The sequence below is a fragment of the Cupressus sempervirens genome, chromosome 3 (assembly GCF_028749045.1).
Source record: "Cupressus sempervirens isolate cs-2001-9-10 chromosome 3, ASM2874904v1, whole genome shotgun sequence".
NCBI classification, from domain to species: Eukaryota; Viridiplantae; Streptophyta; class Pinopsida; order Cupressales; family Cupressaceae; genus Cupressus; species Cupressus sempervirens.
The window spans coordinates 561,054,137-561,126,225 of record NC_143120.1 but is presented as its reverse complement, the minus strand read 5'-3'; the positions used below and the strand labels follow the sequence as shown (position 1 = coordinate 561,126,225).

General features: G+C 35.1%; 1 protein-coding gene across 6 annotated transcripts; it reads right to left on the bottom strand.

The window, feature by feature from the left end:
* Nucleotides 1-12,730: 12,730 nt before the first annotated feature.
* On the bottom strand, nucleotides 12,731-70,221 carry ORC5 (origin recognition complex protein 5). Of its 6 annotated transcripts, XR_016362458.1 has the most exons (6): nucleotides 68,922-70,221; nucleotides 68,216-68,632; nucleotides 67,767-68,079; nucleotides 67,470-67,574; nucleotides 13,288-13,439; nucleotides 12,731-13,106 (listed from the first exon to the last, which is right to left on the bottom strand). XR_016362458.1 is itself a non-coding variant. In XM_089820910.1 (4 exons), the coding sequence occupies exons 1-4, from the start codon at nucleotides 70,070-70,072 to the stop codon at nucleotides 67,527-67,529; spliced, it is 1,929 nt and encodes a 642-aa protein (XP_089677036.1). In that variant the 5' UTR covers nucleotides 70,073-70,221; the 3' UTR covers nucleotides 67,162-67,526. The 6 variants fall into 6 exon arrangements, 1 of the variants encoding a protein (XP_089677036.1); XR_016362457.1 differs by having other exon boundaries at nucleotides 12,731-13,439; nucleotides 68,922-70,176; XR_016362461.1 differs by lacking the exon at nucleotides 13,288-13,439 and having other exon boundaries at nucleotides 12,731-13,041; nucleotides 68,922-70,176.
* Nucleotides 70,222-72,089: the final 1,868 nt, after the last annotated feature.

Genomic DNA, 72,089 nt, shown 5'->3' with positions numbered 1-72,089 from the left:
CATCTAATCTCCCTATTCATCTCCAAAAAAATGCAACTTCATCTACATTCTATTATGCTTTATAAAGCATTTTGAGTTTAGTATTTTATGACATAATTTATACAAACATCATTCACAAATACTAATTACACCTAAACTAATTTTAAAATAAATAAATAAATAGAATTAAAATTATATCTTATATTAATGTTTATTAAGTTATATCCTTGACAAACATTTATAATAGTACTTGTACCAAAAAGAGGTTCAATGATTATGCCCAATAGTGAGATAAACTATTGGTAATCTATCAAAATATTGTCAAACTCTTTTCATTGTAACCATTCATCTGTTGCACCCTAAAACTGAGAAAATCATCATCCTAGTCTAATAATCAGATATTTTTTATACATGCTTATAAATGAAAACTTACATATAACATCATCATTATTGTGTAACATGTATTTCTCAAAATATAACTTATGTATATTGATTTTGAATAAATAATGCATAATTTCCATATAAATCATTTTGAAATTGTCATTAATGAATATGTTATAGAACTTTGGTTGAATACTAATCATAATAAATAAAATTAGTATAATTTTTATAAAAATATATAAAAACCAAAAATACAATGAATAATATAAAAATGTAGCAATGAAATATTATTAATAAGAATATAAAAGATGATATACTAAAATTGCATACAAATTGATATACGTATTCATAAATTTGTTCTATAGTATAATTTGAATGTTAAGATAGTTTTTTCTCATTATACTTCATTTGTTATGATTTATTATGAAAGAGAGTAGTATATATTATTATATTTTGAAAGTCATTATATTATATTTTAAACACTTTTTAAAAGCACTCCATTTCCTCAAACAAATTAATTGCATTAAAGGTCAAATTCTAAAAAAAAATTATACTAAAATTAAAATAACTGAACCCTCCTCTATAAGGGAAAGACATAATTTGGGGTGATGAATACAGAAAATGTGGAAGAAAATTGTGATGGCAGAATTGTAAGGCATCTAGCTCTTCACTTTTGCCAAATTTGGAAAGACCAGACGTAGGTCATTTGATCTTACTTCATATGCATGTCACCATATTAGCAAAGCTCATCTTTTCATGTTAGTCATGTCAACAATTTTGGCTTCAACTTTGAAGATGGCTAAAATTTCAAGGCTTTATTACTAGTTTTTTTGGTGGATATAAAATTGTGAGATAAGTTGCTTCTTGCTTGTCCCAAAATGGGATCTTTTGAGCAAGGTGTGTATATTCATGAAAATATAAAAGACGGTGATTTCTTTTCAGATGTAATAGTTACAACTACATTAATAGACATTTTTACAAAATGGGAAAAATAGACAAGGCATTTGAACTATTTGACAAAATGTCTCAAAGAAATGTGGTTACATGAACTACAAAGATCTCAAAGAAATGTGGTCACATGAACTACAAAGATAGCAAGAAATACCAAAAATGGATTTTCTAAAAAGGCTTTATAAATTTTTAAGCCAATGTAATCACCAGATGTAAAGGTAAATGCCACAACCTTTTCTAGTGTCCTCCCTGCCTGTGCCAAAGTGAGAACTTTGGAACAAAGCATGTAAATCCATCAAAACTTTATTGAAATAGGGCTTTCATTTGGAACAATAGACAAGGCTCATGAACTGTTCAATAGAGTGCCTGAAAGAGATGTTATCTCATGGAATTGCATAATAGTAGGATATGTGCAAAATTGATTTATTAAAAAGGTTATTGAAAATTTCAATCTTTTCCATTATCCTCTATACCCGTGTCAAAATGAGATTTTGGGAACAAATGGAGTGGAAGGGGAATTTTAATCATATATTACACTTGTAAATACTCTCACATACATGTGCACAAAACATGGAAACATAGAAAAGGTGTGTGAATTAACTGACAAAATGCCTCAAAGAGATGTCATTTCATGGACTGCAATGATTATAGGATATGCACTAGTATTTGTTATTTTCTATAAAGACTTTAGAAACATTCAAGGAAATGGAATTGACATGTATAAAGAAAAATTGCATGACCATTGTCAATATCCGCAAGTGAATTATAGAAAAGGGTTTAAACGGCAAATCAAGATTTGTGGCTCTCTGAACTAAATTCATCTTGAAATATAGAATTTCATTAAATATCCATTTTCATGTTCACCAATAACACTTGTTACATGCTAGGTCAACTTTATATATCAGGTCAAGTATTTACAAGATACATCAAGCACCCAATTATATGTTTGTAGAAAGTAGGATCAACTAGTTTGGATTTAGTACTTGCTTCTTTTAGCTTGTGTAAGTTGGTTTCCATAGGTGTAGACATAGGTTGATAATCCCACATTCCAAATCTTTCCAAATATCAATAGTATACTTCTTTTGGTGTAGAAAGATATTCTCAAACTTGTGACATGTTTTCAATCCAAGAAAGTAATGAAGAATTCCTAAGTCCTTCATTTCAAATTCAGAAGCTAAATCTCTCTTACATTAATCAATGAGATATTATTCCCCTCTAATCAAAAGGTCATCAACATAAAGAATTGGAATTAGCATATTACCTTTGATTACCTTGATGTAAAGATTTGGATCAGCAACATTCTAGGTGAATCCAAGACTTTAGAGGTATTTGTCAATCCTTTATTACCAGGCTCGGGGGGCCTGTTTGAGTCCATATAGAGCATTCTTCAATTTAAATACATAAGACGCAACCTCGTGTGTCACAAACCCTTTTGGTTGTTCCAAGTATACTTCTTCCTCGATTTTTCCAATAAGAAAGCAATTTTTACATCCATTTGATGGATTTTCCAACCTTTGGCTATTGCAATGGCTATTACAGCTGTAACAGAGGTGTAGCTGGCAACTGGTGCAAAAGTTTCTTCAAAGGCGATTCCTTCCTTTTCAGAAAAACCTCTAGCCACAAAATGAGCTTTATGTTTTTCAATGTTGCCATCTAGTGCAAAAGTTTCTTCAAATTCAATTCCTTCCTTTTGAGAAAAACCTCTAGCCACGAAACGAGCTTTATGTTTTTCAATGATGTCATCTGAAGCATACTTAACTTTGAAGAGCCATTTTGAAGACACAACAGATTTTCCCTTAGGTCTAGGAACTATGTCCCAAACATCATTTTTTAGTATAGACCGGTATTATTCCACCATGGCATCTTTCCAAGCTTGATGTTTAAGTGCTTCAGAAGTACTTAAAGGTTCAGGTTTTAGACTCTCACACATGAAAGCATTGTATGTCAATTTTCTAGGTCTCTTGCTTTATCGGAAAGTTCATGAAGGTGTTGCAAGTCCATCTCCTTCCTGTATGATTTTCCTTGCCCAAAGTGACCTTTTAGAATGATCAAGACTCTCTTCTTGAGTCTCAGGATGGATCTCAATTTCATTTGAAGTCTCTTATGGGTACTCCCTCTGAATCTTAGAAGTGGGACATCTTCTTGAGATACATCAAATGTATCTAGTTGATCGGAAGTTTTGGCTCTTCTAAACCCAATGTCTTCCTCAAAAATTACATCTCTACTTCGTTCTATTTGTTTATGTCCAAGTATGTAAACTTTGTATCATTTGATTGTTTCACTAAAACCAATAAAGATACCCTTTCTTCCAGAAAGTTCTAACTTTTTCCTCTTCTCCTTAGGCACATGAACATACACAAGACATCCAAATATCCTTAAGTGACTGATGTCAAGTTTCTTTCCAAAAAATGCTTCTTCAGGGGTCTTATTGTCCAAATATGAGTGAGGACATCTATTCTGAATATAGATTGTTCTGTTAGATGCTTCAACCCAGAAAGACATACTCAAGTTTTGATCAAAAATCATACCATAGCAGCTTCTACAATAATGTTGTTCTTCCTTACAACAACTCCATTTTGTTGAGGATTAGAGGGGACTATGAACTCCCTCTTAATCACAGCAAGTTTGTAGAACTGTTTAAATATTTCAGAAGTGTACTATGTTCTTAGAACTTTAATGTTCTTCCTGAAGGATTTCTCAGTGATTGTTTTGAATTCTTTAAAATTGAGAGAATCTCTTCAAATTCTTTGCACTTAAGGAAGTATATCCATGTCTTCCTTGAAAAATCATCAGCAAATATCACATAGTACAAGAACCCTACTATAGATGGTAAAGACATGGGTCCACATTGATCAGAGTGTACTAGTTCCATCACATCTTTAGTTTTGCTCAAACTATGAGGAAATGACTTTTTGGTGATTTTCCCTAAGGCACAACCTTTGCATGATTCATTGTGAATATGTAATGATCCCTGCTAGATTGGATAAAAATATCGAGCTTGGACTTATGAGAATTTCATCAAACAGATGTTATGAAAAATAAGTTCTTAAGCAAAATTACTATTGTCATGTCACTGTACTAATTTCAAAGATAAATGATATGAAACAATTATGGTGGGTTACAAAATCTAGCCTTTCAACAAGTCTCGCAACTGAAGTTCATAAAAATTACAATGTTGCAATGATGTTTTATAACCGTGATAATAAACCAACATCGATTGTACAAAGTGTTGGAAGAAGATTTCTAACTTCAAATTAAAATGAACATACAATGATTAAATTGCAAACTGGGTAGCTATCATACAATCCTGCTAACAATGTGAATGGCCCTATGATATCCTACTATGATATGAATGTGCTCCTTGATGGAGCCTAAGATTCTAGAATCAATTTGTGCACATTGACTAATCTTTTTAAGTTGTGAGACGAACCATTTAGATTGGAACTCTTTTTATTTCAATAAAATATATGGATACAATCGTAGAATCGAGTACAAACAATAAAAGCCAATATAAAAGCTTGATCTTGTTGTTGGTTGTTTTGTTGAGATTAGGACGAAGCAACAAAGATTTACCATGCAGGGTTGTGTCTTTAAATATGTTGCATCCAGATCCGATTAATAAAACGGATTTGTCACACTCCTCTTGGGAGGATGATTAAGAAGTGTTTGTAAAGCTTTCCTCAAATCCATTTAACTGTCGATACCAGATCGATCACATGGAATGTTTCATAGATTGAACTAACAATAATAACTCCATATTTTACAAGAAATTATTCAATACTGATTGCTCTTGGGTGAGAATTAAGAAGGAACTCACATCTATCATTCAATATTGTTCATTTTGTCAGTAAGATGGCAAAGGCCAAAGCTTACATTCACAGTACATATATTTGAGGCTTGTTCTCTACATCATTACATATAGGGAGTTTCAAACAATGGGCTAAAAGCTAATATCTTTTATTAATTATCATCCTTAAGGAATGTGAGCAGCCTTCCACAGCAAATTTGAGCACAATAATGATGACATGATGAACAGATGCATGAAGGCTTTCAAGGCAAAGTTATGGAGACTGTTTGAGCATATAAGAGAGCCTGCAATCATATCCAATGATGGAAGAGAAGTATCCTGGGGGAGACCAGGGAAATATGACAAGCACTTAGTTCATGGTATTTCCTCAAGGAAAATTTCAAAGATATATTGATTTCACACCACCTATGTGTTTCCAGCCTTCAAGAATTTCACGTCATATTCTCCCAATCATTAACACAGATCATATTCATCAAACTTATATCTTATAAGATTATTTGCTTGCAAGCTTGGAGATAATACACGTGAGGGTGGAGATGACAAAAGATTACCACGGGTGTCCCTATTTGTGATTCAAGGATGAGACATGTATGACTATGGAGATTATCATTATTGTGACTAGGTTCATGTTCTGTCTGTGCCAAATTCGGAAGACATCTGAAGCATTCCTATGCGCACTTAGGCCCAATGATAACACTTTAGTTTCTGTGGCGAAATATCATTCCAAAAATGCATTGAACACCATAATGACTCTTACAGGCCATTCCCAATCGTGTGTTCCAAACAGGAAATATTGTTTCCTTCCAACAGTGCCAAGCATAATGGAGTATTGTTTAATTTGCTTTCAAAGAGGAAAACAGTGATTTGCGGATATGCATCATCGATTATGCGCATGAAAAGTAAAACGTCTGTTCAAAATGGAAACATGTGATGGAGCCCACAAATCTAAATAATGAAAGCCTAAGCATGAGTTTATGCTCTATTTGTTACTGCACTTTCACGAGAGGAATTGAAAACAAGTTCTAGTGTATCTAGAGATATATGCATGAGCATGGAGTTTCTATTTTCTCCAAAAGATCACGTATGGTTCTCCAAAACACCAAAGAAATTAGAACACACATATCTCATGAACCAATGGAATATGCATTCAAGCAGTGGATGCAAAGGGCATGAATTCTCACCAATGAAGAAATATAAGACAAGAGTAATTAAACCACAAATTATATTTGGATATAATCAAAATTATATTAAACACTTAATAATGGTTAGTTATTAGTATTGAAAAGGTGCAAGGTTTGATTAAGTAACCAATGCCTTTTGGTGCTCTATAAATATGTAATGTAAAATCAAACAAATCACCATTCATATATACAAAAACTCTCTGCATATTCTAAAGCATATATGCTAGTTAAATTCCTTCCTTGGAAAAAGATTGAAGTTTGAACCAGGCTCCTCGATATTGAATTATTGAGCATAAATTTCGATATTGTTTGAGATAAAATTATGTTGAGTGCAGCATCAACATCCAAGTGTCTTCAATACGATTTTTTCTACAATATAATCAATAAGAATTTTTATTTGCTTTAGAGTTAAAATACTATATAGTTCGTCCTTTATGATCATCTTTATTTTATATAAATAATTTGTTACAAGGATAAGTGGATCAAATTGTTCATTGCTATTTAAACCCGATAAATACAAATATCATAGAATATTGCGATTGTGTCCTTATTTGTATCTGTTTTGTCTCTATAAGGGTTAAAAAATCATAGATTGGTTCAAATACGCATGAATACAAAGTGATTTGACGCATCCTAATAATTGAATTGTTTATAGATTTCATATACATAATATCATAGAGATGTATGTGAACACATATAGTTTTGACTCTATCGCCCTTTTAAATTTTGGCACTGATCAATAACTCGCTTATAATTCTCAATCTATATGCTAGCAAGAATCTAATTTGTTATCTTTAAGGGTTTGATATCTATTTGTTTTAATAATTCACTTTTGATCTTATTTCAGCATTTACAAGTTTATTAAAGTGTATTAAAGTAATCATATTTTCGAAGATTAATACTCACTATTAGCAATCAAGAAGTTTCCTAACCTATTGCCATTTTGGGAAACTGTCTTCTCATTAAATCTTTCTACTATAAACTTCTTGGATCCAAGTTTGTCATCCAAGATCAGTTGCACCGGCCTTGGTTTTGCAAAGCCAGAAGCATAGAGGATCTAGATCAAATTGATTGATCCTCTCAAGTTGGCCACAACCGATTAGATATCCCAACATCGAGCAAGCAAGGCTCGTAGGATTCTAATCTACAATTTTGGGAACCAACACTCCCAATGTCCATGTCCAGATTTCTGATATTATACACCGTTTTTACATGTACTTGTTGATTCTGTCTACAACCACATTTACCTCCTATCTCCAAATTCACTGCTTCAAGCATATGTTGGTGTGTGACCCTGCAAGATTGATAAGAGATATCCTTCAATATCGAGTCGTTGCTTCCATATCAATGTCAAGGAGTATTCAACGTTGTTTACAGACCCTCCAATCTTTGTGTGTTCTGCTTGAAGGTATCCCGACCTGCCAATATTTAATAACCCTGTAGACCCTCCAATCTCTAAGTGTTATATCTGCTATCAAATCCGACCTACTAATCACTAGATGGGATAATCATGTGTAGACTGCATCATTGAAGAAACTTGAACGTCTTTCAGCTTCCATCATCTATTACACATCCCTTTATTGCAACTTGACGTTAAACAATATTACTAAACTTAATTGAAAAATGGAGTGGTACTTACATAAATGACTTCTCTCTTGTCATGGAGAAACTAATCTCTTCCCTTGCAGTCCAACTTCAACTGTTATTTACTGACCTATGTGTTATTAGGCTCTTGTCTACTTTTATCACTAATCTGGCATGGTGCTATAATCTCATGATATCACATATTAATCCAGTGTTTAATTCTAAAAATACAATTGTGACTGTCAAGTTTGTGTCCAATCTCACTGATTTCCTTATGGGGTTTTGTCCTTAGGAATTATCCAATCACATTAAAGCAACCTTTAGGATTTTGTGGAAATATCATATATTCATTATAACAATCCCAATGCAAATGCTTTCCTTTAACTTTGAAATGAGGAGAGACTTGAACAACTTAGCAATGTGGGATAAAAGACTACTTCATCTTTTAATCACTTAAGTAACTTTATAACCTTATAACATTAAAATATTTAAATAAATCACTTACGTCACTTGAACTTTAATATCTCTTGAAATACTTGTCTGATTACCATGTCGTCTAAAATAAGAATCTCTCCTCATAACTCCCCATGTGACCATATACACTTTCTAAAAATAGAAAGGGTCCATCTCTATTACCCTTGACTTACTAAACATAGTAAGTATGGTAAATGGAGTCCAAATGGCATCGAACAAAGGTCAAATCCATATATTGTTGAATGTTGGAGATGAGTCAATCGTCAAAAGACTCTCTTAACCATCCTCATTAGCCTACAAGGATCCAATATTAGGCTAATCCTTGAAATTATGATGCTGGCAACCAATGGAGAAATTACAGAATATGGCTTAATTTGGGCATTCTGATTACTAACTTCTCCATTGATGTTAGGGCACGAAAGTTAATATGACCTAATCTTCTATGCCATATTTCATTTGAATCTGAGGTCTCATGTACAAGTGCAAGGATTGTCTTAGTGTATAACTCATATAAAAGTCCTTGTCGTACTCATATTGTTAGAGCCTTCTTTATGGTTGAATTCTTGGGCCAAGCGAGTACTTTACCTTCCATGAATGCAATTCTATAACCATCATCTTCAACTGTAGATATAGATATTAAATTCCTCTTAATACCTAGTACATAAAGAACTCCAAAAAGTTGAATAGAACTTCCAAATTTCAATTTTATATTGCAGATCCCAATTCCTTTTATGAAATCTGCAAAATCAACACCAATTGTAACTTCATTTGTTTTTATTTGCATGCTTTCTAGGTTATCTTGATATCCAATGATGTGTCTTGAAGATCCGCTATCAACTATGCATGTATTAAATTTGGTTGAAATTTGGTTGGGCAATGCTAAATAGAAGGCATAATTCTCATATTCATGTCCTTCATTTGATTTATCAAATTTTGCAAAAGATGCTTGAGATTTAGATCGATCTAGTTTTGTTTGGATTGTCCTTTTCCATGAAAGTTTCCTTTCCTTTTGTTGTTCTTCTTATGAGAGTTTGTGTTAAGAATGTGAATGTCTTCATCTAAGGTTTTGTGTTTTCTCTTAATCATTAATCTCAATTCTTTTTTAAGACAATCTGATCTTAAACGATCTAGTTTTGGGATTTTAGACCTAGCACTTATACCTTGTACAAAAGATTCCCATTACTTTGGAAGTCCTCCTAATGATATTAAGGATAATTCTTGATTGTCAATCTCATAGCCAAATGCAGATAATTGATCTCTCAAATCTGACATTCTCATGAAGAAAGCATTTATAGTTTCTCCTTTATTCATGCTAACATTATTCATTTTCCTTTTAACAGCAAGTTTTTTTCCTGCATTATTGATTAGGAATGCATTTGCAAGAGCCCGAAACATACGATGTTGTATGTTTTGTCACAATAGGTATTATGTGGTCTCGAATAGCATCCACAATTATCTTCATGGCCTTTTCATTTTTCTCGATCCATTCTGATTTCTCAAGATCATCTTTAGGTTCCTCTTTATCCTCTCTTACAAAAGATTCCAATTTGTATTCTTTTAACAACATCATTAGACGAAGTCTCCAAGATTCGAAGTTATCAACACTTGCAAGGTGATGTTTGAATCTCAATACGTTTGTCATCTTTGTAGAGAGAATGGACTATAAATTTAAAGTGAAATTTGATCCTTATAAACTTAATGCGATCTCTCCTTAGCCTCACTCTAATACCATATAAATTTTATTATAAATTTCTATGATAGTGTTGATGAATGTATGGTTTATATTTCAAGTAGAATCTCTGCTTATAAAGGCTCTGATGTGCTCTACAATATGTATAATAACAATGCAAAGATAAGATAAAAGTTTCTTCAAACTTGATATCTGTACTACCTCTAATCTGCTTGCATTAATGAATTTTGATGCTTGCAATATCAGGCAACATACAATATATACAAAGGTGGTCAAGTATATTGGTGAATGGGCATGTATCCAAATGGAGACATGACCATCCAATCAGTAGTATGGTCACACCCGTTGATTAGTTATAACAAAACTAATGGTTCCAAGACTTAACAAAGTCTAATGCAATTGATAATGATCAAAATGAATGCGATCATTACTGAGATCAATCTCATATATAAACACAATAATTATGTGCACAGTCGGTTCTAAATACTGCGATCACCAATTATAATGCAAATTATATTCATACATATATACATATCGATATTGAAATCACACACACGAGTATACTCTCATATGATCAGAGATATTCTCTGAACCGAAGCCATATGTTTCAACAGTGTGGTTAATCGATAAACATGAAAAGGAAGGCATGTCTTCTAAGAAAAAGATTTAATAAGATATAAATAAAGGAGTATGCCCCTCCAAAGACCTTTGTAAAAAGCATAGAGGAAAATGTAAGTTATTTTATACTGCCATGGGTAAGATGAAAGAAACAAAATCAAGAAAACTAAATTGGAAGGTGGATAAAAAATATAAACTCGAAAATTAACGGGAAAAAGGGGACATATCCTCAAATAGACTAAGGAAACTGGAGTATGCCCCTTTTAATTTTGTAATTTGTACAACACCCTAGATCCTAAGCAAGACTAGAGGTGTTCTTTCTTCGTTCTTTCCTACCAATGCCTGTTTGAATGAAAAAATTGAAATCTTATTTTTAATAATATAATATATAGAACTTCAACCTTTTACCGATCGAAAGGAAAACAAAAAACAAAAACAAACTTTACAAGATAGAGGATGTACAATGTACAGTGTGTTCAAAACCCTTTGTGTTAGTGTCTTTTGTGCTTACATCCTCTTGAATGTTTAAGGTATAATTAAAAATTTGTTTTTCTAGTAGCTATAAACATAATAGAAAATGCTAGTAAAACCTACAGCCATTCAGTTTAAACATGTAAGTCATGATATAAATTAAATTCTCCCTAAGAATCCCGGGTCTTCTTGGACGCCATGATGGTTTACATATTATTGTTAATGAAGATCATGGTTAAAATGGGATTGCTAGTTCTGCTTGTTTTGCAGGTTTCCAACATAACAACTAATATCAATTTTATTCTTGATGTACTATGAAGCTCAGTTGTGGTTGAAGTGCAGGTTTGACGTGTTTAATTTGGAATGTATAAATTAAAATAACAAGTACCTTTGTGATATAACGTTGTAGATGCTTACATTAATATTTTCTCTTTTTTCCAGGTTGGTAAGGAAGAGAAGGGACTGGTCAAAGTAACTTCCATCTCATTTTGATACTGTGCCAAATGTCCAGCCTCAACAAATTACTAATGATCATAGAGTGGCAAATACAGAAGCGAATGTTGCTTGTAGCAATCTGATATTGGAAATGAAAAAGAAAGTAGTTTACCGACTGGTAATTTGGGGAGGTATGATGCAGATGCTTTATCTTCCAATGTAAAATCAGTCCCACGGTTAAGAGGCAGTGGTCTTTCAAAAGATTTTATAGCTCAATCTTTAATGCCCAAGAACGAGGAAAATATATTCCTACTCGATGAAGAGTTGAAAAAGAAAGATCAGCTATAATCTAGCAGAAGGTGGTTGTTCAACTAAAATTGTATGAATAGATTTATCATTCTCAAGATTCAGAAAGTATGTGGCTGCTATAAATGCCTTATAGCTAATCTTTGTTGAAAATTATCCAAATCAAAGCAAAAAGTTAGTGCAATGATTTTAAGCTAATGTACTCGTTTTGATTCACAATGTCTGAAAAGTTTACAATATACTCTCCCCTGCCTAACTTTTATGTTTTTGGATGTTTCAGTTGAATAAAAGATAAAGAAGATGACCCAGACGTAAATGATCAAGACGTACAGTGATTGATTATTGTGACACAGGAATGGTCTTGTTCCTTGCCCATTCTATTGTACAATATTAATAATGCTCAACTGGAACATCTATTCTGAAAGGACATGCTCAATGTATTTATATATAATAACATAATTATTTCCCCTTCTTTGTGCAAATCTCTGTCTTGGCAAAGATGGTTGATTTCATGAAATTGTGTACGTATCTGGTTTTTCCATTTTCAGGTTATTTAAAGCAACATTTTGTTTAGCAATAAAGATAACTAGTTTTACTTATGCCTGAATTTCTGACATAATTTGACCCATCTAAAAAATGACATCCTAAAATTAAGAAACTTTTAGAATTCTATCTCCTGCCTATCTCATAAAATTAATGTTTGAAAAATTTTGATAATTTGTTTGACTTCCAGTTTTATGTAAACTCTCAATTTAAATTATTTAATACAAAAGTTATATATTAGGATTCTGTAATATATATATTTAAATAACTGTCCTGATTGGCATCCCTTGCCATCCCTTCCTATCCCCATTTTGGAAACCTGGGGTAACATTTATTTATCAATAGAATACATGTTAAAATAAATAGTATTCTTCATATTCAAATAGGAGCCTGTCCCTATTTGCATTTCTTACAGAAATAGTCGGTTACATTTACTAAAACTGAGTCCTAACTTAACAAGCACTACATCATAACAGATAATGTTAAGTCTATGACAGTGTTCACGCTAAACCTTGATTTTTGCTATCTTATGATATAACATGGATTCAACCTAAGAATCATTAATAAGTGTATTTCAGATTGAAAGCATTCATCATGATCGCTGTACCCAAAATCTGCATCTGTTTTGGCAACAAATCAAATGAATTCCTTGAATTGCTTTTGTAGTCTTTATGCTATCCTACGTCTACAAGAAAAGAAATATTTTAATAAAGTGAAATGGAATTTAAATTTGTGAAGTGTTCATCAGAGATTTGATACACTCCACCAGACTAAACTCCCAAATTGTCTTTCATTATCCTTATATAAGCAGAAATTTGAAACTGTTTAAGAGAACCACAAGGTGTATTCATGTATCAAAAATATACCAATGTGTGACCAAGCTTGTAAGCCAATTAATAGTGAGCTAGAATCAACTTTGAATAGTCTTGTGCACTAACGTTGCTCCATTTCCCTCCCTAGGATTATAACCTGACCAGAAATTTCACTTGACCAAGATTCTGGTTCCAATCTCTATAACCTGAGCAGAAAGAGTCAGATTATAACCTGACCTAATCAGCATTCCCTTCTTGTTTATATCATTTACACATTGGACCAAGAGTCCGGTTCCTTCACTTCACAATGAAACCATTTACTATATTTCAACACTATGGAGGGCGGTCTGAGAAAGATATACAATTCAAACCATAGTTACAAGAATCAGATTCAGCAGCCTGACTTTGTATTCAAATTTCAATTTGCAAATTAGAAAAAAACATTAAACAGAGATTTTTTTGAAGGATTAAAAAACTTTTCTAAGCATTCTTCACTAAACTAATCAATTAAAACCTACTTTGACCACATACACAATCATATATTGACCAAAAGAATACAAAGGAGGATTTGAGCTGACTGGGACATCATCATTTAGATATATAAACATTCACAAATGCAATAGGTGCACAAAATTCAGGGATTATGATCCATGTCATCGTAAACAAAATCAGAATGAGATTTGTGGCTAAGATGAGTCTGCAACAGAGTAAGGCCTCTTCTTAATAGTGGGAGTGGAATTTTGTAAGGGTTATGAGCAAAGGAGTAGACAGAACAAAAAATTGTGGACATCCAAGATATGTAATGTAAATTTACGATATTTTCTCTTTCAAAATATAAGCAGTTGAACATGAAGGATTCTGGACCTGCGGAAGTTAAATCCGACAGACTGGATGGAAGATGAAAATTAATTGACTGAAGCTTGGAAACTCCAGAAAACTGTGTCAGAGGGCAGATTAACAAGATTAGTGTTTCAGAATATAAGCAGTTGAACAAAAGGAATCTGGATCTGCAGAAGTGAATCTGATAGACTGGATGGAAAATGCAGATTGATTGACTGTGACTTCGAAACTCAAGAAAACTGCAGCAGATTAACAAGAGAAGTGACAGAGATTAATAAACAAGTCACAAAAAATAATGTGGGTATTTGATATTAGCTCCAGTTAAGTCCCAGCAACATGGATGAAGAGAATACCAGAAATGATGGCATAGCCAATAAGTATAAATGCCAGTGCAAGAAACTAATGTTTTTGCTGGCCAAGTCTGGAGCTTGGGACATACAAGTTTGGCAAGCCTGGCAGACACGTTCTATCACTCACCCCTAAGTTCCCAGGCCTCGGAAGCCTAGACTTGGCCCAGGATTTGGCTAGTTTGCATACTCTGAGAAAAACAACAAAGGAAGAGGATGACATCATTTATCATATAATTGTATGACATTATCACATTTACTAATGCAATATTAAACTTTGATAACATCATCCAGTCAAAATTAGTCAACTAGGATTAATGTACCTTTCTCTGTTTGCTGATCCACATGCATTCAGTTCCCCACTCTTTTAAGTATTAATTTGGTTTTACTGCGTCAATCTACATAATGATAATAAATATGACTTGTATTAATTTACGTATTTGGGTGATCTGAAAATCTAGTTAAACCTTCATTTAATCCATATGCTTTTCTTCAACTTCCCAAGATATTTACCAAGGTATAGAGAAAAGACTGGAGAGAACTTTAACTATTCTCTAGTGTCAACCTTGGTGTTGACAAATGTGCTCTAATTGGGGTGTTTGTCCATTACAGTTGCTGTCCATATGTTCCACTGATTCCAAGTGAAGATTGACTGCTATTTTGACCTTCTTCAGCAGTGTTGACAACAACATAAACGTTTGTGTATCAGAATTGACTTCTTTGTAAACTATTTGATTGGAGTACAGATTCTGTTTTCATCTTTCAATGGAGTCTGAAGCTACTTTGATTGATTTTAGTTCATGCTGAAGGTCTGGACCCATTGATTCCAACTTGCATTTTTTTATTCGTTTATTAAATTATTTATGAAAATGTGGAACCATAATAGTAGTTTCTGGATTAAATTGTGTTTTAGCTTTTTTGCATCTACTTTTCGGATCACACTCCTTGATCCATCATTTTGTTTCCTTTGGCTCTCTTCATCCTGATGATGGATCACAGAGTGTGATCCTGATAGGGACATCTTTCAATTAAGCCCTGATCTCTTCTAGGACTCCTTAAGGCTCTTTTCCTGGCCTTCCTAGGGTTCTCCTAACACCCTACTCTAGAGGAATCTCTTTCCTAACTCCTCCCTCTCCAAAATCTCTCTACCAATTTGACACTTCACTCTACTCACTTCCTTGCTTCTTGGACCAACACACCAAGTCCACTACTTAATACACCATGGCCTTGCACAACTCCAAATTGGATGGAAGGGCTTCCCCTATACTGATTTCAACTATACTTGATGGCATTTTGTCCACAACTCCCATGGCTTTGTTACCGATTTCATCAAACCCTTGTGATAAGGCTACTAGCCTTTTAAGCCCTAATTAGGTCTCCTAATAGGTTTTTAGTCAATATGTTCAAAACTTCCTTAACAAGGCTAGCAACTAGTCACCATTCTGGATACCCTTTTCAGAGAACTCAAAGATTTTCAGTGTTCTAGGGTTCCAAACTGTTTGTAAACCTGCTTCCTAGAATTAGGCCTAATATTAACATTTCTAGCTTGTTTGCGTTGTTTGCCTTTCAAGGGCTTAAAACACCCCACAAATGCATTCACAAAGTACCTTCTACTCTTGCATACAAGACCTTTATACACTCCTCTTCACCTTCAACAACTTGGATTGATTATATCAATCCAGTAAGCCTTCCATCCTTTCTCTGCAACTTCCAAGTCATCTAGCTCGGTACACTCTCTCTCGCCCAGAGCTTGGTGTTTAAATTAACAAACCAGCAAACCACGACTGCAAACTCCATATGTACAATGTATTTACAGTGACCTAACATATTCCAAATGGCCATACAGTTCCCACCATTGGATTTTATGCTAGGGCCATTTTGAGTCTTCCAACTCTGTATTGACCAATGAACAGGTCACAAAAGAAAGATTTTAATTTCGCCTATCAAAACAAAAGCTCTAAGCCTGCAATTGCACACCAAGAACCTAGATTCAATGCCCTATATAATCATGAAAAGAAACATCTCAAGTCAATCCATTATCATGTGGATGCTCGAGTTGCGAACTGACAATACAGGAAGAATGCGAGAAAATTGATTGTTTGATTAAGAAAACTGCATTTACAAGTTGCCAACCCTGCTCTGAGACCTCATATGGTCCTAAACAAATGAGTGGCTTGTGCCTCAACTGTCCAAACCAACCCAAAACCGCTTCTTGCCTTTATTGCTCAATCTCGTCAATTGTTGTCATTGACAACTTTTGCAAGTTTTGCATTTTTACTACTTTGCACCTCATATTCCATTCAAATGAGTGCTGATTGACTTGATTGGCATATCAAAAGCCTTCTAACGCATTCCTACCTCGTTTCACCCATTTTGGACCTATTCCACCCATTGACCCAAATTGACTCCTAGTTGACAATTTTTTAACACACCTTGACAACTTGGACTCACATTGAAAATGACTTCACAAACACTCCACCAAACCCAAGGACTCATTCTTACTCCTTATTCTTTAGTGGTTTGGATAAAACCACTTACAAGCCAAAACTTGGTTAGGGTCTAGCCTAAAACCGGTGCCCTTGCATCATTCTCCCCCTGCAGTAAAGATATCAAGATACTCCTAGAGCTGAAGTTCCATGCTGATGCAAAACTTCTTGAAGTCACTCTCTGTTATCCATGTAGCCTCTGATTCTGGTCGATGCCTCCATTTGATTAGATGCTCCATATAGATGCCATGTCTTATCTTTTTCTTGACCCTTGAATGTCAGATTCCTCCCGCTTGTGGCCTTATTTGAACAGGCACCCTGAGTCCCTTCACATCAGAACCAATCTCTGCATTTTGCTTGTCCTCTGTTACTTCGGGTCCTTTGTACTTGACTAGATCTTGCACAATGAATATGGGGGAAATTGCCAGATCCTTAGCTAGATCAATCTTATATGCATTTTGCCCATATTTGGCTTGGACTTTATATGGTCCCGCTCTCCTCATTTGTAACTTACTCGGGATGCCTTTCTAAAGTCTGGCTTTATTGAGATGTACCATCACCCATCTCCTACTTCAAACTGCAAATCCTTTCTTCTTTCATCCACCTTAGACTTGAGCTTTTGGTTTGGTTCCATCAAAGCCTTCCTTACTTGTTCATGAACTTCTTTCACGGAATGGGAAAAGTCATCTGCGTGACCACTAATTCCTTCATGATTCCTTAACTCTCTAAGTTCACAAACTCCTCTTGGATGGATGCCATACACAACTTCAAATGGACTTTTGCTAGTAGATCTGAGGAAGCACTTGGTCCCACATCTGACCATACTCTTTTGTTAAACACCTTAGAAGGTTTCGAAGCACTTTGTTTATCACTTCAGTCTGACCATCTATTTGTGGATGGTAGGCTAAACCAAATGGCAAATTAGTATCTAGTTTTTTCAATGAAGTTTTCTAAAAATGCCCCATGAATTTCACATCCCTGTCTGACACTATACTTATTGGTAAGCCATGAATCCTTACTACTTCTTTGAAAAAGAGATGGGCAATGTAACTAGCATCATGAATTGTCTTGTAAGGTATAAAATGACTCATCTTACTAAATTGTCTACCACTACAAACACACTGTCAAAACCAGCGGTTGTCCTTGTTAATCCCACCATAAAATCCATACTAAGACACTCCCATGGTCTATTAAGAGTTAGCAAAGGCTGATACATTCCTACATTAGAAGATGTTCATTTGGCTTTTGACAAACCGCACTGTTCTACATACCTCCTAACATCTTTTTGCATTTTTGGCCAATAATAGAACCTTTGAACTAGGTCTAATGTCTTGTTTAAACCAAAATGGCCACTGAGACTTCCATTATGCTTCCTCTTGAATGAGGTTTTTCCTCATAATCCCCTTGGGCACATATAACTGGTTACCTTTAAACAACAATCCACTCTGCAAGGTATAATTAGCAAAATTGCTATGAAAATGATTATTAAAATCAACGCATACCTTGTAGGCTTTTGAGAAATCTTCATCTCCTTCATATAGGTCCTTAAATCCTTCAATCCCTATGCTTGTAGCTAGATCTCTTGGACAGTGAGTAGTCTCCTACTAAGTGCATCTGCTACCTTGTTGCTCTACCCCTTTTTATGCTTAATAGTAAATGTGTAGGCTTGAAGAAACTCCATCCATTTTATATGTTTGAGGCTCAACTTCTCTTGTGTATTTGTGAAGCTTAGAGCTTAATTATTTGTATAGACTACAAACTCCTTGGGCAAGAGATAATGCCACCACTTCCTAAGGGCTTGGACCGATGCATAGTGCTCTAGGCCATAGGATGAGTACCTTGACTTGGCTTCATTCAACCTCTTGCTGTAAAATGCTAATGGTCTTCCCTCTTGACTTAGGATTGCCCCAACAGCTATGTTTCTTGCATCACATTCCACAATGAACCATTTGTCAAAACTTGGCAACACTAGGATAGGTTGAGTGGCCACTTCTTGTTTCAGCTTCTCAAACCCTTCATTAGCCTCCTTTGTCCACTTAAACTTAATCTTGAGACCACCTTTGACAATGTCCAAGATGTGTGCACATATCTCACTGAACCTCATAACAGATTTCTTATAAAACTAAGCCAATCCATGAAAGATTCTCACTTCAATCCCTGTTTTTGATGTGGGCCAGTTCAATATGTTTTCTAACTTGCTTGGGTCCATTTTTAAGTCATCTTGGGATATTAGTAAACCTAAGTATACAAGCTCTTGTTTCAAAAACTCGCTCTTCTCTAGGTTAATAGCCAATTTCTCCTCATGCAATTTCCTCAACACAATTTCTAATTGTTTCATGTGTTCTTCCTTTGTTTTGTTAAAAATGAGCATGTCATCAAGATAGACTACCACAAATCTACCTATGTAATCATTCAACACTTCATTCATTAGCCTCATGAATGTACTAGGTGCATTTGTGAGGCCAAATGGCATAACTAACCACTCATAAAGACCCTCTGTAGTTTTAAAAGTTGTCTTCCATTCATACCCCTCTTTCATCCTAATTTGGTGGTAGTCACTCTTAGGTCTATTTTAGAGAAATATTTAGCACCCCCAAGACAATCCATTAAGTCTTCTATTCTAGAAATAGGAATCTATATCTAATTCTTATCCAATTTATTGCCCTAGAATCATAACACATTCTCCACTTACCTCCTTTCTTTGGTGCCAACACAACTGGAACTGCACATGGGTTGATGCTCTTCGTAATTAGACCTCGGTCAAGTAGTTCTTGTACTTGTCTTGCAATCTCCTTGCTTCGATCTGGTGTCATCTTGTATGCAACTTTGTTAGGCAATGATGCCCTCGGTATAAAATCAATCTGATGCCTAATAGCTCTTTGGGGAGGTAAAGTGGCTGGTGCTCCATCACATATGATATCACTGAACTGATCCAATAGTATTTTCATCTCTACAAGTAATGTTGGCTTTGGTTTGTCCTCCTCTTTGAGCTTTACTACAATTGCAACCTCAATTCCTTCTTCCTTTTTGAGACATTGCAAGAATTCCTTCCCACTCAATAAGAGTACATTAGAATATGATCCCCCTTCAACAAGTGATTGAATTTTGTAAGTAACTCCATTCATTTTAAAGGTGTCCATGTTCTTTCTATGGTGGACTACATCTCTATCATATTGCCATGGTCTACCCAACAGTAGATGGAAAGCATCCATGAGCAAGACATCACAAAGTATCATGTCTTCGTATTCTCCTATAGCAAACTAAACCCACACTTGTTCATTCACAAGAACATTCTTCCCTCTGTTCAACCAAATAAACTTGTAGGGATGTGTATGAGGTATCTTGGTGAGCTTCAACTTTTGAACTACCTTCTCTGAGATAATATTATCTATTGAACCTAAGTCTACGATGACCCTACACACCTTGCCAAGGATCTTGCACTTGACTCTGAACAGTGCCCTTCTTTATTTGTGTTCTTCCTTGCTAGGTTCTTCAATCAATACCCTTCTGAACATGAGGTTTTTACCACTCTCTGAATCAATATTCGCTTCAAGGAATTTAACACTACTAGCTTCCTCTTGTGCATAAGCAACTTTATTTTCCCCTTGTGAAGATGGTGCTTTGTTAGGACATTTGTAGGCACAATGGCCTAATTGACCACAATTGTAGCACTTCATGTTTGCAAAATGTGAACCCCTACCAAAACCTCAAATCTACCTCTTCCACCACTATTAAAACATCTACCTCTGTTATAGCTACCTCTTCCACCACTATTAAAACATCTACCTCAAATCTACCTCTTCCACCTGATTCATTGCACTATTCAAGTAATTTAAACTCTCCTTGGTTCTTGTTTTCATTGCTTCTGCCGCCAAATCCTCCTCTATGACTCCCTCTTGAATCTCTTCATCTACCTCCACCCCTTGAGCTTGTATCCTACTTCTTCCTACACTTCTCTTCCACCTTAAGGGCTAATTGATAGCGCTTATGGACAATAGTAGGGGTTAAGAGACTAATTTCTTCTTGTATGCTCCATCTAAGACAACTCAAATACCTTGCCACTTTGATACTCTCTTCTTCTTGGACTTTGGATCTAAGACACAATTTCTGAAACTCTTCTACATAGGCAACGACATCCATGTCTCTTTGCTTGAGGTTTTGTTTTCTCTTGTGAAGTTGGATCTCATAATCATCTGGTAAGTAATTCTCCCTTATCTTGGCCACCATAGCCTTCCAATTGGCTACTAGATTCTTTCCCTCTATTTCTCTTTCTTCTTGAAGAAACTTCCACCAAGTCAGGGCTAGTCCCCTCAATCTAGACTTGGCCACTTTCACCTTCTAAGCCTCAATAACTCCTTCACATTCAAAATTGTTCTCCATTACCTCTATCCATTCCATCACCAACTCAGGGTCCATCTTTCCATTAAACAAGGGTATCCCTTCAAGAGCTTTTCAACCCAATGCCTTGGTAGCCTTAAGGAATGGTTCCTCGTGTAGGGGTGGGTCAGGTTCAAGGATTACATCCACTGCCTTACCCTTATCTTCACTATCCTTCAAATTTTCTTGGACTTTGTTAATTACCTCTACAACCTCATCTAACTTTTTTTATAGCCTCTAGGACTTCCTTCAGGAGTCTATTCTCCTACTTTTGCTCCATCATTTCTTTTGCTAACTCTACATTAGTTACCATGGTTGCCTCACCCACTAATTCACTATCAAACTCTAACATACACCTAGCCCAAATCTTCAAGCTCTACTACCAATTTGATAGGGAGATCTTTCAACTGAGACTTGATCTCTTCTCAGGCTCTTGAAGGCTCTTCTCTTAGCCTTCCTAGGGTTCTCCTAACACCCTACTCTAGAGTAATCTCTTTCCTAGCTCCTCCCTCTCCAAAGTGATCTCTACTAATTTGACACTTCACTCTACTCACTTCCTTTCTTCTTGGACCAACACATCAAGTTCACTACTCAATACACCATGGCCTTACACAACTCCAAATTGGATCGAAGGGCTTCCCCTCTACTGATTTCAACTATACTTGATGGCATTTTGTCCACAACTCCCATGGTTTTGTAACCGATTTCATCAAAGCCTTTCAATAAGGCTAGTAGCCTTTTGAGCCCCAATTAGGCCTCCTAATAGGGTCTTCAGTCAATATCTCCAAAACTTCCTTAACTTGCAAGGGCTTCAAATACCCTTTTCAGAGAACTCAAAGATTTGTAGGGTTCTAGGGTTTAAAACTGTTCATACACTTCCTTCCTAGAATTAGGCCTAATATTAAGGATTTCTAGGTTGTTTGTGTTGTCCGATTTGCAAAGGCTTCAAACACCCCACAAATGGATTCACTCTACCTTCTAATCTTACATTCGGGAGCTTGATACACTCCTCTTCACCTTGAACAACTTGGATTGATTATATCAATCCACTAAACCTTTTATCCTTGCTCTGCAACTTCCAAGTCACCTAGCAAGGTACACTCTCTCTCGCCTAGGGCTTGGTGTTTAAATTAGCAAACCTGCAAACCATGACCCCAAACTCCATATGTACAATGTATTTACAGTGCCCTAACATATTCCAAGTGGTCCTACAGTTCCCACCATTGGATTTTATGCTAGGGCCATTTTGAGTCTTCCAAGTCTATATTGACCAGTCAACAAGTCATAGAGGAAAGATTTTTATTTCACCTATCAAAACAAAAGATCTAAGCCTACAATTGCACACTAATAAACTGGATTCAATGCCCTATATAGTCATGAAAAGAAAGATCTGAAGTCAATCCATTATCATGTGGATGCTCGAGTTGCAAACTGACTGTACAAGAAAAATGCAGGAAAATGGATTGTTTGATTAAGTAAAAAGCATTTACAAGTTGCCAACCCTTGCTTTGAGACCTCAAATGGTCTTAAATAACTCAATGGCTTGCGCCTCAACTATTTGAACCAACCCACAACCACTGCTTGCCTTCCTTGCTCAGTCTTGTTAATTGTTGTCATGACAACATTGCAAAGTGCAAAGTTGCAATGTTGTCATTGACAACTTTTGCAAGTTTTGCATTTTTACTACTTTACACCTCATATTCCATTCAAATGAGTGCAAATTGACTTGGTTGGCATATCTAAAGCCTTCTAACAAATTCCTACCTCATTTCACCCATTTTGGGCCTATTCGACCCATTGACCCAAATTGACTACTAGTTGAAAACTTTTTAAAACACCTTGACAGCTTGGACTCACAGATTGAAAATGACTTCACAGACACTCTACCATCCCCTAGGACTCATTTCTAGTCCATATTCTTTAGTGGTTTGGCTAAAACCACTTACAAGCCAAAATTTGGTCAGGGTTTAGCTTAAAACCCTAAGTGCTACTGCACCAAATCCAAAATGTTGATTTAAAAAAGATCACATACAATTCAATCCAGAAATTGATATCATGATATTATGATTTGTGGAAATTTCTTATCACTAAAATGTGCAATCTTTTACTGTGGGGGTTGACTTGACTATAAGTTCTATTGTTGATTTTTCAAGTTAATGGTCTTGTGAGGGATGGTAGTTGCTATGAGAATGTCTTGCCGATGATGCCATGGGCAATGGTGGTTTAAATAGTTGAAATGTGAAATACAAGAGCAAATAATTCCACATACTGGTAATAGAAAAAGATACAACGGGTGTATGGAGAAGGCATTCTTCTCCCCAAGTGCATTATTCAAGTCTTCCACATTCCCATTGGAAGGTATTCTTCATTCGGATCAATGCTTTCTGTGCCACTATCTCAAAATTGGAAAATTTCTCTAAAATGTGTGAGAGCTCTCTTTCCCACCAAAGCCAATGGAGCAACCATCAAGTCATATTACATGGAATTGAGGATTTAACCTCTCCTTTCATGGCTTACATAAGAAGGTGGGAGTTCCAAAAGAAGTAAGGTTGTCTTTTTGCACAGTTGTCAATCGGCACTTTTCATAGTACTTTTAAGTAAACCTTAGTTTCAATAAAAGGGGTCTCCTCTAAGTATCCTGGAATTTGAGATACTATTTATCACCAATGTTTCTATCTTAAGTGCTATTAAGTCAAATAATAATCCTGCAACACTTTTCCTTATGACATCCAACTTGCAACACCCTCAAATGCATGAAACCCCGACATTTTGATCCCAGGAACAATCCCTCTGACTAGACCTTATTGTAATTACCTGCTAAATAATATCAGTGACACTGTAATTGATGGAACTCAGTAACAGCATCGGTAATTTACTTAATTATTTAGGGATCATGTGATGACATCCTATTTGAGTTAGCAACATTGTTGTATTTATTTTATATTTCAAATTGGTGTCGATTCCATGATGTAAGGATCATGTGCTAGTTAAATTCATGCATGCAATTGATTTGGCAAGTGAGACTCGGGCTACGCAAAAACATGGTTAAAAAAAGAAAAACAAACATAATTACATACACAAAAAGAATTAATGCGTTTAGAGAATACATAGGCCTAATTTGATTATCAATTTGTTATAATTTAAACAACGCATATGTCACATAAAATGATAAATGTATAGCAACACTACAACTGTTTACATAGGATGATATGTTAGAAAACAGCCAAACCAATCAGAAATTTAAAACAGATAAGAATATGAAAGTGCACAAACAACAAACACCATAACACCAAAATTAATGTGGAAATCCAAGATGGGAAAACCACACAGAAGCTCATTGTCATGAATATAACACCGGTTCAGGTGATTTCTACAAGGGCTCACTGCTGGTTTGGTCACTGCAGGTTGGGCTAACTGCCCTAATACAAAATGACTACTTACAATAAAACTCGTAGAAAAAAATGTGCATTGATAATGTTGCATCTGCATATGCTTGAAACTGTTCCAGTTAATAGCACAACAATAACTATCCGCAGCAGATCCAGTAAGATCATCTGCTAGCCTTTACCAACCCTCTACAAAACTTAATACACCTTTCTATTACTATCACCTTCCTTAACTATTGTCCTTCACACTTCTTATTCAGCTCACACACTTCACCACTGAATATGTATTTGCGTTACCATATGGCATCATCTCACCTTTCGGCATAAACTTACAACCCTTCAGATCTGAATAGATATTGTGTATATGCACATATCCATTGAACTACATACATATGTCAGCCTAGCAAAAAGACATGTTGGCTTGATTACAAAGAGATATTTCAATACAGTTCAACACGCTAGCATTAGACCTAAAAGATAGGTCACACATATGAGGACTTCATACCACACTAGTACATGACCCAAAGATAGGTACTGCATAAGATAAGCATGTTAGATAGCGCAATCACCAAAAGACAAATATTCTAGGGCCAATGGGAATGCCACAACCAAGAGCATGTCTTGATCTTGAAAAACTCTGCACTTAAGGATAGCACAAGATAACGCCTGTCCAAAATCAAATATAACTGTCTTACCAAAAAAACTTGATATACTGCATGAATGTCCAGATAATAGAGATACCCAGAATGAGCTCTTTACACAACAGTAAATGATAATCATCCACTCTTCACATATTTTGCATTCACCAAATACCGTAGATGCACCAAAAAAGGATATATCGCTATTACTGAAGTAGGGACATCCATCCACATAATCCATTGCAATAATATACTGCATAGAATAAATAAATTATGTATATCACAGGGAGCACAACCATCCAGTGCAAGGTTTTGACATTAATGACAACAATTCCACCAGCGTCATCTCAACAATGTCCCCCTTTGACACTGATGACAAAACAACAAAAAACAGAAAAACTCCAAAACTTCCAAAAAGCGAAAACATCAAAAGCTCCCCGAGTTAGATAATCCCATTCACAGTTTTTCTCTCCATTTCTCTTCCTTTTTTTCCCAACAATGGCAAGGGGCCAAATAACATAATTCAGAAATTCAGATTAAAACAACAGGTTTTACAAGAAATTTTTTCTTGTACCTTTCCTTTATAATTGGAACTCTTCTTCCACTCATCCACTACCAAACCCATCCAAGCACACAAACTGTCATGAAGAACCAACATATCAAAAGATGGTCCAGTCTGGAGACCACTATCAATGTTCATTGTCCTCTGCATCAAATAGAATTGCAGAAAGATTTTTAACCGAACCTTGATCAACTCATTTACCAGCTAGAAGGTTTTGACCGTATCCTCTGTGTCTCTGAACAAACAATAGCTCAGCCTGCAACTCACCAATTACGATCCTCTGTTTTTCGCTTTTATCCTTGAAGAATTGTTTATTTTACCAAACTCATCTAACTTAGACTCACTAGCTTCAATCTTGCCATGAAAGTTATCTACAGTAGGACGCCACCAGAGACACTACCAATAAATATTAGACATTTCCTTTATGCATTCTCTTGTCTCACCAATCTGTTTAGATGATTTCTCTTCTGCACTAGCAAATTTTTCTTAATTTCATCTTTGAATTTTCATCCTTTTGAAACATGCTACAACAACCTTCCCTCAACAATTTTTACCACATCATCTGGTAGCATACCAAAAACATCAGAAACAACAATATATTTACTGAGCAAATGATCAACGAAAGCAATCTCAATTTCAATTTCAATCTCTTACTACTCGGACAGTAGGCAGACTACATGTCACTAATCCTGTCAAATTCACCTTCATTCACCATTGACAGAACCACATCCAAATCAACAGACCCTGATTTAGATAGAGAAACATCATCTTTTTCCTTCTCCTCTTCTCCTCCTTTTCTTTTTTTGATACATTGACGATCTCTTTTTGTGTTGCACCAGTCTTTCTTTTCTTAGGTTCCAGAGGGAAACTGCCAATGGCAATATCCAACTCTTTCTTACCAAAGGAGGATTCCTCCTCAATAGGCACAACCGTACTGGAGCACAAATTCATCTGTAAAGATAAGTTTTACAAGCATCCATTTTGTCTTCCAAATATTCCAAGTACCTGTAAATCTGCTTTTTTGACAAGGATACTAACGTCCATTTCATATTTTTCTCTACTTGGTTACAGTCTCAGAAAATAGAAAAACAAACACATAACCAGAGATCCAAACTGGAAGGCATAACCTTCCACCAATGACATTCTGATATTTTCAAATAAATTCTCCAACAACAAACTACATAAATCAAATTGCAGGCTCACCTTAACCATCTTATGAGCCAAATACACAACTACAACAGACATTACATCTTCTTGATTGTGGAAATAGATTTTATGTGTAATTCCATATGCAACATACCTCAGAACCAGATCAACAAGGGTTTTATCTAAGTTGTCGATTTGGGTTCGGGGACGAATTCGGGTTCAAGAATCTGACGTGTGGATTTGTGATTTTTTTCCCATTATGATTCGTAAGGATTCGTGTGTGTGTGTGTGTGCACATTATATATTTTTTAAAAACAGAGAACTAGACATAATTGTAAAACTAAATTATTTCATCGTATGAATCTACGATGCTCGATCATTGATCACCAAATGTCAACAATAAACATTATCATTATGATATTAAAAAAAATCATCACATTGAACTACTGAATTAAATTAAAAAATAATTAAAGAGTTGGTTTTTCCAACTTTTGGGCCCACATCTTATGTTTTGCCCTATGGGTCCATGCATAGACCCACACCGGATTACCCTGGGTCCATGGGGATTCTTGATTGGTCCAGACTAGATCTGTGCAAGGTCTGAATTTGACCTTGGGGATGCGCCCAATTTCATGGTCCACGGGTCCGGACAGACCCACAAAGTCATAACACTTTGAACATACCCAAGATGTACCAATTCGCAAATCCAAATCCGATCTAGACTCAAACACACGAATCCAATAACGTAAGTATTTATCAATATAAAATGGGGGTCTTTGTCAATGCCACTTAGTTGTTGCACAAACCTTATACTTCATTGTCCTCTTCCTGGAGGATCTCCAACATTGCATAGAGCGATAATATCCTCAATTGTTTCCTTTGTAATTGCATAGGGTTTGTCCAATATCAATTTTTCATTCTTGAACCAACTCAACAAGAATAAAATTGACTCCTTTGCAAATCAAGCGAGTTCTCCCCATATGTCCATACCCAATATTTAGATTCTCTACAATTAATCACAGCCTATAACTCTACTTCTATTTGTCTTATCTTCTCATGATCAGAATAGACACAATAGAAAGGGGGAATTATATTAACTGAGAAAATAAGCTAGTACAAACAGTGCAGAGAAAATTAACTTCAAAACATGCCCTACGGGCTTACAATAGCATAAATCTGGAGAATATTTCTCCTTTTAGCACCCCCTCTCAAGCTCCAATCCGAACTGCCTTTTACAATGCCAAAAGTCTCCTTAAATAGACCCCGGAGGGTTAAGGACTAGGAGTATATTCTAGAAAGTGCTAGTAGGCATCCACCGACAAAATAGAAGGTTCCAGAAGCCGCGTTAGAAGTCGGTGCAAATCTAGAAGAATCCAGAAACAGTAGCCGAACTTCCGGGAGGCATAACTTTTGAACCGTAGCTCCGATTGACGAACCGTTTACATTTTCGGAAAGCTCTCGAAGCGCTCTATAGCCCTATGGACCAGCTTCGCTCGTCCCCCATTTTTCGACCCTTTTCGAGGTCATTTAATGCCCCAAACCTGACTTTGAAGCATTCTTAGGAGGTCTCCAAAACCCGAAAAACTGCAATAACTTTCAAACCGTGGGGCATTTTGACCTGATTCTTTTTTTGGAATGCTCTAAATCTCAATTACATTCATCTGGCCAAGTCACACCTTCTAGGTCACCAAAATGATGGCCAAATTGCATGCTCCTATTTTTTCGGGATTTTCAAATGCACTGATAGTTGAACTATGAGAGTTGGAACCTTTATTTGAGCCAAATGGGTATCCAAAAATGTAAAGACATGAAACAGAAACTAAGTCTAAGTACATTTTTTTGGGTGACACAGGATTGCCCTTATACCTCTGGATGCTCCTGCATCAGACTATCATGAAGAAAATTATAGAATCAAATCAAATAACTTGGCACAACACATTGTTCGATGCTTTGTGGGCTAACAAGATTACTCCAAAGCGAGCAATTCGAATGTCACCTTTTCAATTGCTATATGGGATTAATGCTGAAATTCCAATTCCAATAACTTTAGAGCTTCCTGCTCTTAAGTTGTTACGAGCCAATAAAGATGAAACTTATTCAAATTCCCTGGATAAGAGAATTATGTTTCTTCATCAATTGGAGGAGCAAAGAAAAGTAGTGGATAATCTTGCTACTCACCAGCAACGAGTAAAATTCTATTTAACAAAAAATCCAAATACAAAGAATTCCAAATTGGCGATCTTGTTCTACTTTGGGACAAAAGGCGAGAAACAAAACGAATGCATGGAAAATTTGATTCTCTTTAGCAAGGACCCTTCACAATTCACTAGATTGTATGCGATAACAGTTTCTGGCTTGCATGTCGAGATGGAACACCAATGTCACTGCCTTATAGTGGACAATATCTAAAACATCACTTTCAGTGATCATCAGATAAGTACCCCTTGTACATAGTTTTATGTTTTTTCGAGTCATAGGGTCTTTATTTTTATTTTTGCTTTTGGTAGTCGCTTGACTCTATAACCCAATGCAGTAGATGAAGGCACTTAGAGAACTGGATTCTATGTCACTCTTTGTTTTCAAGAACAAACGAGTAACATTCCCCAGACAAAGTCAGTTATTGTCCTGCATTTTGTCACCACAAAATGTAGGTAACAGTACAAAACTCTTCAACTTAGTTTTGTAATTCTCTAAGACAGTTCATGATTTAATTGGCTAACATCGACCAATCAATCGACCCCAACTCATATAATGAATCCTTTTACTAAAGGCTTTTGTCAAGTCTTTTTCATTTTTTATTTTATTAAGCTTTTGCTTGATTTATGAAGCCTTCAATGTCTTTTTTCGCATTTTCGAGTGTGTATCTAAATGCTTTTGGTCTTTTGGTTTTGTTCAAACCCTTGCTTTTAGTTTTCCCTTCAATTTTTTATATCTTAGGTCTTGATCATGCTTGGCAGTCAAAAGACATGACAATTTAGGTGCCCAAAAAGTGCAGCCTCCAAATGCAATTGCATATTTTAAAATATCATGTTATATTTTAATTTTGACATTCACTTTTTGAGAAGTATAACATAAATTGACTTTATGTTATGTTTTCGAGTTACTTTATCACTTAAATTTATCATTTAAGTGACTATAGAGCACTTCGTGTTATATTTTCATGTTGAATTGTTTTTAAATTTTTCACTTAAATAACTTTATTAACTATAAGGTTTGATTTATTTTTTGAGTTACTTTCAAAACATTTAAGTTAACAATATATTCAGAACTCAACATAGGCAGATGTATTAAAAAACACAATAGAAACCAATAGATTTATCAATAGATATTTATCCTGTTCGTTCTTAAAATAAGATTCAGTATTCAAGCATGTGGAATATGCGTTACAAACCAACAAAATGAAACCAGTAAACTCTCATAAAACTCCTAAAAACAACGTTATTGTATTATATAACAGCAATACAATAACCAGCATTCAGAATCCAATCTTAAACACAGAATTTACAGCCAGATTGGAACACTAAGATAAGAACCTGTAAGCGCATACGAGACCCTTGAAGTGACGTCTCCACAGACAATGGGTTTGCGTCCAATGTCTGCCGGCACAAGGGGCTATGTCCTCACACTGGCTGAAAGCTAAAGCTTTCCAAAAACTCTCACAAGAGAGAAATTGAAATCTGAATAATAAATCAAAACATATCCAAATGAAAGAGTCTCTTCTCCTTTTATTCTCACAACTGTGACTCTTCGACTTCCCTCCTGGCTTTTCATCTTACCTCTCCTTGTCATCTTTAGTCTACTTTGAATATTAAATTGACCTTTTATAATTAGAGCCCACACTTTCATAGTCAATTTTAATATCATATAAATGTGTTCTTTAATATTTCTAATGTCCCAAAAAGGGGACATACACCTTATCATATGACTGTCAAGTGTGTTCATTGTGAGCTAATATTACTCATGCTAGACCTGTCTAATTCTCATTGTGATAGCCATATCACTTGCCTCTACTCATCATTATGTTGGTTCTTTATCCTGAGCTGTCACATACTGACTGTTCACTTTGTACCCTGCACTTCTATCATGCTCTTATGACTTTCCTTTAGAGTTCAGAGTATCAGCCCATGAACCTTAAACGTATGATAAAGGTTTCCTTAAAATGGCAAACAAAACTTGCAAATATTTTCAATGGCTTTCAAAGATTGTGCTATTTACTAAAGTGGACTGTCATCCTTCTGTTGCGATTGTGTCCTGCTATATATATTTAGTCCATTGTTCATCATTCAAAACCCAGAACCCTGTCACTGGCACTTCACATGGTACCTTACTATCCTTTTCTTGTGTGTAGACTGTCCTCTTTATCAAAAGTTTGTTCATTTTTTATGCTTCTTTGATATTCAAACATTCTCACATGAATGGCCTTGACTGCACTTTATGCTCTTCTTTGTATGTCTCTCTTGGAATCTTCCGGCTACTTAGTCTCTGTTGTCACTATTTTATCATCCCAAAAAATAACTATAACTGCGCTTTGACAAATGTCTACTCATTGCACCTTATGGCTGCTATTTTCATCTGTTCCTTTCTAGACTCTTGGATGAGCAAAGGTATCCTTGCGACTGCTCTTGAAGACTGTATATTTTTATTGTGTGACTGTTTCATACATCTTTGCAAGCATTTTCATAATAAACATGAATTTATTTCACTTCTCTTTCATGTGCTTTAATCCTCATCCTTGGCTACTACCCTGTGGGATTATCGTATCATCCTGTCGTGTTGCTTGCCAACCTCAACGATTCCCTCTTTCATGTTCATCATTGCCTAAAGACCAAGCTATTTACCATTCCTTCTACGGTACTCATGGACTGCCATTTTTATTTTTTTTATTATCACCTTTTGTCATTCATGGCTCAATGGCACACTATGTGCTTCCTTCTCAGATTATGTATGATGTCCTTTGGTCATTGATTTCCATGACAATCCTATTGAGCACTTGTTTCCATGATCAACCTCTCATTACTTTGATGCACAGTCACTACATGCCCTTCTTCTTGTAATCTGTCTTCTAAATTTCATTCCTTCATTATCTCGGCTTCTTCTTATAACAATGTATTAATCAACACTTGTCTTTTGGATATGCCTTGATTGTCATGTAGATGTGTCATGGCCTCCTTTCCTCAATGTGTTTGCACATAACTTAAATCCATTGATGTAGCCTTTGTGTTACTTACAGACTAAATTGCCTTATGACATAGATATTATCACACACAACTTAGTCATAGCTGACAATATTGGCATATTATGTTTATTGATTTTCCTTAATAGTATATTGCACTAGGAGAAACTTGCTGTCCTCTCATATAAACATACAACCATTTCTTAACAATATTGTGTCATTCCACGGTCCTTTGACAACATTCTATTCTCTTTGCATACCTATGTCACTGATTTTGCTCTTAATTTGTGACTGTTGTCCTCAGATCCTTGAAATTGTTGTTATTTCCTTTCTTGATATGCTGTTCCATGACAATCAATATGACTGTAAGCTGCCTTCTTGTAATCTTCTTGTTCTCCATTTTCTTATGATCAAATGAACACAATAGGTCGGTTTGCCTTGTGTTGATGAGATAATTTATTATCAAACACTGATTTGTTTTAAGATTTGAAGCTCAGCTTCCCTTAAACTTGACTGATTCTTTCAGGCTGTCACTGTGCCACAGATTTCCCTTTTCATGATGCTGTCCACTGCCCTTCTACTCATTGTAGCACATGGCTTTAGCCTGATTATAACTGATTCTGAGGCTTAAATCCTTACTATGCTTGCACTGTCCTATGATTAGCAAACTAAATCACTTTTTCCCATTGCATTGTTATGAGACTGTCTTTCTATGAGAGTTTCTTCATACTGGTAACCTGGAAACTTCTCCACTTTACAGTTCAAGTGATCCATCTTCTCATCATTTTCCGCACAAGGTGAATGCCTAATCATGGACTCCGCTTTGTTCTTTCACTGATTTACTCGTTAAACACTATTAAATAAAGATCAAACAGCAAAAACATGTGGATAATACATTCATCATAATGGGCCAACAAGATTGTCATCTTTCAATAATCATTGAGAGTTTGGTCTGAAAAGGAAAACATGCCTAGCATCTCCTTTCTGCCACATTCAAGATAATGAATAGATTGACAATGTGCACTATTGAGACTCCTCCAACTTCTTCCATGCAATACTTAAGTTGTTCAAACATTTATCCAACTATTGGCCGCCATTGTAGAAGGATAAGTCTGCAACATGACATGTTTTCTATCTTCTGTTTTGCAGCGTGGAAAATCATGCATGAACTTTGAAAAACCCTAAGCCCCCTTGCAATGTGGGCAACCAATGAAGTAAACAGCTTACGCTATCAAGTCATGCTCTTCTATTTGCACTTGCACCATGACTCTTAAGCCCTGCTGTGTGCCCTATTTCATCTCTTTAATCTCTACAATGTGTCCTTTCTTTCTGCGATGTGGTTTGAAGCAGTCTTCCATTTGCTATTCCTGCACCATGAAAGAGGCTGCCTACAACAAGGAAACCCTACCTTTCTCTTTCTGTGTGGATATGAACTAGTCAAAAAAAGATAAAATATAACTTTTGTTCCTCATAGCATAGACTTCAAATGAAATTTGCATTAGCCCAAACCTTGCTTCTTTTCTTTTTGTATTTGATTAAAAATTAATAAACAATGTGATGACATGATTCAAGATAATAAAGTTGCTTATTATAACAATTGCAGTGTCGCTCTTAATGACTATCCACACTTATCAAAAAGCACAAAAACATCAGTATCTTTTAAATGAGGTGTCCTAAAATACAAAAGAGAGCGAAAAAAAAGATAGTCTGATAGTTGGGCATTATGTTGTTTCTTCAGTGCTCCCATGTGGCATCGCATGGTTTGTTTCTTTCTGGATGTGACTTGTTGTATCGAGTCCATTTCATTCAATTGTCAGTAGTAATAGTCTACAAAGTCTACACTAAGTACTTTGAAGCTATAACTAAAAGTGATATGGAGCTATAACTAAAAGTGATATGGTATTAAAATACATGGTCTTTTAATGTCTCAATGCAATCACAATTATTGACCCTACTCAATTACTGGGTGCTTTTTCCTACAGCAACTCCAAATAAATAATTACATGATCCCACTTGTCACAGAAAAGAGATTACATTTTTTGAAATGCAAAAGTGGCATATGTGCACTTAAAAAGTAATACATGTAATGATAGTGAAGAGTGGTCTCAAAGTAATTGAAGAAGAAAAAAGATTTATCAATCCTTACTTGCAGCTGCTGGAGAGAAAAAATTGAATAGGGAGAGTGAAATTAGCTATGAGGGCAGCCATAGCTGAATCTCAAGGAGCTCCTTTTGATATGCAACAAGAAGCACTTGAGAACATACCGGATCTCTTCGTGGCCCACAGATTCATAAACAAAATGTCTCTTTTGCCAATTCCACTTCTTCTACATTTCCTAGTTCATCACCATCTTCATTAAGTATGGGGAGTTATTTTATGTCCAGGAACACAATTGGATCACAACCATCATTAGAGGGCACTGGATGGTACAAGAAGGTGCATGAGCAAACTGATATTGCAACAATTGATTTTCGGTTTTTCAACAATATCTCAATGTATGTGGCTGATAGTCCCTATTGGTTGATTTGGTGAATGTAATTTCAATATCGTGCAAAGGGTACAAGCCGCCTTCGCGCAAGGATTTGAATAGAAGGTTAGGATTTTACTATTTAGTAATTGTAAATAATTATGATTCACTTCGGTTCATTGTTATATTTTAAATCTTAATTGTTATTTCTTAATTTTTATTAACACTTTATTACACCTAAATTTTGTAGGTTGCTTGACGATGTGGTTGATAGGGCAAGAGTATTGATAGAATATCAAAAGAAAGAGTGGAAGAAATATGGCTGCACCATTTTATCTGATGGGTGGACAGATGGAAGAAGTAGAACCATTATTAATTTCTTGGTTGCTTGCAAAGATGATGTGGTCTTTTGAAAATCTGTTGCCGCCTCCAACAAAGTGACAAATGCACACACATTGACTTTAATGTTGGAGAATGTTGTCATGGAGGTGGGAGTAGAGAATGTGGTGCAAATCATCACAGATAATGCAGCAACATATGTGGCAGCAGGTAAATTTAATTTTTTATGTTCAATATGAAGCATGAATGTAAAGCTATGGTATCATTCAATTTAGATTTGATGTAAATACGGAAAGTTTGTAACAAATTATTGATTTTTTACTAATCTTTAAGGTAGAATCCTAGAAGAGAGGTATCCCACACTTTTTTGGTCACCTTGTGCTGCACATGTCCTTCACCTTCTTTTGGAGGACATGGGAAAACTTGATTGGGTGAGTCAAATTGTGGAAGATGATAGGCGAGTCACCAAATATTTCGGTAATCACCCATTGGTTCTCAATTTGATGAGACAGACCACTAAAGGTAAAGATTTGGTGACACCCGCTATGACAAGGTTCGCAACGGTGTTCTTAATGTTGCAAAGTATTCTCAACCACATATTGGCTCTGAACAAATGTCTGTGTGTGCTGATTGGGTTGCTTCACCTTACTCAAAGAAGCTTGAAGGAGAGGTTGTGGCACGAATAGTCTTTGATGATAGTTTTTTTGCAAAGGCTACAAAGTTTGTCGAGGTAACTTCAAGAATCAAAACATTATACTTTTAGTTAATTCAAGTTTCATTATTAATTCATAACTTACTATGTTATTAATTAGTTTGTATTTTTCAAATTTCAAATGTAGATGTCTATTCCCCTGATTAGAGTCTTGCGCATATGTGGCCATGGATAAGGCCGAAGAGGCTGTTTGAAATTACTATTATGCAGACAAACTCAGATTTGACCCCATTTGGGAAATAATTTATAGGAGGTGGAACAATATGCTCCACCAACCCATTCATGCAACAAGCTACTTCCTCAACCCCAAATTCAAGTACTATGATTATCCTTGAGATTTTACTAAGACTTCATTTTACTTTACTTTTTAAGGTTGTGTAGTAAGACTTGATATCATTTTCTATGTGTTTTAGGGTTGATGATTCGTACTCAGATCCTAACGGAGAGGTCATGGAAGGCCTCTCTAAATGCATTGAGATATGAAGTGGAGAGAGACATCGTTGTGACTGAACAACAAGATTATGTGGAATAGAGGGGTATTTTTTCTCTTCTATGCTAGCAAAAAGAGCAAGAGCTACTCAAGCACTAGGTAAAGCATCGAATTTTGAATCTTTTGCAAATTGATAAATTGTGTTTACTGATTATCTTTTTTCATTGCTATATAACTTCTTCTTTTTTTGAAGATGGTTGGTGGGAAGTTGGGGTGGCAATACCCCCAATTTAAAGAATTTTGCTCTCAAAGTCATATGCCAACCTTGTAGCTCATCCCATTGTGAGCGCAATCGGAGCTTATTTGAGTCCATCCACACAAAAAAAAAGAAACAAAATGACTCAAAGACGGCTTAATGACCTTGTTTATGTGCACTATAATCTTAAGTTGTGCATAAAATGGGCACAAAGTTCAACACTACCTAGTCCACTTGATCTAGAAGAGATAGATTCTTATTCTGATTGGACGGCACAAGAGCTAGGTCCATTGTTTTCACCGGATGAGATCGCAGATTTGGAGAGGCAGGCCATAGAGGGGGGTGCTAGAACAGATTTTTATTTCACAATGGATGTCATTGAGGACAGGGACAATGATGATTCAAGCTCAGAGGAGGAGGCATTACTAGTGTCACATATAGGAGGAGATATATCCTCTTCCAGGACGTCAAGCCAGTCAGTAGGAATGTCGAGCAAGGAGGCACAACCACAGACTTCACAATCACGCAGCTCACGCCCAATCCCAATGCGGGGCACTTCTTTGAGGACTAGACCCCCTCGCTTTCTTGCTAGTGCAGCTTGAAAGAGGAAAATGTGATTGTATTGATGTATTTAGTATTTACTTCTAGACAGATTGAAACTATTACTATTTTGCTTCCCGCCATCAGCATTCCACATGAGAATGTGATTTTGTACCTCCTATGCATTTATATATATCTAAACTTTGCTTGTTTCTTTTGTGTTTTCTTTAATTAACTTACTAGATACATCTTCTTGTTAAATTTTGCAAAAAAATGTATTTTTAATTAAATTTCAGCAAGTTTTTTAGGTTCTCGAGTTTTCCCCAATTTTTTTTTAAATTACCGAGTTTTTCCCAATTAAACTTTTGGGGGGCTTGGCGAGTTGTTGTCGAGTCTAAGTTTTCCAACTATGTTGTAAACTATATTGCAATAACAGTAAAACCTCATTCCTTTTCCATATGAATCGAAATAGCCAAATTACAAGAATTTTGAATTTAAATTTGAATTAAAAGGAAGAAAGGGTTAAAAAGGATAAATAAAGCATATGTCAAGCTCTCATTGCTTGTGACTTCGATGGCCAAAATCAAGAAAATTAAAATGAGATGGAAACAAAGAAAAACGGAGAAATCAACAGTAATAACTTATCAACTCGAAAGGAGTTTACCACTTAGTGTATTGATTAAGTGGTGGTGGTGGTGTTCTCCTTGTTGGTAATCTAGCTAGGTTACACAGTATGATGTTGTCATTTATGGCAACATATAGTCAAGATTAAGTCAGCAGATCTTGGAGATAAAAATCTTGTAATAGACACTTAGAAAATTGTCTAAGAACAACAGAGTTATCTATCAGCAAAAGAACTAGTTTGGTCAGCGCAGTTTGCAGAAGCATTTCTGGCACATGCACACTTACTTGGAGGAAGTACAATATGTCAAGATGATGTATGCATGAGCGCAGAACAGTACAGTCAATATGGACAGAGATATTCCAATTTTACAGTGATAGTGTTGTAAAGATGGAACAGAGCTGACTTAAGGAAATGAGTATTTGGGTTTAAGGAATTTTTTTTTTTATCAAAATAATTGCTTAACTAATTAGGGACGACATCCTAGATGTTAACAATAACTGAGCAAGAATTAATTTTGTAATTTGGCAAGTGTATGAAGTAATGAAGGCCAACAAAATAAAGAAATAAGGTATAAAGAAAAAGTTTTGAATGCGAAGTTAAGTGTGGTTTATGGGATAGGCATGTGATATATTTAAGATGAGAATTTTGATATAAGATCAGAGCAGTGCGAATTTAGGATCGAGTTTTGTGAAGAGCAGCGAAAGGCAAAATCAAATATTGAAGATATCAACAGCAATAAGAGCTTTTTGTACCTATCTCTTGTATCGAAGAATAGTTGGCTCATCTTACATACTCTATGTAATTGTAATAACTTCTAACATGGTTGAAGCTTCTAACAAGGACCACGACACTATATGGATGTAATAGACTCCTAATAGGGTCATCACAAGATACTTTTGATTAGTGGATCGTTTTGTGGGTACTAGTGAAGCCCAAATTTTTGGGCCTCCATTTGAGCATTTTCTCATTTCTTTTACTTATAAGTTAATGTCTTCATAGTTTTGCTTTCATCAGTCTACTATAAAGGTGGAACTAACAAGCACTCCAGATTTTCAATGGGATGAAAAAATTCATGTATATGTTGAGCCTTTCTAGATTATAAGGGAAGACGGCGAATTTATACCCCATCATGTGGAGGATGATCATAACCTTGGCTTCATTGTCCCACTACATGAAACTCTCCCACCCCAATACTTCATGTGTGTTGTCTTATACAAATGGTTAGGATCACAAACTGTTTTACCAGTTTCATTTCGACATCTTATTCTGCCAAAGAAATATCCACCTCCAACTGAATCACTAGATTTGCAACCACTTCCTCTATCTGCATTAAGAGATCCTTCATATGAAGCTCTGTATCAGCAATTAAAGCATTTCAATCCTATTCAAACATAGGTGGAGAGAGAGTACATCTTGATCTGTTTACATTGCACCTGTAGCAGCACTTGCAAAGGAAAGATGTTGTGAACGGAAAAGGTCATTGATATCAATGAAACACAGTATTGACTTTAAAATACAGTCACACATATACCTGATGCACAGGAGAACTCTGTCAAGTTCCCAAACTTCATAATCCTTCTCAGGAGATATTGTACAGTTGCAGACATGTATGATTAAAACTAATGATTCGTACGCAGGTTTAAGTCCAAGAGTAGCTTTCTCAGGCATGCTGAAAACTATAGGAACAAATAAGAAATCAAATGAAGGATCCAACCTTGAGACAATGCCATTTATTTATATTCATAGGTGATATTCAACATAGAGATGAAAGCCACGATGGAGATGGTTGTGTGTAGCAGCAGAGTACAATTTTCCAAGTCTTCAATCAATGTCATTGGATTAAGGTTAGAAGTGGCGGCTTTGCACTTCATAATGTGAGAAACAAAATAGACATCCTCTCACTTCAGAAACAGCAATATAAAAGACACAATTATTTCCAATGACAGGCGCCCAAAATCCGACACATAATTTCTTCTTCACGTCAAAGTAAAGCATAGAATTATGATAGATAAATTTGAACCAAATCATCACCTACGGATCATAATCTTGTATTTTCAAAGACGGCCATATAAAGATTATTGCAATTCTCACTCGACAAGACTGGAAGCTCTCCAAACAAGTTGGAGGGATGATCACACACATGGTTGCAATAAGAGTCGAAGTACTTCGGCAATATTAAACACATTATATCCAGGCGTCAAATATTTGGCAGTTGAAATCTTCACCAAAGTACCATTCATTCCGTTAACAGAAGAAATTTATTAATACATATTAAAAAAATTCCTACACCAATAATCCTGCAGTCAAAATCCAAAATGTGATCAAATAAACCCCTACTTATTTGATTGGTCCTCTATGAAGTGAGAAGTATTGATGAAGAAAGGAGTTTCATCGCAGGAGTTGAAGAATTATAAAATGACTGCCGATAAAAATTAGTAATATTTTCTCCAGATATAAGTTAATTACAAATTAACCAAAAGAAGAGGTGCGATCACTAAAGATTTATTTAACTAAAACTTTGTTGTTTATGTAAAGTTTTTATATATCTTCTCTTTGGTGTAAATCTCAATTTCTATATATAATGATTTGAAAGACTTTAGATTCTTAAGGTAGATATGACCATACTATAATATCTTAATATTAATATTTGAATTGTTCAAGTAATTAATACAAGAAAATTATATATGATAATATCTTGTTTACAAGTGTATTGAAAATATATTATAATTGATATGTGATAGGGAATAGATTTTGATTGCCTTTGTTATTAATCGTAGTCTATCCCATCGCATTTATATATGTTAGTTACGGCTCATGAAAGAGGACACGTCCCATTGAAAGGACTGTCTAGTCGATAAGTATACCAATGATAACAGTGAGAACACTGCTTGCGGGGCCGACAAACCTAGACAAAAGGATTAACGCCCATTACAAATAATTAGCATAAAACTCGATGCTAAGAGGTAATGATAAATAACAAGAAGTTATTACAAGGTATTATAAAATGCTCAACTTATATTAGTAATATATATACATGTATAATATTATATATATATGTATGATAATATATATAATATATATGTATATATATATGTATATATATATTATATATATGTATATGATATATATATAATCAATGAGCAATTATATAATAATGTAATAACATATAGATACACATGATAGATCTAAAGGCACAAATTATTTAATTCCAATTTCTCACAAGGCTAACATATTTAACACTCCCTCTTTAGCAAGAGGGAAACTGAAAGAAAATAAAACAACTTGCACAATAAAGTGTTATCATCATAGTGTTTGGTAAGGTTTAACCGAAGAATCAAAACATAATGGATTTTCATGGTGTCCGGCAAAATCTGGCCCGAAGAACCATGAAGGTTATCAATGTGTCGGACAAGATCCGGCCCGAAAAACAAGGATAACCCTAAATGTTTGTAGACAAATCAACTATAAATAAAGTTGTCACTTTATAATAGGATCAAAACACGAGAAAGGTCATCACCTTTCACAACACAAGCTTGCAAGAAAATTTTATATTCGTGAATATGATAGTTTAATAAATGCATTTACAACAATGTCATACCAAGTTTACTTCTAAAGTACACAATTTTCAACTTCGCAAGAGGCTTGGTAAAAATATCAACATTTTGCTCATTTGTACTGATATAACTTAATTTAATAACATCTCTGCCAACCATGTCTCTTACATAGTGATAAGGAGTCACGATATGCTTTGATCGAAAGTGGAAAATTGGATTTGCAAAAAGTTTGATAAAACTTTGATTATCGCAATGAATCATTGTAGGATTTAGAGGTTTTCCAAATAACCCAAATAAGAGTTTCCTTAGCCAAACTACTTCACATGCTCCTATGGAGGCAGCTACATACTCAGCTTCAATAGAACTTAAGGTGACAACTGGATGTTTTCTACTAAACCAAGTTATCATTGCTGACCCAAGACTGAAACAACAACCTATAGTGCCTTTACGATTTGAGGAGCAACCTGCCCAATCTAAGTCAGTATACCCTTCAAGATTTATCTCAACATTTTTATACTTTAAACCAAAACCAATAGTTCCTCGTAAGTATCTCAAGATGTGTTTGGCAATCATTAAGTGAATCTTCTTTGGTTTACACATGAAATGACTTAGGACATTGGTAGCATAGCATATCTCTGGTCTGGTATTTACAAAATACATAAGTGATCCAATGATTTGTCTGAAGAGAGTAGGATCGATGTCCTCAGAGTTTATAGCTTCTTCTTTTAGATTGTGCAAGTTTGTTTCCATCGTAGTAGATAAGGGCTTACTATCCATCATTCTGAATCTAGTCAAAATATCTTGAGTATACTTTCCTTGATGTAAGAAGATGTAGTCATTTTTCTGACTAACTTCTAGTCCCAAGAAGTAGTGTAATAACCCTAGATCTTTCATCTCAAATTCAGCTATGAGGTCTTGTTTGCATTTTTCAATCAATTTATCATCTCCTCTTATTAGTAAATCATCAACATATAGAACAAGTATTAACATCTCATCCTTTGAGGTTTTGAAGTATATGTTTGAGTCAGCTTCATTCTTTGAGTATCCAAGTTTGGAACTTTGGATAGATAGTTGTCTATCCTTTCATACCAAGCTCTAGGGGCTTGTTTGAGACTGTAGAGTGCTTTCTTGAGTTTACATACATACAACATTTTATCTTTCACAGTGAACCCTTCAGGTTGTTCTATGTAGACTTCTTCACTAATGATCCCATTTAGGAATGTAGTTTTTACATCCATCCGATGAATCTTCCATCCTTTGGATGCTGCAATTGCAATGATTGTTCTTACAGAAGTGTAACAGGCTACTGGAGCAAAAGTTTCTTCATAGTCAATGCCAGCTTTTTGAGAAAACCCTCGAGCAACAAATCTAGCTTTGTGTTTTTCAATACTTCCATCTGCGGCGTTTTTGATTTTATATAACCATTTTAAAGATACAATTGATTTGTCTTTAGGTCTAGGTACAATATCCCAGACATCGTTTTGAAGTATGGAATTGTATTCTTCCACCATGGCATTTTTCCACTTTTGTGAATTTAGAGCTTCTTCAGTTGTTGATGGTTTGGATTTATTTAGCTTAGTTATCAAAGTAGTGTAACATGATTGCTTTCGAGTTCTCTTGCTTTCTTTTGAAATCTCCTTTGGTTCTACATTGTTTTCTTCAATCATCTTCCTTGCCCATAATGGTTTTTTCTTCCCATTAGTAATTACCTCATTAGCTATATCTGATTCTCTTCCTTCAGATGTGTTCTCCCTCTGAGTCTCGGTTTGTTTAGATTCTTCATCATCTGAGTTTGGTTCATCTTCTATGCCGGTTGAAAGTTTTAATGCGGAGTGTTTTTCAAAAATTACATCTTTACTTATTTCAACTGATCTTTGTCGGGGAATGTAAATTCTATAACCCTTTGAATTTTCACTGTATCCTATAAATATACCTCGCTTTCCAAAAGGTTTGAGTTTTAGTCCTTTTTTCTTTGGGTATGTGCATGTAGACTAGACATCCAAATATTCTGAGATGACTTATATCTGGTTTAAACCAGAAGAAAACTTCTTCTACTGTGGTATTTTTTAGAATTGAATGTGGACATCTGTTTTGAATGTATACTGCAATCTTAGAGGCTTCTGCCCAAAATGAAGTGTGCATATTTTGGTCATGTAACATAGCTTTTGTGGCTTCAATGATGGTTCTATTTTTTCTTTCTACGACTCCATTTTGTTGAGGATTATAAAATACTGTATACTCCCTCTTAATCCCAACAGAATTGCAAAAACTTTTGAAGATTTCAGATGTATATTCACCTCCATTCTCTAATCTTAATGTTTTAATCCTTTTACCAGTCTGAATTTCCATTAAGTCTCTTTAACTTTCAAAAAATCGATCCAAGTCTTCCTAGAGAAGTCATCAATGAAAGATATATAATAAAGGAATCCCCCTAGAGATGGTGTGGGCATGGGTCCACATATGTCTGAGTGGACTAGTTCAAGGACTGATTTTGACTTGTGTTCACTAGAGGGGAATGGTCTTTTTATGATTTTCCATAGAGCACACCCTTTGCAAGTTCCTATATGGTTGAGTCTAGTTTAGTGGTTTCAAAAGTGATCTTTTCTAAATTTGGAAGTGAGCTGAACCTAATATGCCCAAGTCGTCTATGCCATAATTCATTAACATTTGATGTTTCATAACTAACGGCTTGCTTTTGAATATTGCTTAATCTATATAATGTTCCAAATCTGGACCCTATGATAATAGCTCTTTTTAGATTTGAGTTATTAGGCCAGCATAGTACTTTGTCTTTGTTGAAGGTGACTTGGTATCCATCATCGGTTAGACTTGAGATTGAAACTAGATTTCTCTTTATATCTAGTACAAATAAGACATCTTTGAGATTAAGTATAGCTCCATCTTTCAATTTGATGGAACAAGTCCCAATACCTTGGACAGGATAGGTGGAGTTGTCTCCAATTGTGACTTCTTCAGTAATATAAGTTCCAAATGTATCAAACATATCTCTGAATCCAGAGATGTGACGAGATGCACCACTATCTACGATCCAAGCTTCCTTATTTGAATTTACTTCACTTGAAAGTGCAGAATAGTATAGTTGATTTTCATCTTCCTTTGTTTCAGCTAGGGAGGCTAGTATTTTTTCTCTCTCTGGACAATTTTTGAAGGTGTGTCCCATCTTCTCACACTTGTAACACTTAACGTTGGAGTAATCATTACTTCTAAAATTCTTTTTCTTATTATTGAATTTCCTTCTATTGAATTTTCTCTTTGGTTTATTTGAGACAGTGTGAAGAGCTTGATTTTCTCCCTCTTGATTTGATGTGATTCCTCTGGAGATTAACCTTGACTCTTCTGATATGAATTCATTTTTTAGCTGATCAAAAGTAGGAATTGAAGGTCTACTTTCCACTTGAATGAATGTATCCCAAGACATTGGTAGTCCTCTAAGAGCTATTAATGAAAGCTCTTGATCTTCTATTTTGTTCCCAATAAACGGTAAGTGTTTCTTGATTTCAAAAAATTTCTCGAAATAAGATTGAACAGAATCTCCTTTTTCCATTTTAGTATTCAGTAGTTGACTTTTTAAGGTAATCAGTCTACTTGAGTTATTTATCTCAAATGTATTTTTTATGGTCTTAAATACCTCATATGCACTTTTGATATCTGATATAGAAGGAAGAATGTGATAATTTACTGAATCGACAATAATTTTCCTTGCTTTATTGTTCTGCCTTCTGATTCACTTTGAGGTATTGTAATATCTTTTTCAATGAAGGTTTCTAGTTCCAATTCTTCAAGAATCATAATAATACGAGTTTTCCAAGAGAAAAAGTTTGATGCACCTTCAAGTCTATCTTCCACTCTGACATTGTTTGTCATTATGTCTTCACTTTTTTTATTGAAATGAAATTCGAGATTTCACTACCAATTTGGCTCTGATACCATGTAAAGTTTTATATATCTTCTCTTTAGTGTAAATCTCAATTTCTATATATAATGATTTGAAAGACTTTAGATTCTTAAGGTAGCTATGACCATACTATAATGTCTTAATATTAATATTTGAATTGTTCAAGCAATTAATATAAGAAAATTATATATGATAATATCTGGTTTACAAGTGTATTGAAAATATATTATAATTGATATGCAATAGGGAATAGATTTCGATTGCCTTTGTTATTGATCGTAGTCTATCCCATCGCATTTATATATGTTAGTTTCGAGTCATGAAAGAGGACGCGTCCCATTGAAAAGACTATCTAGTCAATAAGTATAACGGGGATAACAGTGAGAAGACTGCTTGCAGGGCCAACAGACCCAGTCAAAAGGATTAACGCCGATTACAAATAATTAGCATAAAACTCGATGCTAAGAGGTAATGATAAATAACAAGAAGTTATTACAAGGTATTATAAAATGCTCAACTTATATTAGTAATATATATATATATATATATATATATATATACAATCAATGAGCAATTATATAATAATATAATAACATATAGATGCACATGATAGATCTATAGACACAAATTATTTAATTTCAATTTCTCACAAGGCTAACATATTTAACAATTTAGAGGAAAAGTCGTATCCTTTTATGAAAGGACGCCTTACCTCTATTTCTAATATATAAATATGAAAATCTATCCAACAAGACATATTTCGAAAAACATTCATATTCAGGAGAAATTATTTTATATTACTTGTGTGGAGGGATAAGGAGTTTCATATGATTTTGTAATATAAATTCTATTATTTTATTTTAATAATAAAATAAAATGTGTTTTGTTTATTTTTAAAGGTATGGAGATTTAAACTACAAATGAATCGTCCTTTGTAATTATTATTTGGAATTTTGTATACAATTTAAATGTCGGATAAGTGGGCAAGGTCATTTAGCATTTAAATTAAATCATCACAAATAGTGTGAAATATTAAATTGTTTTCGTATCTGTTTCCAGTTTGTCTCCCTGTCAGAAGAGTTAAAATTCAATTTGGACTAATTTAAAATTGCATAAATATTTGATCTGTGGCATCTTGATTATTTAATTGTTGGCAGTAAAGTGTATAAGAACATTATAAAGTTGTACGTGAAAATTCACTGAAGTTGACTCTTTTGCCTGGATGAGCAGAGGCACTGGTCTTTTTATTATTGAAGTCAGAAAATCTATAACTTCCTTGCTACAAGCATCAAATTAATTATTATTCAATTATACAAAACATTCAACCATTATCCAACATCCAGTTTTCATTTTAATTGAGTTCGAGGACCTTGCTAGCTGGAGAACTCCAGAAGTTTAAATTCACTATAGAAAAGCCTTGAACCAAACAGTTAGTGTTCGATGTGAAGGTTAACCCACCTGGGTGCAGCGGAGCCTGAAGTGCAGGGGAATCGAAAAGTATTCCTGTTCATTGGCCAAAACTGATTGAGAAGTCCTATCGGAGAAGTGGCAGGCTCTTGGATTTCCAATCTGCGGTTTTGGGAACCAATAGGTATTATCCCCACTAGGGTTTTGCCTTGGCTAGGGTTACCTTAGCTAACAAAAAATGGTGTTATGTGTTGCATTAATTTATGATTGTTTTTATTGTTCAGCATAATCAGTTTACTTTCATATGCAAGTTATAAGTTTGTTAATGATATCCATAATTGGGCAAAAGTTTGTGACATATTGATTTACAACCCCCCCCCCCAGTATTTGCTATTTCTAACAATTGGTATCAGAGCATAGTTTCTCATAGAAGGCCTAATAGGTTGACTTAGATCTTAATGGATATGTATCAGTTGCAGAAAAATCATGAAGAAGCTCTTGAGCAAATTGATATTCTTATTGACGGAAGAGATACTCAAAAAGACAAGTATGAAGATGTGAAAGACTACATTGGGAAACTAAAAAATAAGATAGATTATCTTAAGTCTAAGAAAGAGCCTAAAGATCAGACCAAGGATAGTGATGAAGTTTCAAGGCTGAAGAAAGAGCATGAGATCCTAAAGCATGAACTAAAGATTACAAATCTAAAGTTGAGCTTGAAGGATGATGAATATAAAATTGAGTCAGATTTGAAATCTGAGAATGTAGATCTGAGATCTAACCTTACCAAAGTGACATCTGAGCTTGAGACTACAAAGTTGCAGTATGCAAAACTTGTGAAGTACAATACAATTGTGAAAGGAGAATTAACTCAGTCTAAGCTACATCTTAAGAAGTTGTATTACAACAGTGAAAAGCTTGATGAACAGATCTTTATATAGAGACCCTCCTATGATATGACAAATCAAATCTTTATATAGAGACCCTCCTATGATACGACAAATCTTGGATACCTTGGCGAAAAGGAGAAAAGTCGTCCAAGAAGTCTAGAGAATCTAAAGAACCAAAAATTGTGATCCAACGGTCTAAGAACCAAGAAGAAAATCAGAACAAAGTTGAGTCTAGTCAATTTGGAGATGTACCAAATCACCCTGAGCAAATTGAATCACCTATAGAAGTGAGGAACGAATTCAAAGGTAGATGTTATAAATGCAATTAATTTGGTCATGTGAAAAGGGACTATACAAGTCATTGAAACCCCTTTATGGTTATTGTTATAATTGTCATGGTTTTGGTCATCGAGCTATTGAAGAATGTTTACAACTGTTAACTCTGCAGCAAATAGACCTATTGGAGGAACCAATGTTATAAGATATGGCATTATGTGTTATAAGTGCAACAATTTTGGGCATATAGTTGAAGATTGCAAAGCACAGATTGGTCAGTTAGCAACTAAATATGAAAACAAATGTCATAGTCTATCAAATTTGTAACAACATGGGACACACAGCAAGATATTGTAGGATGAATAGAATGAGGATGCCTAACAACGTGAGGAATAACATGAGAAACCCAAATCCTAGAAGGAAAATGAACAACAATAGAAGGAATGAAAATAACAGTAACAGTCAAAGAGAAAATGTGAAAGATCTTGTAGGAAACCTTGACAAATCATTTGTCAAAGCTAAGGAACCAGCAAGTCCATATGTTGTGTAGGAAACTCAGTCAAGTGAAACATCTAAGAACAAATTGAAGTCAGTTAAAGTCTCCAACCAATCACAATCTGATTAAGTATATATCATTTCATCAATTAATATGAATGAGTCAACATCAGATTAGTATAGAAAACTTTAGGATAGGAACTGTGACTTGAGAAGTTAGTATGATGTAGACCAAGATGAATGGAACTTGAGGTTAAGTGTGCATATGTTTCTAAGTCAATATGCGAGTGCACGAAGTAAGGCAAGGTCGGGTAAAATAAGAACAGCTTTTTCAATTGCAAGTACTTACGCAATTAATGTAGAAGTAAAGTGGATACGATTTAAAGGGTGAAAACGAGTTTTTGAGTACCATTTGATCATGCAAGAATTGAAGGAGTCCTTCGAGCAAATTGGAGTCCTTCGAGCGAATTAAAAGGTGAAATTGGAGTGTTTTAAGCAGGGAATTCAGCAAGCCCTAGTTTTACGAATTTAGGTATTTATTGCTTGCGCAATCGTAATTTGAAGTTTGAATCTGTAAGAAATGGCAACTCCAATTGTATGTGATGTTAGTGAGAGACCTGGTACAAATTTAAGAAACATCCCTACATTTCATTAGAAGATGACCCATTAGGAACATTCTCACAAGAACCCAACAATGTTTTACATGTAGAGGATATTAGTGCATATATTCAAGCAAGTTTGAGAGTATAGATGACAATGACATCCACAATGACATGGACTTGGTTTGCAATAATGACCTATTATTTAAACAAGGGTTTGAGCACTTGAAAGACCTAAACATCACAAGGCATAAGGAGTTTGACAATCACGAGTGGACACCGCATACATGAGGGCATGTTCTAGGTAGGAGATATACCTGTCATGATAGATAATAACATGATTCACAAACTCACCAATTTGAGCAATGAGGGTAGTAACAATATTAATGTCAAGAATGTCAAGAAATTGGTGGAAACAAATCTGAAGATGGTATCAGATGGCGGAGACATGAAATTAGATATGATCAAGGAAATTGATGTTAGATTGGTATGCAATGTAATTGGGTATAAGATGAACTACAGTTCAAGATTGAACCTCTACCTGCTAAATTTATCCATGCAACTTACCTAATGACAATTAAGAAAGAAAGAGTTAATATGTGAGATCTTGAAGCAACAAATACTAGACAACATCGACAAGATCAAGAAGGCAAAGAATGCAGTGTTTAGATTTGAATTTTTTATTACACATTTGTTCTTTCAGGTAATAAGGAAATTCCTTGGAATGCTAGACCATGAATGGAACACAAATAGATGCACAATGAATTTGATCACTCATTACTATAGAAAACATTCAGAGGATAGAATGATAGAAGACATAACTAGAATAATGAAAAGCTTTCAAGCAGAAACGAAACAGAGATATAGCATCCCTCCATCATTAGTTGAGAAGTTCAAAGATAATATCTATTTTATGGTTGAAACTAATGCAACTTGCACGGAAGCAATTAAACCAAGGGTAAAGTGCATTAACCCTATAGGGTATGAGATGTCAAAAGAGCTAATAAAAGGTTATGCGAAGATCATCCTAGAGTCAAAAAGAGAAAAAGAGTGTCCTGGATGGGGCACTTATGAAGAAATAGTCAAAGAAGTAGATATTCAGTTACATAGCAAGGAGATCAAGAAGAGAGTTGACAATAAGATAGATAGTATACTAAAGGAATCAGGAATGAGCAGAGAAGAGTTTAAAGAAGCCATGGGAGTAGCAGTGGAGATGAAGGCAAGTAGTCAGTCAGAAATATTGATTGCTAAGCCTTTAGCTATTGGGAGTACTGCAAAAAGAGTAAAGTAGTAGGACCATCCGCGCAGGTACCTAGTGTACCCTATGCAGCAGTATCATGAGTACAACCCCAATTCATCCCACCTATTCAGAGAAAGCAAGAAGAAGATGCCAGCATCATTAAAGTTCAGTCAGCCACCTCTCCTAGCACCAGAAGGTCTGTGAGGTTAATTGAAGTCAAACAGGAGCCACTTGAACCTCATAGACACAAGAGAGTCAAAAAAATGGATAGTGGGCCAGAAAAGAAAAGGAAGACACTTCTTACATATAAAGGTACACTGAGAAGAAGAACACAAACTTTTGAATCAGGATCAGAGAAATCTGAAAAAGAAGATACAGAAGTAAAGAAAACAGATAAGGTAAAAGAAAAGGAAAAAGTAGAATCAAAAGTTCTTACTTAAGGAAAAAACCATGGAAACCCAAGATAGAACATTGAACCATGCAATCATAAACGAAGGAAACTTTATGCAACTGAACAAGTTCTATGATTTATACAGTAACTTTCAGAAGTTTGAGCTAGAGAACGCAATGATAAGGCACCTAATACTAAATGGCAAGAAATTTGCAAACGTACAAAGTCTTATTCCCAAAGGCTTATATGAAATACTTGTTAACAAAAAGAAGAGAGTAGCAGAAGAAGATCAGAAAATAAGAGAAAATCAAGTAAGAAAGTTTTGCGAAGTTACTAAAGAAGAGCACTTGTAGAGTTAATTGCGTAGTCTTGGACCTTATCTTAGGAACAAGACAAGACCTATACTGATCATGGGAGGAAATTATGAAGAAGTTAACAAGGAGAAAGAGGTAGCAATAATAAAGATGATGGCAGAATTCAAGCCATCTAGCCCATAGAAATCTACGGTAAAGACACCTGCACAAGAAAAGGAAAGCATTGTGATAGGGGGAGCAATCCTTACAACTAAACAACAAGCAGAGGTGAAGGATAGAGAAGCAGCAGCAGCAATTGCAGCTGCAAAAGATTCAAAGATGAAAGAGGCGGCAGAATCATCAAAGGTGCCACAAGTAACAATTGGCACCAATACCATGCAAATAGATAGCGCAAGCATCACTTTGGATACTGCAGAAGATCCTTTTAAGGATTTTGGCCCTTCCACTGTTGACAATTTGGTAGATTAAACAAGCTCTGAAGATGAAGAAGAAAAGAGGAAGAGAGAAGAAGAAAGAAGCATAAATGAAATAGAAAATAGAAGAAGGAAAGAAAAGAAAGAAGAAGAGAAAAAGAAGAAAAGAAGGAAGAAGAGAAATTGAACAAAGCAGAAGAAAAAAGATAAAGAACAAAGAGAAAAGAAAGAGGAAGAGCAGAAGGATGAAGAAGAGGAAGAGAAAACAGAAGAAGAAAAGCAAGAGGAGAATATCAAGAACAATTGGAAACTAATCATGCAAGAATCAGCATTTTTGCCACAGTTAAAGCATACAAAGACTATGATCGATAAAGTCATCTTTCAGCATGAGGCAGACATTCTATTAGAAACCCCAGTCAAATCCAAGTCACCATTGGAATCAGCTTTGTCCAGTTTGTCTGGTGATGATAATGATCAAATTGGATTGATATCATCTTTAAGTAATTGTTTGAAAAGAACAAGAAAGTGAAAAGTCTTCAGGTAACATTAGAGAAAGTTTCTGAGAAACTACAAAGTATTTTATCTACAAAGTAACAAAGGCAGATCCTCAAGTGAGAGCAAAGGATTGATTGAGGCTTTTGATAATAAGTTTACTCGGTTATCTGAAGTAGCAACTACACAAGCACAAGTTAAACATGATGCGCAGTTATTTGACACAATGTGCAAAAACATCAGAAATGACTTAGCAAGACTTGACTATTGTATAAAAGAGTTAAGGAGATGTGCAATAGAAGGAAGAACATTGTATGGACAGTGTACTTTGTCATACAATTTCATCAGAGATGTAAATGAGGAGCTAAGTGAGAAGTAAAAAGAATTACAGAACTCTGCTAATGAGCTTCAACAGCCTGATAAGAAGATTGAAAATTTGGAAACAAGAATTGAGAAGATATATGATGATATAAGCCTAATTGCATTGAAAAGAGAAAGAATCATCAAAAGATTTTCATTAAGAGAACATTTGATGCTGAAAATCAGCAATGTACAGAAGCAGCTAGAGGAATAACTTAAGGCTAAGACATCATATGAAAAGTCTGTATATTCAAATCTAAATGCAGTAGAGGTAGCATCCTATGGATTGTGCGCCCTGATCAATGTATCTGAAACAATCAAAGTGTTAAAACTAGAGTCCAAAAATCAATGGTGATAAACAGCAATAAGAAGGAGCCAAAACTGAACCAATAAACACCAGAAATATCCTGGGAAAACCCTTCAAGAATGAAGGGAAAAACCCAGCCACACAACAAATATATCATTTTATTGATAATGAAATATTCAAGTGTACAATATACTTTGCTTGATGCGAATATATAACAATAGGAGAGACTCTTCACATTATAACCGAAGGTATCTTGAGATTCTCATAACTCCTATAATTAATTACGACTCTTCGAATATTCATGCCTGAATTCATGTGAATATCACATGTTATTTACATTTAATATTACAAATTAAGCTTAAGTGTCCTTTGAAGCTGAAAATCAGCGTATTCTTTAATAAACCCCCCTCCAAAAAAAGATATAAATTATTGGCGAATCTTTCATCATTTTAAAAATATATATTATTTCTATTCACGAATCTTTCAAATTTTTTATTTTAAATATTATTTATTTTGGTGATTATTTTGGAATCATAATTTTTGTATAGAAAATATTGGTGAATCTCAATAATAATAGAAATTTCATTAATCACCATACACTATTACAAATGAAAATTGAAAATTTTTTAACTCATGGATTATTATGAGGATCATTACATTATATTTTAAATCAAAGTGAAAACTAAATATTGGTGATATATCCCTTAAGTAACTAATAATTATGATAATTATTGGTGAATTAATTTTAATTTCTCCAATAATATATAATATTTCGGTGAATCAAATCCAATTGTATATCAAATATTATGGTGAATCTTTGAACATTATTTTTTAATAAAATAAATTATTGAGCGATTTTAAATATTTTAAAGCTAAAATTTATAAAAATATGGCGATTTAGGTTGCATTAAATCTTAAATTGTTAGCCATATTTACCAGCCAATTTACAAATATTAGCCACTAAAAAATACCTTGCTGAAAATGACAATAACAGTAATAACGTCTAAATTTCGAGAGATAAAGATCACTATCACAACTACAAACTTTAACACTCCTTAGCAAGAGAGAGATCTTTAGTTGAACAGTCACAAAACTGCAACCAAAAAAAAATGTCAATGATAAATTCTGATCATATGAATTCAAAACATAATTTATGGAATGACTCAACATGAAAACCTGTAACAATGAGTCATATTCATGGAATCACTCAACATGTAAACCTATAACAATTACTCATATTCATGGAATCACTCAACATGAAAAGATTTTGTAAGACTCACAGCTAAGCCTTTATTCACACTCTCTCAATGTGAACTGCCATGGTATCTCTCAACATGACATCCAACTCCCATCATAAAATCTCTCAACATGATGACATCATGGACTCTCTCAACGTAATGTTCACTATCGCATAGTTGAAGAGTTATCATAGCTGATCTGACAATCTCATTTATTCACCCAAGAATAAAATAGGCAATAACAAACGAAGAATTGATTCCATTTAAGTCTCAAATTTTATAAATACCACAAGCATCACAAACATCTATGAGAGTGATGGGGATTTCATAAGTACTCCCTTTTAATAATGAAACCTCCCTCTTAATCATTGCTTTTCTGCTGTAACGAAAGTAGATATTAATGACAATTCTGATAGAATCAATATTAGAATATTCACTATTCCTAGTGAAATGACAACTCAAAAAATAAGTTGCAAGAAGACACCATGCATGTCATCAACAGATATTTATCTTCTTGAATAAATTTCTTCAGCAAACTCCATTATAATCCTAAAAGAATAATCTGAGTGATTCTTCTTTCAGCTAGGACAGTCCTCTCATTGCCAAAAATGGCTTCCACAAGTATCCATCCTCAAAAGATCAAAATCAGAGGTCACAAAACTCAAAGCTTTACACAAAAATACTCATAAACTACTCCTCAATATTTGATCATTTTAAAATCTAAAGACTGTAAGCAAATATCACAAAAAAATATGCAGGAAACTTCCCTTTGAATGTGACTGTGAATAAGCATTCTCAAAAATCCTATTGCATTCATTTGCAATCAAGAGAGATTAGTAAAATAATATTGTCATATATTTTCCAAATATAATCATTCACAATCATTTAATATATGACAATATAGTAGACGACTTCAAATAACATAGAAAATACTTAGCTTCCTTTTACGTTGAAAGTTACACAAATCTTTCCATATGTAGTACTGCGTACAAGTAACGTATGCACACTTCTCGGGCATGTATGTCGCCCTCACTATGTCTTTCACAGAAATTCCAAAGCCTTTCCTTTGTTGCTATCATTGATGAGCAGCAATTAATCCTTGGCCTATTCTCTAGCAATCTGTTATATCTGAAGCAGAGTTGGTCTCATCATGCATGACCTATTTCCAATAGAATCGATCCATGCTAATGACCTTAGTCCCGAATGGAATAAAACTAATGTTCTGATTGAATTTGGTGATATCCTCTACACAACATATATTTTAGCCCTCTTGAAATTATGTCACCTATATTTGAGGCTCAACATACACTTGAAAGAGATATTTGATAATCCTCATCCATTCGCAAAGAAACTTGGCTATGGAGAAGAAAAAATGGTCAAAAAATAGAATACTTGTCTAGGCGTTACAACAACGGAAAGTTGTAATCCAACAACCTGACACTCCATCGCAGAGTTTCTTTTCAATATTTATCAACCCATGAAAAATGATAATGAATTGGAAATGCTCTCCGTACACATCAAGATCGCAAACTAAAGTTTTGACGTTACAAAGAAGACTCCCAAGTCATACTGAGCGGCAATCAAGTCTCGTTCAACCTTCCCAACTACAATCTCAAAGATCGCCTTGATCTCACAACAACATGCCTCTAGCGGAACCAAAGACTATTCGATGTGCTCAAGTCCCGCACTAGATTTCTCTCCATCGACTCATAAGAAGAAATCAAGATGCCTTGGGATAAGACCATTATCTGATGTAACATCATCTTCCATCCCATAATACCTTCTCAATGGAGGGAAAAGAAATACACTCTTACTTGTCTTCTTAAAATGTTTGAGAGATCATCACTTCATCATCAAAAATGTCATAACGAGCACCAAACATGATAAAAGGCACACTGTGAAATCGACAACATATAAAAATAGGCATGTAAAAAATGATAAAACAAAAGTTTGAGAATTTTTAAACATAAGGAAGATAACCAAAGCCGACAAGCACAAAGAATTCCATCGAATAGAAGCCTCCAATAAAATCTGATGGTTTCGATCATGACAAAAGTGATCTCTGATCTCAAACAAACATGACGCTCAAAAACGAAGTCCATTAATGCCTGTATTGCACAGAACTACCATTTCCAGCCTTTGCAAGCCATGCTCTAAACCAATATGATATAGGAAATATATCTCAATATGGGTATTATTCACAACGGAGCATGAATAGATAGAAAACAATTTAAATCTATCAAGATAAACAACATATTGAGATACAAACTAAAATTTAATCATCACTTGAACTCAAGGAGAGTTAAACAAAATGACTTCTGATGAAAACCCTATATCTGACAAAGGTAGCAACACAAAGAATCAAGATGAAAGATCATTTGCCATTACACACATGCGATAATGCAAGAAGGAGCCAACCAACAAATTTATTAACTAAACAATATCACGGTAATTTTTTTTTAAAAAAGATAGCTCCAAAACAACAGTTCCATAACAAATAAAAACGGCAAAGACAAAATTGACGATAAAAATAATCTCTTTCATTTGCTTCTATCAAAAAAATTGGCTCTGATACCATGTTAAATCTAGAGCCCAAAAATCAATGGTGATAAACAGCAATAAGGAGCCAAAACTGAACCAATAAACACCTGAAATATCCTGGGAAAACCTTTCAAAAATGAAGGGAAAAACTCAGCCACACAACAAAAATATCATTATATTGATAATGAAATGTTCAAGTATACAATATCCTTTGCTTGATGCGAATATATAACAATAGGAGAGACTCTTCACATTATAACTGAATGTCTCTTGCGATTCTCATAACTCTTATAATTAATTATGACTCTTTGAATATTCATGCCTCAATGCATGTGAATGACACGTGTCATTTACATTTAATATTACAAATTAAGCTTAAGTATCATTTTCAGATGAAGATGACAATAATGGTAGTAACATCCATATTTCGAGAGATAAAGAACTCTATTGCAGCTACAAACTTTAACACAAAGATACATATGAAAGAGAATTTGAGAATCTGAAAGCAAGCTTTGTTGATTGTTTTACCAAAATATCAACCTTTGCATGAAGGAGAAAGTAACACAATTTTGACATGTATATAAATTTTGTCACTACCTTTGTCATTGATGTCAAAGGGGGAGTGGATAAGGAAAACTATATGTAAAGATATGTAGAAGATAAAGTATAGTCAAAGGGAGAGCATCCCTATGTATGTAAAGATGGTATATATGATGATCCATAGGTTTTGTAAACTTTGTAATGGCCATGTAACAATAGTTACAAGTTTTTGAAGTTTTGGTTTTGGGACCTAACCAATTTTCTCATATATTGCAATCAATACCAAAGGGGGAGATTGTTAGCAATTTGGCTAGGTTACACAGTATGATGTTGTCATTTATGGCAACATATAGTCAAGATTAAGTCAGCAAATCTTGGAGATAAAGTTTTGTGATAGAGACTTAGAAAATTATCTAAGAACAACAGAGTTATCTGTTAGCACAGGAACTAATTTGGTCAACGCAGTTTGCAGAAGCATTTATGCCACGTGCTCACTTATCTAGAGAAAGTATAATATGCTAGGATGACATATGCATGAGTGCATGACAGTACGGACAGAAATATTCCAATTTTACAGTGACAGTGTTGTGAAGAGAACAAAGAAGAATTAAGGAAATGAGTTTTTTGGATTGAGGAATTATTTTGTTTATTAAAATAATTACTTAACTAATTAGGGACGACATCCTAGATGTTAACCCTAAGTGACCAAGAGTTAATTTTGTAATTTGGCAAGTGTGTGAAGTAATGAAGGCCGACAAATTAAAGAAATAAGGTATAAAGGAAAAGTTTTGAATACGAAGTAAAGTGTGGTTTTTGTGATATGTATGTGATATGTTTAAGATGTGAATTCTGATATAAGATCAAAGCAATGTGAATTTGTGATCAAGTTTTGTGAAGAGCAGCGAAAGGCAAAATCACATATTAAAGATATCAGTAGCAATAAGAGGTTTTTCAACCTATCTCTTGTATACAAGAATATTATTGTATATTGCATATTTGGGCAATGGGCTCATCTTGCTACTTTGTGTAATTGTAATAACAACTCCTAACAGGGTTGAGGCTTCTAACAAGGACCGAGACACTATACGGATATAATAGACTCTTAACAAGGTCAATATCTTTCACAAGATACTTTTGATTAGTGGATCATTTTGTCGGTACCATCCCCACTGGGGTTTTCCCTTGGCCAGGGTTTCCCTAATTAACAAAATATGGTGTTATGTGTTGCATTACTTTATGGTTGTGTTTATTGTTCAATATAAGTTTACTTTCAAATGCAAGTTATAAGTTTGTTAATGATATCCATAATTGAGCAAAAGTTTGTGAAACACTGCTTCACCCCCCATGCCCCCTCCCACTCAGTCTTTCCTATTTCTAACACTCCCCACCAAGGTTCAAACCTCCGCTAAGCCATTGTGATCGTGAGCTTCTGCTTACAATGATCCAATGTTCTCACAAGTTTGGGCCTCAGCTCTATTAACTGTGGCCTCGCTGGTTCGTAACTCCGAGTCAAAAAGCGGTTCAAGTGGGCCCAGAGTGCATCCTGCCAGCATCACCAGTCATGTTCAAAATTTTAATAGGCATTTTTAAAAAAATAAAAATTGACAGTTAACAAAAATCATCAAGCCTAAAGTATTTATACATCAGCTGCGAATATTTCTAGATGTCACAAAAAATTGGAAGTGTTTCTAGTATGAATTAACAATTTGTTCTAAAAGTCTGGTTGCAAAGTTATTGCCAACTTGAAAGAGAAAACACTTTCTAGAATGAGTTGGTTGTCAATCCTGACGCAAACCCTCATACAAGTCCAAAGCAGAAAGGCCTGGTATAAGAAATGAGCATATGGAAATGATGCCAAGAGGAGAGGTACAAAATTTGGGAAGGTAATAAACAATGTCAAGAAAACAATAATAGGGTTTTGAGGTTCTTTGAATTCTGTCAGAAACCGGGGGTAGATATAGCAGCATATATTGGAAAATATATTATATGTGAGGGAAGTAGAGTTTATATCTATCATAAGCATTTTAGTTTTTGAAACCAATTAAAGCACCCAACCCCCATTCAATCTCAGAAAGCAAACTTGTCAAAGAAGGAAGATCAAGCCAAGGAAAATACATACTTTTGGTGATATAATTGATGAGCGTAGACAATTAAGAATCAGATAATGGTCAATTTGTGTCTATTGGAACCAAATGAAATATATCAACTAGGCTAGTATATGATGATAAGAAAGACTCCACTTCTTTCATAGGACAATCGACGATATATCCATTTTAGTCAGGTCATCCAACCCTGCTCCTCCAATCTGGAACCGACAATGTATTTGCCCACTCCATACATTCATGTCAGGGATCCACACATGGTTTTCATGAATATCTTGGTGATCGTTCATAAATATCATAAATTGGAACCAACAAAAATGGAATAGAATAGATCGCAGCATTTGTAGGGAGCTAGAATTCACATTTATGCAAGTATGGGTTTTATGGTATGTAAATAAAGGAAGCAGATCTCAACACTATGGTTCAAGTTAATTTAGGCTACATGAGGCAAACAATGTGTAGGGAATAGAAAAATATTCAAGAAGTTTTGCTGAGAGCATTAGAAGCCACTTGAGCCAAGTTAAGCATCAAAAAGTAATAACCTAAGCATTAGAGTTCAAATAGGTCTTGTAAAGTCTATGAAGAGATAAATAGAAAAACTGCAAAGCAAACAAAAGCAAGGGGAAAAAGGTTTCAGATTTTAAAAGAGAATATGATCATAGGACCTAAATTAATTTAAAACAAGATACAAAATTTGTAGATAATTTGAAATGTAAAATATTCAACGTAACCCTATAAGGACAAAGTTTGTTGTAGCGAAAGTGAAATCCCCTGCTACTCTTTGACAGAATCATTTGAAAAATGAGACGGAGAAAACAAAGATAATACTATAGTTTAAAATTGCAATATGTTTGAGATATATTTGGTGCCTTTTGATAACCAGCAGAATTTCTATAGTGAATTCCAAAAATTGACACAAAAATAATGGTTAATGTAGAAATTCACAGAGCAATCTATGAGATTCCAAATTAAGACCAATTTACAAGAAGACAAAAAGCAGGCAGCAGCTAGGTGTTTTAAACAGATGTCGTTTTAACTATGGTTTGAGATGTCTTTTCTGAAGTTGCAGTTAGTAAATGAGATTACTTACAAAGATAAGAAGCTGAGATTCACATGCAGGGGACGTTAATGAATGTATGCAATAATTAAGATGATTGACAGTACTTTTAAGGCAGATGCACAATCTCTAGAGGTGCTACACTTAAAATTTGTCCATTGACCTAAAGCTTCAACACAGATTTAAATTCCTTAATAGAACTCCAGTCTTGATAAGACATACTGACCCTCAGTCAAAACTCTGGAAGGATGTGTACAAGTGAATTTTCTTTTGTGTTGCAGCAGCTATTAAGGAGAACCCTGGCAATTTATAGAAGAATGCGTCAAACTGGAGTATCTTGAACCTGAGAGGGAAGCATCTCCATTATTAGAAAAGGCCAATTCCATGGTTTGGCGCTCTAAAAGCAAAACTGTAGAAAAGTAGATGGTATGGTAAGATTGTTGATACATTAGCCTTTAGGCCAATCAAGGGAACTAATTACAGTGTAGAATCAAAAAAACTTCCTTGGGTTTCCTTTGCCACTAAAAATAATTGAATGGTTGTTTTGCTCCAAAAATACATAATAAATCTTAATCTAGTCGACATTACTGTGTATACATGAAATTCCTCAATTCTAAATCCAGAGATGTGGATTCATCTGCAAAATTTCTTGAGTACATTAGGGGACAATGCAACGACTCAGGATTTTAACTCCAGCTTAAACAAAATGAAATGATGAATGGTATCTCTAAATAAAATCAGTTGAAACTAAACTTTAAGCAACTAGTAGAAATCATAGGAGGTCAAGTCCAAGTCAGATAAGTTTGACTTGAACAACATCAGGAAAGATTTTTCCACCACTGGAGTGAGAGTAGAGGAGTTCTTACTGTCAATAAAACAGATAGAAAAGGTAGCACGCACTAGGTAAAACATTCTAAAGGAATATAACAAAGCATGGCTCTATTTCACTCCACATCAATAATCCCAACAAAACTCCCCTAGAAGTCCTCTTGAAGTTTGAACTGATGTGTCTCCATGATGATTCTAATAATGTTAAGTTGTTAACAGTCATAAAAAGATAATCAAAGTATTGGAAGAATGCCCTCCTTTGGAAACATTTTCAAGAAAGAGGTCCACTAAAACTTCAGATGGTAGAAATCAATAGGATTTTTTGCAAATGAAATTGACATAAGGAGCAAACATGAGTTTATTGTGACAAGAAAAAGTTTGGCACCAAAAACCGTCCCCACACTTGGCATGAGAGGATTGATCATTATCTTTATAGCTTGGACTTCCTAAAGAATGATGTTGATCCAAATTTATATTTCAAGGTATGTGATGACAAAGTACTGGCCTTAGTGCTTTATGTTGATGATTTGTTTCTCACTAGTAATGTGATGATCTCATTGTTAAATGTAAGGAGCTAGAAGATCTTGATTTATTGCACTATTTCCTTGGGCTTGAGGTATGGCAAAGGCCGAATGAAATCATATTGAGTCAAAGAAGATAAATAATTGATATTTTGAAGAGATTTGGTATGTTAGAGTGTAAGTGTATGGTGACTCCTATGGAAGCAAATCTGAAAAAGGTACATGAGGTTGCAACCACTTTAGACTTAGTTGATCCTACTATGTATGGGCAATTAATTGGTTCTTTAAAACATTTGGTTAGCACAAGGTCTGACATATGTCATGTTGTTAGTACTTTGAGTCAATTCATGTGTGAACCAAGACAAATTCCCCTTGTGGCAGCCAAACACATATTGAGATATGTCCATGTGTAGAGTACTTCAGGATGTTGTTTCAACCTAGGTTATACTATAATTTCCTAGTGCAGCAGGAAACAATCTTGTTGCATAGAGTACAATTGAAACAGAATATGTTGCAGCTTGTGTGGCTGCAAGAGAAGTTGTGTGGCTTAAAAAATTGTATGCAGGTTTGTTTGAGCAGCCTTTGGAACCTACAATGATTCTTTGTGATAACCAAAGTTGTGTGAAGCTTTCTGTTAATCCAGTTTTTCATGATAAAACCAAACATGTGGAAATAAAAAATCATTACTTAAGAGCTATGATTCAAAGGAAAGCAGTTGAGCTCGAGTAAATTTATACGAAGGAGTAGATTGCAGACATTCTCACCAAGCCACTTCTAAGAGTGAAGTTTTGTTACTTTTGAGATAAGCTTAATATCATGGAGAATGATGCTCGTGTTGAGAGAGAATCTCGGTTTCAGTGATTCTTTGCATATAATTAATGAGTTCTTCACTCTGTAAGGGAGAAGTTCGAGGTGCAACCCCTTGTTAATGAGTTCTTCTTTGTGAGAGAAGTTCGAGGTGCAATCCCTTGTTAATGAGTTCTTCTTTACAAGTGAAGTTTGAGATGAAATCCCTTGTTAATGAGTTCTCTGCGAGAGAAGTTCGAGGTGAAGCCCCTTGTTAATGAGATCTTCTCTGCATGAGAAGTTTGAGGTGAAATCCCTTGTTCCACCCTTTGGGAGTAGCCTAGGTGGAACTCGTGTATATGACTCCACAACTTAATTTTATATTTTTTTATTCACCCCCTATGATTAGCTATGCTAAATGTTGTTATGCTGAGATAACAACTTTTAATTGAGAAAAATCTATGATGAGATTTTTGTTGACATTCTTTTTTGTTGCAATTGCATGCACTTGTCATGAGATGACAAACTGAAGATCTCTCTCTTGCTAAGAGGGAGTGTTGAAAATTGTAGCAGCGATAAAGATCATTTACCTCTGATGATGTGTGGTTTATATTTAGCAATAACTCATTTTTGGTTCCTATTATTTGTCTAAGGAGACTATGATGGTTTCCATTGTTCCTCTTAATCGTGTGCCTTATATTTTGTTGTGCAATTTCTCAACTTTGCTCTACTTCTGTGTGTTCACATATTGTCTCATGGAAGAGTTCATTTATGTTGGAATCTTGTGCATATCCTCCGATTTTGATCTTGTGATTAATTCTTGACATCGGGCTCATTGTTTATGTTGCTTTTCCTACTTGGCCTCATGATTGCTAACAGTGATTATATTAAATCGACCTCTTTTATTTTGGTGGTTTATTTGTGTTGCCATTGCTTCACTTCCTTACATCGACAATGAGCGTTTTGTTGTTCATGGACACTTATTGTATATGTTATTTCACATTGGAGGATGCCATGCAATTGTTGTAATGCACATCAATTGCTCTTCTTCACTCCCTCCTTGAGTCGATTGAGAATTTCAGAGTAACCAGCTGAGACCTGTTGTGGGAGACAATGTTGTCATGTGTATGTTGTGACTCTTGATATGCATCCTCATTCTCATGAAGATTTTTGTGCTCTCTCCTGAGTCTTTGACATTGTTCTGAGCAGCAAGTATTTGTGAGAGTATTCATGCAGCAGATTTTTTCTTCAATCAATTTATCTGATGCTCTGTATGTGAGAAGAGTTTATAAGATTCTTTGCGTGAAATTTTGTATGCATGCATATTATATATCTACATATCATGATTAATCACAGTTAATCTCTGTTGTTTGTTATATATGATCACTGAGCACTTTGGTGACTAGGTTGTTTTAAAGACTTATTGATAGGGTCACCCTAGGATTCTATCATGCACATACCCTAATAGGACTTCAACTAAGTTTCATTTAGTCCCCAATTCCTCAATCATCTAACTCTCTCAATGCTGACAAGTTTCTTTTATCAACTCCCCACCTAGGGTGCTCTACCAAGTTCAAAGATTGCTGATTCTTACCCTCAAGGCCTTCTATCTCACCCATTGATTCAAACCCCCAAGCCTTGTAAACCATCTTGCAAGAGTGTGGAGGTGATCAAATTCAATCAGAAATGTTGGACAAATTTCAAAAAGTCAAGCTTTCAGCTTCTTTTCCTTACCGGTCTCTTACACTCCTCTAGTTGGCCTAGTTGGCCTAGTAGCCTATTAGCCCTCAATTAGGTCATGGATTGTAGTTTTTAGGTCTTGATTCAAATTTTCTCCAAATGACTTGTCAAACTAATGCCCAATCCTAATATGCTTTTGGGAGCACTGTGAGGTCTCACTGTCCCATGCATCTCTACAAGGCCAAACCCTAGTTTAAGCTTTCTTAGGCTTACACAAGCTTGAAAAGTTTCAAAGCTTTCAAACACCAATCAAATGGATTCAACTATGAGTGAAATTGCATCCACCACTTGCCTAGACTCCATACCACATCTTGATGGAGTTGGATCACATTTTTCAATCCAATACTGCGAGATTCAACACTCTATTACTTCTCTGCACCTAGTCAGGTTATCACTGAACTCGCCTAGGGCAAGACATTAAAATTCATAGATTGACATTTTTGGGCTGAAACCAAAGCCAAAAGAATGTACACAGCCTCCTCTCAAAGACCTCCAATGGTCATTATAAACCAACAATGGAGTTTTAAGATGGAGGCATTCTAAGAGCAAAACCCTTGCCCACTCCAACGAATTGCACAATTTGGTTTTGAATTTATTTGAACAACAAAAGTTGTACATAAAACCACACCAAAACACCAAATGAAAGAAGATACACTAATCTAACTATAGATAGCCATTTTCAATCACTATGACCCAAGATGCTCATATTGCAAAATGACTGCAAGAAAAATCAGAAACTGTCAATGCTTTTTCATTCAAATTTGCATCAAAAATGGCAACCAACCTTGTTACAACAATTCAGGAGAGTTTAATAGACTGTTTCCACCTATTCTAACTGTTTTTGTGCGCCCACAACTAACTGGACACAAGTTGCACCCTAGTGCAGGGCACCCTTGTGTCAAGGGGTCATCAAAATAAAATTTATTGCTTAATTGGTCATTAAGCTAAGTTTAGGTCATATTTGGTCATTTTGGTCCAATTGTAAAGGTGTTAGGCCACTTGGTGTTTTATAAACCAATGGTCTTTCACCTATAGGACCCTTAGGCTTAGGTTCATGCCAAGTGGCATCTAGGCCTTAGGTTTTACACATTTACATTCTAGGAGTGTAGGCTAGGAGTTAGTCTTAATTTTGGTCAAATAAAGCACTTTTCTTAAATAAGTTGCTTAACCATGCATTCTTGTTGCAAATTTTTGTAATGCAACATTTGTCAACTTTACAAAAAGTTGTTCATTGTTGCAAAATGGCAACCAGTCGGGTAGTTCAATTGATTCCTGCGATCCAAGGCAGTTGGATCAGGCAGGAAGTCTTTAAAATGCATCTATGTACCTGTCACAAGGCAGAGATCTATCATTCTGTACGGGTTTTGTTTTCAAGATTAATAAAAATTCTCTGGTTTCTCTCTATTTTCCTGTTTCAGACTGATGTTCCGTATCTGTACGGATTGGCACGGCCCCAAAAAGCACATGAACAGATAGAGGTCCGAATCCCCTTTCAAATGCTTCAAGTCTGAAGAAATTTGGTGCTGGTTGGAGCGAGTGATTAACATCTTTCTCTGACCGGGTCTAAAACCCTCCTTCTCCAGGATTTCGAACAAATGGACATTTTTCTACCAAACTAACCGGCCAATCTGCTCAAAAATCTGGAGTTGTATTGTATGATGAGTCCTTTTTATGTTTCTAAAAGGAGAGACTCGGGAGAAGCGTTTTACCATGATTAAATCCGTGCCCTAGGGCAAACAGTCAGGTTGTTTGGCCTAGGAATGGTCTAAAATGAGCTTGCAGACTGAAATGTATGCAATGTCTCAATCAAATCAGGCAGAGCAGAGCATGAGACGACTGTAAGGTACTCCAACATCTTCATTTTGCTTATGTACCCATCTTTGTTAATGTTTCTTTACAATCAAGCCTAGATAGGCCTGCTAGGACTGCATATGTATTGGACATTCTCATCATGCTGGAGTAAGCATTTAATGTTGATACTGGAAGATTGGCAAGTATTCAAAGAAACCATTGTATCTTCATTTGCTGTCTGGTCAAATTAATAGTCTTTAATTGTTGGGACTGTCAACATAATACTGCCTGTTAGATGACAGTAAGAAGGATGATACTGTCTGTGAGTTCATAGTCAGATCGGGATAATGTTTTGAAGATCAATAAGCATTTCCTCATGTTTGATCAATGCCCTGGAATGTTCCAAAGTGCTAATAAAACAGTGAAGCATAGTTAATGACTGTCACAGTCAACAGTGGCTGTTTGGTTCAAGGGTGGACAGCAAGAAGTTTGGATTTATGTTTGAGATTCCAAGGAATCAACAAAAGTAAGTCTTAAACAGTGTGAAGTTGGTTAGTGATTTGGGATCTTCAAAGATTGTGTCAACCTTTGGGAATGCAGTTGTGATAAGTATGCCATAGTGGATGCTATAAGAGAGTTGTAGTCAAGTGTACCTTGTCATTTGTGAGTCTATTTCCCTTTGGGCAGAATTAATGGTTGTAGAGGTTTGTTAAAATGTGATATCTAGAATCCTTCGGGGATCTTGGAACATCAGAGTATAGTACATTAAGAATAGCATCTTAAAGAATAAGAGTTCTTTGTGACAGCATTTTCCAGCAAGTATAAAAGTATTGATTTCTTATAGGTTTCTTGAAAGACTTAAGGACTACAAGTTGAGACAAGGACTATTGCTTGGAGACAGATACAAGAGGCATTTAAGTTGCTTTCCTGCCGCTCTGCATCACACCCTCCTGCCAAAAAGTTGTCAAGCAACTTGACAAAGTTGCAATTCGCAACTTTTGACATCTTTATACAATTCATGCTTCCATGCAATCAATATGTGTAGAATGATGTTTTTAGACATTCCCAGCATATCTAACCCCTTAACAAACCCCCCTAACTATTACATCATGACTTTGCACATTTTGCCCAATTTGGCACAATTGACAAGTTTTTGCCCAAATGAGCAACATCTTGCCAAACTTGGCACAACTCTAAATTGAACTCACTAATCCAAACCAAAGCACAAATTGGGCTTCTCAAATAGCCCTTATTCACCATGACCTACCTGAGGTCTTACAAGCCAAAACGGTAAGGGTTTCTCACCTAATCCTTAGGTGCTCCTGCACCACTTAGTGACTGTCAGGTTGAGACATCAATAAGGAGAAAGATTTTGTAATTGTTATTGAACCTGAATAAAGGCATCATCAATTTTGTGGGCTAGGTTGTTTCCCTCGGAGAAGAGGGCTTTTCCCAGGATATTTCTTTGTGTTATCTGTTATTTGAGTTATTGTAGTTCATATGTTCCATTCATATATTTCTGGTTCATGAATTTAACATTCGTTGGGGAGCAGTTTGTGCCTTTTTTTCAAGGCTGGTCCAGCCTTCGTCTTGTGCCTCTTCTCTAGCTTCTTGACACTGACAAGGAGATCATTGTAAAAATACAGTTTCTTCTATAAGCACAAAGATCTCACCAACTTTCACTAACTCAGCAAAAATTAACTATAATGATTTCTAAATTAGAGGTTCTTTAAGTGTTATATAGATAATAGATGTATTTGAGGGAAAAAGGATTTATGCTATTTCTAATCCACTCACAATTTGAAATGCTGGTTTAAGATGATGCTCTTGAATGTGCTTAATTACACTATACCATTGTGAAACACGCGTCAATGATACTTGTGCAGAAACATAAATGTACTTTTCAATGGTACAGCATTTCACAATTCGCAGCTTAGAAAGAACAATCCTACTTAAAATACACTGAGGACTCGGGAGATTAGAAATTACAATGAAAGTTTGGACACCTCAAACAGCATTCAGTTTCTGTGCATGGTCATTGCCCTGTTTTACAATCACATGATATACATTTTCATAGAGCAATCAATTATTCAAAAGTTAATGCTGTAACAGACCTTTGCGGAAGCGGGCCAGTAAATGACATTTCTAATTCGGTCTTTTTTGAGACCATTTCAACGATAGAGATACTTTGACAAGGGAAAATTGACACTCCGTGCAACCTATCAATCAAAAGCAAAATAAGTAAACTTTAAAACATATAACACTCTCATTTCTCAGGACAAAGTACTAATACAAAACCCTGCATAGAATTTCCTAGATCTAATAGATTCCAACAAAAACATAATGATATTACTGTTCATAATGCAGCACGCTGGCACCAGATATTTAACAAATTGCAATAAAAATCCTACCTTTAATGCAAGTTCCTGGTCAATATTGCACCGGTATCTAGCAGCACCTTCTAAAGGGCAACTTGATCCTTTGTACAAAAGGTTGATATTGCAAAGTGTAGATAGCTGCATGAGAGCATCAGACATAAGATCTGTATTTCCTTCATCATTTGGAGATGTGTCAGTATATTGCTCACTTTCCAGATCTTCACCTGTTGCTGCCGTGATGCATTGAAAAATTGCAAGAAGCCTCTCTAATGGGAAAGAGCCAGGACCTTTGAGGACCTTCTCTTGCTCCTCGTACTCCTTTTTCTGCGTAGCTGATGCAGAACTCCTACTTGCAAAGAACTCAAATTGAGCTAGAATCAATTAATTGACAAAATCATTCATTTTTATGGCATCAGATGATTGGACTCTGGATACATGACAAGGACAAATGGCAAAGCATTAGAGGAATTAAAAGCACTTACTTTCTCTTTCGTTTACGGCTCTCTAATCCTCCAGTGGAATCAAACAAGGTTGCATCAAGAGTAGCAGGGTTCCGTGATGCAATGAAGGCAGATAAGAGAAGGTATTTACCACAAACAGTAAGATAAAAGTCCAGATCCTCTCCAGCTTCATAAACACCAGGTCTTTTTGGTATAAATTTTCTCCTAGCCTTATCAGCGCCAGATTTAGACAGCCCAGAATAAGTGGGGACATTAAATATTTGGTTCAAGGCAGGGGCGATGTGGGGCTCAAGAAGAGCAAACAACCTTCGCTTCCCTTCATTAGGATTCTCTGCTTCTTTGTTGATGGGCTCGCAGTACTTTTCGAACAATGGTTCCAATGCTGCAGAGAGTTCTGTAACTCGCCTGCTAGCTCTGCTAAAGGGCTTCAAAATAGCACTGTTCACGAATGTGAGCAAAAATTAAATAAGAAAAAAATTGCACCACAGGTATATATATAACCTATACAATGCCACTTATTATAATTACCAGGTGAAATGTGGTACATTAAGCCATGAGATCATACAATGCCACTTGTTATGCCCTAGATTTTATATTGAGTTAGAAATCGCTTTGGGTTTTCAGCATTCTTTAAACACGTGAAGCGGAACTCACAAAACTCTAGACTTAACAGCACTCAGAGGACAGCACGCTCTATTTGGCTTAAAATCGGTGGACATATACTTACTTTAGAAAGGAAGCATAGAGCTCCGAATTAGGCTGCCCTTTGAGCAGAATTTGGTGCAACTCCTCATCGGTATAATCCCTAAAGTAGAGTGTGAGCGGTTCCAAAGTCCCCGTCTGCGCATAAAAAGAATCCGGTGTAAAGTTGCTTATAAAAATCAAACCCAAACTAGGCATCCTCGTCAAATCTGCCAGCTTAAACAATGCAGAAATTAAACCAAAACCATTGGTCCATTCGTGTAAAAGCTCTATATTGTCAAATATCAAGTAAACCACCCCACAAGAATCCAATCCTTTGACTTCATTGTTATTAGGATCATCGCACAGATTTTCTTTGTTCTTCTGCATAGAAACCTCGATGTTAGAATCCCTACCAGTAATTCTCGCATTTTTCTTAGGGGAGCGCTTAAAACCTAAATCCAGAGGGCCTTTCTCCAAACGCTTTTTGACATCTTTGTGGGGGGAGGACTTAAGCCCCGAGTCCTTAACGTTGTGGATATCCCTTGATGGAGAGCCCATCAAACCGTTGCGGGATTCCTTAATCCCCGTTTCATGGAATTCCTTGTGCCTTTGACCTACTTTTTTCAGAGAAATTTTCTGCATGATCTCATTACAGGCCTCTTTCAAATACTGAACAAAATCTGTAATTTTATCACAGCGCTTAGCACTGGCATAGTTGTTAAGCTTGGTTCTTTTGTGGCTATATAACTTGTTGAGAAGGGATTCGAAGAGCAGACGTGGGTTGTGACAGGACCTGCAGCTGGCATAGGCATAAGGGCGACCGAGATACTTGAATGTCTCCAAAACTACACTGGTTTTACCACAGGAAGGACCCCCATATATGAGCAAGGGTGTCATGAAATCCTGAGGACCTCCAATAAGGTTCAGAAGCTCTTTGATCTGTGTGTGGCGCCCGGGAAAAGTATCAACCAGATGTCTCTGCAGCTCTTCTTTGTTTTTAACAATGTGCGTTACTTCATCAGCTTGAATGCATTGAAATGAAGATGAAGTGGTATCTTGAGTCTTGTTTGTTTGCCTCGCTGCAAGGGAATCTTCCGCATTATGAGCGTTGGTTCTTCTTGTGATCCGCCTGGACGGTGTAGAGGCATTTGTTTTGGCTTCTGAATCGTCGGATTTCTGGTTGTTTGTTTCCATGTTGAATCAAATTAATGATTTTGAAATAGACTTATCTGCACCAGTGAATGTGAGGATAAAGCAAGCTGTAGGACCGGACGATTTTGCCCCGCGCCTCTTCTGTGCGTCATGCGCGGGAAAACAAGCAACGGGTAACAATTTTTACGATTAATTTGTTGCAGAAGTTGAAAGTAGTCAAGTATTGCAATTTATTTTAGTTTTTGAATTATTAAAAACAATGTTAAAAGACTAAATGTAGCAATGGGTATGAGAAGCAATAAGATTTTATTGTGATGCTAGTGGTGATTACCAAAAAAACTTACTATTTGAGGATTACAAGATTAGGAATGTAATGTTTTAATTAAATGAATGTTGGAATAAAAGTTGTTACATGTTGTTAAAGTTTGACTATATGTTAAAAACTAGAATACATAAGTTTAATGTATATAAAGTACTCTAGATATTTAATGTTTAATGTTTAACATATATGACATTACTATTATATTATATTTTCTAATTAAAATAATAATATTTTTTATATAATTATTAAGTCAAAGTGGAAGTAAATTTGGTTGTAAATATTTTTGGCATTTTGAATAAATTTGGTGTCTAATTTTTAGTACAAATTAACTTTATTTTTAGAATTTATTTCATATTTAATTGCCACAACAAGAATACGAAATGCCGACTTAAAGAACATTTTAAGACATGCAATTTTAATTGCATACAAATCTAGGTCTTTAATTGTTGCAAGAAAGTGGGGATTATGTGGAAGTTGCAATAGTTAGCAAGGCAACGTTTACATAGAATACAAGGTGACATTTCTAATAACCAATTACTTGATGATGGCATAGAACATATGTTGTTCTTGCCCTAGATCAATCATAAAATTGAAACATTATCATGCTTAATGGAACACTAGGAGGCTTCTTCTAAACTTTTAATGAGGCTTTGATTTTATTTTGGGTATTGCGTTTAGCTAGCCCTATCCAAAAAAAAAGCATTCATAAATTTCATAGTAATGTGGAAAAGCAAAGATGTTTATATTTGAAGAATAGATTATGTTTTGAATACTCATAGATTTGTAATAAGCTCACTATGTTCACCTTGTTTTTTGCGTCCTTATTTTCTTGTTTAAAAATAAATTGGTGTGTGAACACAATAAATGTGTTGTTGTTACATTCCTCAATATTGTAGGATGTCCAGCACGTTCACATGATCTTTAATCTCATTATGCAACGAGCAAACAATTTTTTACAATCATTGTTTTTGTGGTTGTAAGTGTGTTTTTTTATCTTTTATTCATTACTTTTATTATTCAGGTAATTGTCTAGCAACAACAATACAACCCCATGAGTGTGGCGAGTTTCACTCTAGTTGTTAATACTAGTTGTAGTTTTCATAATTCTTGGTGTATTTGGTATGAATACATTTCACTACTTATCTGTGTAAACTATTTTGATGTAATATAATGCCAAGATCACATTTCACTGGACAACCAATTACATGATATCATAACAAATAAATGAACTTAGTGGGCTACAAACTAAGCTTACCAATGTTACAACTAGAATTCAAACTAGACAAAAGCCTCTTCATTGGTCCCTATGTTCTTTGATGTCCATTTAAGTGTTTTCTTGGTATTTTATTACATTGAAATAATTTACACAAATGAAGCTTTGAAATGAATCGACATTAGATATACCAAGAAATATAAAAACTAGACCCAATATCAATAGCTATAGTGGAACAAACCACACTCATGGAAGTTGTATTGTTGATTCTATAATTGCCTAAATGAAAAAAGCAAATAATAGAAGAGAAAAATCGAAAGGAAAAAAAAAACACTTGCACATACAAAAATAACGATTATCAGATATTATTTTCTTATTGTGAAGCAAGCTTGAAGATTATGGGATTGTGTTTAACATCCTACAATGTTGTGGAATACAACAACATGTTCATCTTGTTTCAATGGAGTTTTATTTGTAAATGGTAGAAAGACTCTAAGAAAAAGTTGAACATAGTCAACTTATGA

Bases quoted from the DNA above. Each gene is read 5' to 3' on its own strand.
- ORC5 (XM_089820910.1), bottom strand. From the start codon at position 70,072: ATGGAAACAAACAACCAGAAATCCGACGATTCAGAAGCCAAAACAAAT. The intron at 68,633-68,921 runs GTAAGTATATGT...ATTCGTGAACAG, and splicing joins CTCTATGCTTCCTTTCTAAA to TGCTATTTTGAAGCCCTTTA. The intron at 67,575-67,766 runs GTAGGATTTTTA...TTTGATTGATAG, and splicing joins ACCAGGAACTTGCATTAAAG to GTTGCACGGAGTGTCAATTT.